Source organism: Helianthus annuus, chromosome 4, assembly GCF_002127325.2.
Source record: "Helianthus annuus cultivar XRQ/B chromosome 4, HanXRQr2.0-SUNRISE, whole genome shotgun sequence".
Taxonomy (NCBI): domain Eukaryota; kingdom Viridiplantae; phylum Streptophyta; class Magnoliopsida; order Asterales; family Asteraceae; genus Helianthus; species Helianthus annuus.
This window is the reverse complement of record NC_035436.2, coordinates 195,234,636-195,306,724: the sequence shown is the minus strand read 5'-3', so window position 1 is coordinate 195,306,724 and position 72,089 is coordinate 195,234,636. Positions and strand designations below refer to the sequence as shown.

The 72,089-nt window shown below is 36.9% G+C and overlaps 5 protein-coding genes and 2 long non-coding RNA genes across 8 annotated transcripts; 2 read left to right on the top strand and 5 right to left on the bottom strand.

Annotated features, from left to right (window-relative positions):
* Positions 1–26,408: 26,408 nt before the first annotated feature.
* Positions 26,409–28,316, bottom strand: LOC110937734 (pectinesterase 2). The gene is made up of 2 exons (XM_022180189.2): positions 27,403–28,316; positions 26,409–27,138 (listed from the first exon to the last, which is right to left on the bottom strand). The coding sequence occupies exons 1-2, from the start codon at positions 28,268–28,270 to the stop codon at positions 26,453–26,455; spliced, it is 1,554 nt and encodes a 517-aa protein (XP_022035881.1). The 5' UTR covers positions 28,271–28,316; the 3' UTR covers positions 26,409–26,452.
* A 2,895-nt stretch (positions 28,317–31,211) lies between these two features.
* Positions 31,212–42,720, bottom strand: LOC110937733 (tubulin-folding cofactor D). 2 transcript variants are annotated; one of them, XM_022180186.2, is made up of 20 exons: positions 41,066–42,720; positions 39,737–40,256; positions 38,842–38,909; positions 38,075–38,351; positions 37,420–37,967; positions 37,203–37,305; positions 36,937–37,113; positions 36,672–36,857; positions 36,460–36,576; positions 36,268–36,372; positions 35,767–35,937; positions 35,485–35,700; positions 35,200–35,398; positions 34,899–35,104; positions 34,586–34,810; positions 33,455–33,949; positions 32,492–32,761; positions 32,346–32,390; positions 31,698–31,883; positions 31,212–31,606 (listed from the first exon to the last, which is right to left on the bottom strand). In XM_022180186.2, exons 4-20 carry the CDS (start codon positions 38,276–38,278, stop codon positions 31,316–31,318), a joined length of 3,744 nt encoding a protein of 1,247 aa, XP_022035878.1. In that variant the 5' UTR covers positions 38,279–38,351; positions 38,842–38,909; positions 39,737–40,256; positions 41,066–42,720; the 3' UTR covers positions 31,212–31,315. The 2 variants fall into 2 exon arrangements, with proteins under 2 accessions (XP_022035878.1, XP_022035879.1); XM_022180187.2 differs by lacking the exon at positions 38,842–38,909 and having other exon boundaries at positions 41,066–41,200.
* On the bottom strand, positions 41,361–42,779 carry LOC118491192 (uncharacterized mitochondrial protein AtMg00810-like). The gene has a single exon (XM_035988740.1). It carries the CDS (start codon positions 42,559–42,561, stop codon positions 41,395–41,397), a length of 1,167 nt encoding a protein of 388 aa, XP_035844633.1. The 5' UTR covers positions 42,562–42,779; the 3' UTR covers positions 41,361–41,394.
* Positions 42,780–48,976: 6,197 nt separating this feature from the next.
* On the bottom strand, positions 48,977–49,579 carry LOC118491616 (pectinesterase inhibitor 9-like). The gene has a single exon (XM_035989517.1). The coding sequence runs from the start codon at positions 49,577–49,579 to the stop codon at positions 48,977–48,979; it is 603 nt and encodes a 200-aa protein (XP_035845410.1).
* A 2,240-nt stretch (positions 49,580–51,819) lies between these two features.
* On the bottom strand, positions 51,820–52,371 carry LOC110934107 (pectinesterase inhibitor 9). The gene has a single exon (XM_022177298.1). The coding sequence runs from the start codon at positions 52,369–52,371 to the stop codon at positions 51,820–51,822; it is 552 nt and encodes a 183-aa protein (XP_022032990.1).
* A 436-nt stretch (positions 52,372–52,807) lies between these two features.
* Positions 52,808–53,848, top strand: LOC110935211. Its single transcript, XR_002588955.2, has 3 exons — positions 52,808–53,028; positions 53,496–53,569; positions 53,738–53,848. It is a non-coding gene; the product is annotated as an uncharacterized LOC110935211 (long non-coding RNA).
* Positions 53,849–67,596: 13,748 nt separating this feature from the next.
* Positions 67,597–68,907, top strand: LOC110937732. The gene is made up of 2 exons (XR_002590988.2): positions 67,597–67,712; positions 68,378–68,907. It is a non-coding gene; the product is annotated as an uncharacterized LOC110937732 (long non-coding RNA).
* Positions 68,908–72,089: the final 3,182 nt, after the last annotated feature.

The following is a 72,089-nucleotide window of genomic DNA, read 5'->3' as shown; positions in this document are numbered from 1 at the left end:
CTTCTTGTCTTTGATGGTTGGTGAATTGTGATGGTCCCCCTGATTCAGTAACCGATTTAGGTTTCCATGTCTGTTTTGTTTTACCAGTGTCTTTCTTTAAAGCCTTAACTTCTTGATTGTTTGAAGTTGTAGAATTGTCTGGTTTTACAGCAACAGATTGTTTTTGAACCACATCGATTTTAATTGCTTTTTCAATCTTCTTGACCTGTTGCCTTTTCTGTTTCTTTTCCCTTTCTTTTACAAGTCGGGGATCTTGTTTTGTGGAAACAGATGGCTTGCGGTCAGTCTTTCCACGGGGATCATCAACCTTTTCTTTTTGCTTATGAAGATATGGACAATTACGAATAATATGTCCAATGGTTCCACACTCAAAACATGATCTTCGTTCTACAAACCCCGAAGTATCATGTGATCGCATAGCCGATGATGTTGAACTTTGTGAACCCGAGGTACTAGGCTTTGAACTGCTTGGTTCATTTCTTTTCTCGACAATAGTTTTCTTGACAAAATCTAAGTTAGATTGGTTTTCAAACTTTTCAATTTTGTCTGTTCCCGTCGATTTCACAAAGTTAACATTTTTCTTCTTCTTTTGGTTCGACTTCTTTTGGACTTGAGCCGGTGATTTTCCTTTGGTCTTGGTGTGATTTTGCTGTTTTGGCACTGTTGGCAATTTCTTGTTGCCAAATTGTTTTCGAATTTCAGCCTTTGGAATAGGAGGACACTGTGTAACTGTAACACGTGGTCCTGTCTTTCCCAAAAACTTACTTGTCGAATTTTCAAAGACTTTGCAGATTAATGATTGATTAACATTCTTAATGGGAAAATCTTTGTCTGAGTAAATTTTATCATCACCAACTAGAGTGTACAGCAAATTCACACTCTCCGGCTCTTCTGCAGTTGAGGACTCAGTTGCAACAGTCTTAGCGGGTTGTACAGGGGGATCACATAGAATGTGATTCTCAAGAGGTATGTCCTCATTTTTGACTACCGCATCAGACTTTGCTGGGACAGTATCATCAGATTCATCATCAGACGAATCAGCATCCTCAATCACAACTGGAGGATCTTGATTCTGTTCAGCACTCACAAATGTATCTGCTGACACATCTGAATCTGAGGATACTTCCTTTTGGTATCCGAGTCCTGCAGCAAACTCCTTAACATCTAGAGGCACAGAAGGTTCAAAGAATACCCTGTCCTCTTCATCAGGCATGGCATCATAATTATGTCTCACTGGTGGTGGACACTTCTTGTACCCTATGCATGTGACATCTCTCTTTTCCTTCTGAACATCAATGATGTGATCTAACACATAGCTAGAGCTCAAATAACTGTCTAGCTTGAGTTGGATCGCATCACTTTCGGTTTTCACACAAGCCATCTCTTTTTGCATAATCTCAAGGCGAGATATATACAAATTAATATCAGTTTGTTTTCTTGAAACCATTTTAGTCAGTTCAGTTTTATCTTTCTTTAATGTTTCAATTACTGACTTAAATTCCTTTTCATGGTTTTCATAAAACATGTTGGCTTTTGTGCATTTTGAGAGATCCACAGTCAACTTCTGATTGTGGATGAATGTCACATCATATTTCTCTTGCAACGCCTCATGCTTGCTTTGCAAGTCGCACCACTCAGCACTCAAGGAACTATGTTTGTCTTGCAAGTCAAACAAACTAGCTTGTAAAGCATCATGTTTGGCTTGCAACTCAGACAGGTTTCCTTCTAAGTCAGCACACCTAGCATGCAATCTATCACATTCATCACAGTTAATAGCAGTGGGTTCATCGACACATACCTGACTTGATGAACCGTCGACATTAGCCATAAAGGCTGAATGGAGAGAAGATGAAGTATAGGCAGCTTGATCCACCAGAATAGATCTTCTTTGAGTTTCTGCTGCAGCTTCCTCCAAAAGTTCATCAAAGTCAACATCATCCGAAACATTAGATGTCTCGCCCACATGATCATCACCAGAGTTGGATGATTCTTCATCAACACTTCTACTGTATCCAGAGGAGTCTTCATCTTCAGACGATTCACCACCACTGGCAGAAGATTCTCTACCACTGGTGTGAACTAACTTCTTCACAACCTGAGCAAAACATGCTGTTCCATCGGGAGCATCACCACCCAACTGGATTGACCAGTCACAACCTTCATCCACCTGAACCGCAAGTGCCCGGTTGGTTTGGTTGTTGACGGGTACCAATGTACGATCATTGTTTCTGTTCTGCTGGTTGCCTTGGTTTCTGAAGGGGTTTTGATTTCCGTGCTGAGCTGGCTTTGTGCATTCCCTCTTAAAGTGACCCCGTTCACCACAGTTGAAGCACTTAACAGCTTGTTTATCGAACCCATACTTGGTGTCTCGCTTACTTTCCAAGCTGGTTCTTCCAGTACTTTCCATCCAATCCTTTGCTCTTCTCACAGCACTCGCAAAGGCCCACTTGATGTCCATCAAGTCCATCTCCTCTTTATCAATCTGCCTGTAGTCTTCTTGTGTCAGATTAATGTTGCCAATCTGACCTTCTATTAACCCACAGTACGCGCTCACTACAGTGTTAAGCAGCTCCATGTGTTCCTTAGCTACTTCTACACTGATTTTAGAGAAGCTTGACGTGTCGAGCTGTACGGTACCTGACTTTGACTGTTGACCAGCAGATGATGTTCCTCCATAACATGCACGTTGTTGTTGAGCAGGAGGAGGAGGAGGAGGTGGTTCTATTGGATTTCCATACATGTCTGTGGTGGGAGGTGGCTTAACAAGAACTTGCACCGGATTGCCATACATATCAGTGGTTGTGACAAACGCCGTTTGCAAAGGAGCATGTGGACCTGTTCTTGCAGACGAAGTATTAGAAGTTCCACAATACATTTCAGGATTTTGTGGCAATGGAACTCTCTTCGCCTTTAAGGTTTCCTCCTGATCCTTGTTTTCCAGAAGCTGCACGAAGTCGTTGATATTTGTAGTTTTCAACACTCCGTTATACTTCAGGATTTCCAAGAAGCTACTCCATTGTGGAGGCAAAGCATCAGCAAACTTTTTCACCACTTCTGCTTGAGTTGTAGTAACACCAAAATTATTCAGCTCAGTAAGCAAATGATAGAACCGACTTGTCATGTCTCCCAAAGACTCCTTATCTAAGCATGTGAAACAGTCGAATTCTTTCTTGAGCAGATCATGACGCAATTGACGTGTTGCTTCATTTCCTACTCCCCTGGTTTTCAAACCGTCCCATAGCTTCTTTGTAGTCTTGAAGCTGACAAATTGATGATAAATGTCTTTGCTTAACGCCTGAGTGAGAATGGCGTAGGCTTTCTTCTCCAGATCATATATTTTCTTCTGATCCTCTGGAAGATCGGCAAAACTTGCAGTTGTTGAAGCAGCGACCTCGATAGCTTGATCAAAGTCTGTGGTGAAACGTATCCACAGCTCTGTATTTTGACCCAGAACATATGTACGGAATCTGTCAGCCCAACCCGGATACTCATTTAAATGCATCAGCTTCGGAGGTCGATTCAAACTTCCTGTTTCGCTTTCGCTCAGTAAGATACTTTGGATACTAGGAGTTTGATTCGAAACTAACGCCCACTGATTTCCCTGAGAAGATGTCGATACCGGAGACTCGGCCCATGAAGGCGATAGACTTGTAGACGTGTATTTTCCACTGTCTGGCGCCGGTGTACCCCACCATGAGGGAGTCACACCTGAACTTGTATATTTACCACTGTCGGGGGCCGGATTCCACCAATTCGGATTCATGATTGAAAAGCAAAATAAATGCTAAGTAAGAATTCCGAAAGATCACACAGTCGAAAGATCCTGGTCGAAAGATCTAAAATCACAGAAACTTGTTAGCAATAAACTGACCACAAACGAAAGATCAACTATTGTTCGAAGGATCAACAGTACTCGAAAGATTACTGTTGAATCTCGAACAATAATTTCGAAAGATTCAAGAACTCGAAGGATTCCCTTTTGAAAGATCCTTATCTTTCGAGTTAAATCCTTATCTTTCGGACACTGTCTTTCGAATAGATTCCTTGGTCGAAAGATATGTTTCGGACTTCGAAGGATGTGTCGAAAGATGATGATCTATCGAGCCTTCCTTGATCGAAAGATGATCTTTCGATGTCGAAGGATATCTTTCGAAGTCGAAGGATATCTTTCGAATGTGCACTGACACACTGACACAGATGTGACGGGTTGGTGAAAAGGTGATGGGTTGGTAAGTCAACTTTCGGCAAAAGGGTATGGCAGGCTGACAACTTTCCCACCAACTAAGATTTTGAAAGATAATTTACCCAAAAAGGAAAACCCTATCTGCAAACCAGTCACCGGAATATTTACCGGAGTATGGCCGGAAATTACCAACACACTCAAAAACAAGTTTTAAGTTACCCAACCCACTTATGAACACTCCCGGTAAGTTTAAAACACGTTTTTCAGTTTAAAAGTGTAGAAAAACCAACAAAAACGGGTGTTAAACCAAGTGTTCAAACACACACCAAGAACTTGAATAACCCGGTTTTAAACAAGGTAAAGAGCCAAGCTCTGATACCACTTGTAGGTCCCTTTTGTCGGATGACGAACCTCAAACCTTGTTATACTAACCCACTAGCGAGTGCGGAATCCAAGCTAGCGAGCAAACCGGGATTAAGCAAGTATAAACACAAACACACACGGGTTCACCGATTAACACAACTTGTATTAATGCAAATGAAGGTTTCGGTTACAAGCACAATGTTTACAAATCTAACATGTAAACTCTCAAAGTGTGTGAGTGAGTTCCGGACAGAATGCTCTCAGCCTATCTCTCGGATATCTCTCTGTTTGTGTGTCTATCTCTGTCTAGTGAACTCAACACAATGCATGGGTATATATACCCATACACAGCAGGTCATGTCCGAAGGATCCGATAGATGGTCCGAAGGATCATCTATCGATGACAAGATGTTCGAAAGATCAGCAATGACCTCGAAGGATGATCCTTCGAGGTCTAACAATCGAAGCATATCTTTCGAGTACCTCGAAGGATCAACAGTATCCTTCGAGGAGCTATCCTTCGAGACAGACAACTACTTTCTAACTGTTTGACCAAGTCAATTCGGAGGATGGTTGACTTGGTCAACTTACAGACTTAGAACATCGTTTATATACAGACCAAATACAGACAAAGTACAGACACAAGTGCACCAACAGTTAGTATGTTACTAAGGATATCAGCTGTCCATAGTATCAGCATTTCTTCAGATTATACCTTTATTCCATAACAACTTCGGCTACGATAATAACTTTATAGTTTTACTCACTAATATCATATCTAACAAAGACGAAAACTCGGGTTTATTATGTTTGCAAATGGAACCTTTCTTAACTGTTTCTACTTAAGAAGCAAGAATAAAAGGGTTTGCAAGAATAATGTTTGCATTCAGTTTTAAATAAATGGTAAGATCAGGAATAATCATCAATCATAGTATCCAGATGTAATTAGCTAGCAAATCAATTAGTATCCAAATTAAATAATGACAAACTAATTGATCAATAAATCTAGGGTTTTGAAGTTGACAATGTGATTAGTGACTGAGAATATGAAAGACCTCAATTAACAAGCGCATACAATCAAATTGAAATACAGAACGTATATTGTGGCTATCCTTACACAGAATCAGCTTCACTGATCATTAGTTTCATTAGTTCCAATAGGGATGAGCTCGGTGTTAACCGGTAACGGTATAGAAAATCCCACAAAACAGGTACCAGTACCGAAAATACTCGATACGGTACAGTTCGGTACCCGTACCGGTATGGACTGGTATTTGAAGGTAAAATTCGATAAATACCGGTACCGTACCAGACCGCACCGAACTGGTAACCAAATTCGCTAATTGCCAGTACCGAAAATCAACTCGATTCTGAAAATTGGTACGAGTTTCCAACCGGTACATGGTACTATTTGCTCATCCCTAAGTCCTCAAAATCTTTGTTGCTTGTGTAAAAACTCTTCCAATAGTTGGGTTTTTATTTTTTTTTATTTAAGTATCATTTAAGTCCCTCTTTTTTCTACTTTTACCATTCAGACCAACTTTCAAAATTGTACCATTTTTTTCTCGAATTTCACTCCAAAAAACAAACCCCAGTTAAATCCTACAGTTTAATGAACGGCAAATTTGTCACTTCACATTCTCTTTTAATTTAATTGATTTTTATTCTTTCTTAGATTTCTTTTTCTCTCTCTAAATTCCCATGTTAATATCTAGCCGGTGTGGTGTTGGGTGGTAACATGTAGAAAAAAAAGGGGTCGAGTTAGGGTTTGGTGTTGTGGTGGTTGGTAACGGTGGGGAAGGGTGGTTGTGGTGGTGAATGGTGGTTGATGAAGGGCAGAAATGGGTGGTTGTGGTGGTGAACAATGCTGGCAACGGTGTGGTGGTTGTGTTTCAGATAGGGGCAAAGATGGGTAGTGGTGTGGTGGATGTGTTTCATAGGTGTGGAGATGGGTGGTTGTTGTGGTAGATGTCTTTTAGAGGGGTGGAAATGGGTGGTTGTGATGGTTTATTAAGGGGAGGGGGTGGTTCACTAGTGATAGAATTTATCACTCACAAGCACCAACCAAGTTCCGCCATGTCATCGACCATTTTTCCATCACTCACAACCTTTTTTTAGTCGGGGTGGTCATCACTCATCACCACACCCAACAATTTCCCCCCAACCAACAATTCCACTCACAAAACCAAACCATCACGTGTGAAGAAAATAACGAAAATGGACTTCGTTGAAAATATAACGCGTTAATGTTTATACCGGCGGTGGCCCATCTCTCGTTATATATCATTCCATTATTATATAACGGAACCGCCCCGGCAGTCCTAAGGCTGGAGATGGGTGGTTATTATGGTGGTTGTGTTTAAGAGGGGAGGAGATGGGTGGTTGTGGTGGTTTATTAATATGTGTGTTTATTATACATATATAATATATATTAAAGTTAATTAACATTTACGTCCCTATTAGTTACTCGGATGGGTCAGGTAGTTAGTCAGCTTTAGTGGATGTTGGACGCGATTGCGGCACATTTGACTGTTGTCGGCGTGCCTGTCTCCGTACGACTAGGTGTTGCACATCGACACCACCACGTTCGTTGTTGCAGTAGTGGCAAGTATTGTATTTTCCTTATGTTGTATCTTTACATAAAACGTTTATCATATTTTGTTTTGATTATTACTCATATCTTGCTATATTAACATAGTGTTTATATTATTCATTTGGTTATTTAGTTGTATGTAACGTGGATCGTAATAAATTTGGCTTATTAAAAACTTGTATCTTAATAATTTTTCATTTAACTCAATTAACTCGGCTAAACTCGTTAATAAAGACTTGTTATACGTTTTTATTAAAGTAAATTTGTTAATAAACTCGTATCTTAATAAAAACTCTTTAATAAACTCGTATCTGAATAAAACCTCGTTATATGTTTTCGTTTAAAATTTATTAAAGTAATAAAAAACAATTATATAAATCTAAACGGGTTGTGTAGATATATACGGCTCGTATATTGGCTCAAAAACTCAATTTCTCATAAAAACTAAACTAAAAATATAATTTAGACATAAGATTATATTGGTCGTATAACACGTGACAAAATAAACATTTTTTTACTTTCTAGTTGTCTTTTATTCACGTACACGATCTGTATATGATTATATGGGCCATATAGATGTCAGAGTGTGTAAATAAAGATTTAAGGGTGTATGAATTGTTGATACATATTTGTGGACGCAACTCGGCTCAACGTGATTCGGATTAAGTCACAACATTCCTCCGTTGTGCACTAAAACAAATGTGGGCTGAAACACAACATTGGGCTGGACCATAGTCGACGAAACAGAAAGCTGGGCCTCAACTGTCTGGGCCAAAGCCCAAAGTCGACGAAACACATGGATGTCGACGAAACAGACATGTTTCGTCGACCTTGATTCCATTTCGTCGGCTGTCTTTCCATTTCGTCGAGTATTGATTGTGTTTCGCCGACCTATTCTTGCTTCGTCATAGCTGGGTCTATAAATAGACTGAAGACAGAACAGAAACACAAGATAGAGGACACAAGTGTGAGAGAACTAGAGAGAGTTTACAGAGAGTGTCATGACCCCCGACCCCATCTAGCCGGAATCGGTGTCGTGAGCAGTCCAGTGGTACCGGTGATTATTTTGAAAACATTGCAGCGGAATTTTCATCAGGACCGTGAGTTAGGAAAAATATCAGAGTTTAGGAACACCGGATTTTATTTAAATGGATGGACTAAATTCCAAGTTTTACAAAGGTAGCTTTTAATGAAAACAATATTTCTTAAGTTGATTTAATTAATAAAATAAGCCACTTCTTGAAGTCTTTTAGTGTCGGATCCAATCCTTACTCCAATCTATTGTAATTACCTGAAACGCGTTTTAAAAAGATTTTGTCAGCAGGGAAATTGATGTGCGTGTAGTGTAATATAATTTTGATATATATTTAAGCCCTTTTTACACTTTTAGCCAAGTTTTAAATTTATAAAACACGATATTTACTAACACTAAACACACATATGGGCAAGTGCACCATCGTGGACGTAGTATAGTGTTGGTAAGATACCGAGGTCGTCCAAGGACACAAGAGCTTTTAATACTGGTTTATCCTCAACGTCTAATCAAATCAAAAAGTTAGAAAAATGTTTTAAACTAAGAAAAATAAAAACTAACTAAATGCTGAAAAATAAAATAAAATAAAAACAGATAGACAAGATGAATCACTTGGATCCGACACGTGTATTAGTATAACCTTTGATTATTTTCGCACTTTTGCACTTGTTTAAGAGATTATCTTAGTTATTGTAGTAGGCCCCTTTTTCGGAGGTGACGTTACCCTCAACCCAGTAGTTTGAGTCAGCAAGGATACAATCCTAAAGGGTCGGATTATTGAAAGATAATGAATTAAGTTATTAATGCAAATTATGGTAGGCCCCGCTTTTGGCGGTGACGTTACCCTCGGCTAAGTAGTCTGAGTCAGCAGGGATACAGTCCTAAATAGCCGGGTTATAGTATTAATAGTAGTTAGCTTATGAGGGGGTCAAAGAGTTTGGATCCCCGCCATGCAATACCTATGGGCATTGAAGGAGATCCTACTAAATTTGACCCAGGTCCCAAGCAGGACCTCTAAACGCTGAACAAGGGCAAGACCTTTACCAAACCGTTCCCTTAACCCCCGACCAGGTAGCCAACATACCTCCATATAGACCGTGGAGATATGAATGGTGAAAATCTTTTATTTTATATAGACAGTAAAATAATGCCAAGACACCACGGACAAACGATAAGGAAAGATCACCTTCAACATAAGTAACTAGTTATTAAAGTCATTAATACAAAACCAAATAAAAAGTGCAAAAGATTAAAAATAAAAAGTATTATACTAAACACTTGTCTTCACCAAGTGATGTAAGAGACTTAGGCAAACATGGCCTTGATTGTCAAGAACTCTTACGATCAATCTTGGATCCCGAGACGACTCACACACTCTATGATGGACAATGGATGATGGTGGTGGATGATGGTGTTATGGTGGTGGTGGGTGGTGGATGAAGTGTGAGAGAGGTGGTGTGCCAAGGGATGAGAGAGAATGAAGCCAAGCTCCTCTATTTATAGGCTGAACAGAACGCTGGACACGGCCCCGTGTCCGCTGGACACGGCCCCGTGCCCGTCTGACATTCTCTCTCTTCATTAATTGTAATTGCGAATTACAATTAATGCGCCTGCTGTACTTTCAACACGCCCCCGTGTCCGCTGGGCACGGCCCCGTGGTGAGCAATGGAAGCTTCTACTGGTTTGTCTTTTCTGCTGCTTCCTGGGCACGCCCCCGTGTTCACTGGACACGGGGCGTGTTCAGGCTCTGTTTCTCTTCTCTTTGTCCTGGGAGGTGCCGTTGAGGGTCCGGGCAGTTCACTTTTGTTCCTTTTCTTGTATTTATGGTAGATTTAGTAGTCTTTTTGCTTCTTCTGTGATTTTGAGCTCATTTCATCCTGAAAATACAAAAGGAAGACAAAAACACTCTTTTTCCAACATTAGTACTTAAAAAGGGTTAGTTTTATGCCTTAATTGATGTGTTTTATATGTTGCATTTTACACACATCAAATACCCCCACACTTGAACTTTTGCTTGTCCTCAAGCAAAACTCTTTTAATGTGGCTTACACTCCCAAATGGAATAGGTAGAAGAGAAGTTTTTTCAACTTGTCCTAGAGTGTCGGGAATCCAAGGTTTAGATAGGTTCTATTTTTATTTTATTTACAATCTTATTCGTCATGGTTTATTTTGAACTTTTCATAAGATAAACTATTTAATTTGGCATAGCATGCCTTATTAAAATTCCATTTATATACAAGTTCACATACCTCACGGGAGATCACTCAATCACTCGGCCGAAGGTGTATATTTAAGTGAATCGCTCGAGAGCGGCACGGATTTACATTTTCCATATGCTTGCCAAGCGATCAATCCTCCTCCTTTTTAACTTTTACCTTTGTAAATATCAAGAGGTCTTTTGGGTGAAGGCTTGGGTTTAAAGGTGGGTGGTTGGTTAGTGGTTAGTAAAAAGGGCGAAAATCGTAACAAGTGTCGGTTTTCGTAAAATACCTTATTTTTGGTGATAGTTATTTTTGAAGTATTTCTCCAAACAAGCTTTTTGTAGCTTATTTTTGTTTTTGACTTCATCATTTTTTTTTTTTTTTTTTTTTTTTTTTTGATCACGTAAAGGTATGTTTATGAAAAACCGAGTTTGTCACTAAAATAAAGGTGAAAAAATGAAAAAGGTTTTTGGTGGGTAGAAAATTGTTTTGGGGGTAATGAAATGAAAGGTTTAGGCTCAAAGGGGTTTTCTAGGGGGATTTTGGGTAGGTAAAAAAAAAATGAAAAATAATGGTTTTGGAAGAAAAATAGTTAGTCCTAATGCCTCCATCATTTACTTACTTGGGTTTAAGTTGGTAAGGACCGGGAATGTATCGTCGTGGCAAGTTCTAGATTTGTAAAGACCGAGCGGCTATTCACACAAGAAACGAAAAATGAGCATTTAATCTAAATATGTGTATTTTTATGCTCAATAAAGGCTCAAAACTCACTTTTTGTGGGAATGGGTTTTTAATGTGACCAAGCATATATAATCGAATTTTAGCTAGACTTGTTATACCGTTTCATAATTTTCTTATGTTAGTTCTTTTTATCACGACGCTATCGGTTGTAAGTTTGTAAAAATATAACCCTTTTATAACTTGTTATTCCCAACTTAAACTAAGACAAGTAAATAAATAAAAAAAATGAAAAAGTTTTTTGAAAAAAATTTGGGGTGTTTAGCGGTTCCAATAGAGTTTTGTGTAAGGCTTGTTTTAGGATTTTGCAAAATTCCAAGGTTTTAGCATCCCCCCCACACTTAAATTACACATTGTCCTCAATGTGTCCAAAAATAGAGTTTTTGGTTGATTAGAATATGTAAAAGTGTGTTTAAAAACAAAGATTTGTGTTACTGGCACTCTGGACACGGCCCCGTGTTGACCGGGCACGGCCCCGTGGTCAAGTGCCAGTAACAAAAATTATAGAATTGAAACAGAAGCCTGGACACGGGGGCGTGTTCGCTGAACACGGCCCGTGTCCAGTTACCTGAACTGGGTGATTTCCTGCAGGGGGCTCAGCACGGGGCCGTGTTGGTTGGGCACGGCCCGTGTGGAGCCTTCTGTTATGGAGATTTTTGTCGGTTTGTTCTGTTCTTCTGCATGGTTCCATTTTTTCTCGTTCCCTTTTTCATCCATTACCACCATGAGTGTGTTTTATTCTGCAAAAACTAAAAGATTAAATTTAAACTAAGGATAGGTCCGCGGAATGCCTCCGTGGTGCGCCACGTTTATAAGGGTCCTTGGCTAGACCCAATTCCCGGTCACACGTCATTTGATTGGGGTGCCTTGCCTCCCAAGTTACACCGTCGGAGAGCGGCATCCAAGCTTGAGTCGATAACCTTCATGTAGTGGACCGGGTCGTCATCCTCTATTCTTTTCCCAACTCCGAACTTTACCTCATCGTCCCCATACCTCAACGTTAGTGTCCCTTCATTCATATCCACTACTGCTTGTGCGGTGGCAAGGAAAGGCCTCCCTAGAATAAGGGGGACCTCGTTGTCTTCCTCCATGTCGAGTATGACAAAGTCAACAGGATAAACAAACCTGCTTACCCTTACCAAGACATTCTCGATGACACCTTGCGGGAACTTGACAGATCGATCCGCGAGTTGTATGCTTATTTTTGTGGGGCTTGTGGTTCCCAAGCCAAGCCTTTTAAACATTGAAGAGGGCATGAGGTTAATGCTTGCCCCTAAGTCGGCCAAGGCATTGCGAACGGGAGATTCCCCTATTGAGCACGGAATCGTGAAGCTTCCGGGATCGATCTTCTTTTGGGGTAGTTTATTGAGTACGAGGGCAGAGCATTCTTCGCCTAAATTAACTAATTGCAAATTCTCAATTTTCTTTTTATGTGTAAGGAAGTCCCTCATAAATTTAGAGTATTTGGGCATTTGGGTTAGGACTTCGATAAAAGGAATATTGACATGCAATTGTTTTAGCAAACTTTCGAACTTTGCGAATTGCTCGTTGGTTTTTTGACGAATTAACCTACCGGGGTACGGAACTCGAGGAGCCTTGGTAGGCTCTGTTGATGGGGGAGGGTCCTTCTCCTGCAGATGTGTTGGCGTTGATTCTTCCGCGGTTGGAGGTACTTCTGCAGGCCCTACGGTTCGGTTTCGTAGCGTGATGAGGTGAACTTGTGCCTTCGGGTTGGTTTCGGTATTGCTAGGTAACGCGCCTTGTGGTCTTTCGGAAAAATTTTGAGCTAGTTGATTTATTTGTTTTTCTATATTTTGAATGCTAGCTTGTTGATTCCTAAAGTTTGATTCTAATTGTAGGAATCTTTCCGAATTTTTCTTGTCAGTGTCAGAGACGAGGCGAGATATAGTATCTTCGAGCCTTTCTCTCCCACTTTGTTGTTGAGTGAAATTTTGTGACTCATTTCTTGATTGCTGAAAGTTTGTTCGTTGTAGTTGTTGGTTACTACTATTGCCGGGCTCCCTCCAACCAAGGTTTGGGTGGTTTCGCCATCCTTGGTTGTAGGTCCCCGTTGGAGGACCCGACGGCCTAGGTCTATTATCAATGTAGTTTACCATTTCTTGTTGATCGTCCGTTTCTTTCATGCAACTCCAATTTTCATGTGACCCACCACACCCCTCACAAGCCATGACCGAGACTGTTTTTGTCATTTCTAATTTTTTTATTTTTGAAGAAAGGGCCTCGATTTGGGCTTGTAAAGAGGTGTTTTCGTCTACCTTATGGGCGCCCGGGGCAATAGTTTTATTTCCCCGGGGGGTGTGCCACTGAAAATTGGTTTGAGCAATTTCCTCAATCTGATTATATATTTCGTGTGGGCGTCGATTACCTAAAAGTCCCCCGGAGCTAGAATCAAGTGTCTGTCTAGTATGTGGCAACAATCCATTGTAGAAAGTGGATACTTGTTGCCATATCGCGAGGCCGTGATGGGGACACTTGCGTAGTAGCTCCTTGAACCTTTCCCAAGTTTCATATAAGGATTCCCCGTCCTCTTGTGAGTATGTGTTAATTTCAGCCATTAATTTAGCAGTTTTAGAAGGAGGGAAATACTTATATAGAAATTTTTGGGCTAGTTCATCCCAGGTGTTTACCGATCCAGCTGGGAGGGTGTTGAGCCAAGCTTTCGCTCGGTCTTTTAGTGAGAATGGAAACATACGAAGGCGGATGGCGTCGTTTGATGCTCCATTGATCCGAAATGTATCACATATTTCTAAGAAATTAGTTATATGTAGATGGGGATCCTCGTCCGCGAGCCCGTGAAAGGTTGCGGAGTTTTGGAGCATTTGTATCAAGTGCGGTCGAAGTTCGAAGTTATTAGCTTCGACATTCGGGGCATTGATAGCGGCGCCGAGATTACCTACGGTGGGCCGTAAGTAATCCATGAGGGTACGTTGGTCCGCCATTGGGGGTGGGTCACCCGAAACTTTCTCTTGGTTTTTGGCTTTTAACCTTTTTCTGAGAAAGCGTTCGGGTTCTTCTAATGGTTCCTTTATGTCTTTATTGGAACTGGAGCTCATACACTACGCGAGGTTGGCGTCGGGTTCCAAGTCCTGCAATAAAAACAGAAAAGAATGTTGGTCAGAAGGTTCACCACGGCCCCGTGTCGAGCGAACACGGCCCCGTGGTCGGAGATACAGTGGTTGTTTTTCAGATCCCAGTTACTGGAAGTTGGACACGACCCCGTGTTGCACCGACACGGCCCCGTGGTCAGCCTCCTGTTAACTTGAAAAACAAAAACTGCCAGTGATGTTGCTGAGCACGGCCCGTGTCCGACCAGGCACGGCCCCGTGCTGAGCTCTGCAGAAGCTGAAAAATCTAAAAAAAAATCCTAAAAATTAAAGAGAAATAAAAAGATGATTAGGCCGTTGATTCCTAACTTTCTTAAAATCCTTGTGTTCCCCGGCAACGGCGCCAAAAACTTGATGTGCGTGTAGTGTAATATAATTTTGATATATATTTAAGCCCTTTTTACACTTTTAGCCAAGTTTTAAATTTATAAAACACGATATTTACTAACACTAAACACACATATGGGCAAGTGCACCCATCGTGGACGTAGTATAGTGTTGGTAAGATACCGAGGTCGTCCAAGGACACAAGAGCTTTTAATACCGGTTTATCCTCAACGTCTAATCAAATCAAAAAGTTAGAAAAATGTTTTAAACTAAGAAAAATAAAAACTAACTAAATGCTGAAAAATAAAATAAAATAAAAACAGATAGACAAGATGAATCACTTGGATCCGACACGTGTATTAGTATAACCTTTGATTATTTTCGCACTTTTGCACTTGTTTAAGAGATTATCTTAGTTATTGTAGTAGGCCCCTTTTTCGGAGGTGACGTTACCCTCAACCCAGTAGTTTGAGTCAGCAAGGATACAATCCTAAAGGGTCAGATTATTGAAAGATAATGAATTAAGTTATTAATGCAAATTATGGTAGGCCCCGCTTTTGGCGGTGACGTTACCCTCGGCTAAGTAGTCTGAGTCAGCAGGGATACAGTCCTAAATAGCCGGGTTATAGTATTAATAGTAGTTAGCTTATGAGGGGGTCAAAGAGTTTGGATCCCCGCCATCCAATACCTATGGGCATTGAAGGAGATCCTACTAAATTTGACCCAGGTCCCAAGCAGGACCTCTAAACGCTGAACAAGGGCAAGACCTTTACCAAATCGTTCCCTTAACCCCCGACCAGGTAGCCAACATACCTCCATATAGACCGTGGAGATATGAATGGTGAAAATCTTTTATTTTATATAGACAGTAAAATAATGCCAAGACACCACGGACAAACGATAAGGAAAGATCACCTTCAACATAAGTAACTAGTTATTAAAGTCATTAATACAAAACCAAATAAAAAGTGCAAAAGATTAAAAATAAAAAGTATTATACTAAACACTTGTCTTCACCAAGTGATGTAAGAGACTTAGGCAAACATGGCCTTGATTGTCAAGAACTCTTACGATCAATCTTGGATCCCGAGACGACTCACACACTCTATGATGGACAATGGATGATGGTGGTGGATGATGGTGTTATGGTGGTGGTGGGTGGTGGATGAAGTGTGAGAGAGGTGGTGTGCCAAGGGATGAGAGAGAATGAAGCCAAGCTCCTCTATTTATAGGCTGAACAGAACGCTGGACACGGCCCCGTGTCCGCTGGACACGGCCCCGTGCCCGTCTGACATTCTCTCTCTTCATTAATTGTAATTGCGAATTACAATTAATGCGCCTGCTGTACTTTCAACACGCCCCCGTGTCCGCTGGGCACGGCCCCGTGGTGAGCAATGGAAGCTTCTACTGGTTTGTCTTTTCTGCTGCTTCCTGGGCACGCCCCCGTGTTCACTGGACACGGGGCGTGTTCAGGCTCTGTTTCTCTTCTCTTTGTCCTGGGAGGTGCCGTTGAGGGTCCGGGCAGTTCACTTTTGTTCCTTTTCTTGTATTTATGGTAGATTTAGTAGTCTTTTTGCTTCTTCTGTGATTTTGAGCTCATTTCATCCTGAAAATACAAAAGGAAGACAAAAACACTCTTTTTCCAACATTAGTACTTAAAAAGGGTTAGTTTTATGCCTTAATTGATGTGTTTTATATGTTGCATTTTACACACATCAGAAATACTGAGTGAATTATTCATTTTACTGAAAATGACACGTTTTATGATTATTCACAGTGTTAAGATCTTTTACGCATGTTTCTGATATCAACCAACTACCCACAGTATTTATCACTCGACCGAATCTGTGACAGTGGTCATATCACCATTGGCTGCCCCAATGAATGACGTAAATCAATTAAATTAGGTTCGCCCACCTAAAATGATTTAAACTGTAATATTGTGCACAATACCCCACATACTGGCTGTAATTTGGTGATTACATCAACTTAATCACTGGTATTATAATCTCGGAAAATGAATTTGGAGTATTGTAAAATAGTCACAAACTGTGATAAAAGAATTTATAAAAAGAGAATAACTCACAAATCATCATGCAGGATTGAGTTAACAAACTTCTTGATTCTACTTTTCCCGATAATTAAGCTTGTACTTTATTATTCTGGATCTTCTGATGATTTAATAGTTTGTTTGATTGTAAGGGTGTAGTTGGGAGTGTTTTTGGTGGTTTAACAGAATAGAATACGTATTGGTGTAAAACCCAAATCAAACCTTAACGGTAGTCATGAGATTCGAACCTTAACGAATTTCACAAAAAACCGGGTTAATGATCAATACAGCAGTTACGATAATTTCCCGAGATCAAATTCTCACAATGAATGACCAAGTGCAATACTTCAACTCATTTATCAAAATGACAAACGACAAAGTATAGTACTTCAACTCGTGTATCGAATTATCGACAACGACAAAGTACAATGCTTCGGCTCATTTATCGGATTACCGACAAACGATAAAGCATAGCCCAATGTGGGCGGCACTTAGGCATTCTTTGGATATATTGATCACTCGAAAAATGAATCGTAATAGCGATTGAGTGATTATTGGTTAGAACACCAACGTATAGAGAGAAGAAGAAGAGAAATGAGCAAAGAAAAATGAATCCTAAGCTTCTTATTTATAGCAAGCAGGCAGGCAGCTCAATTTCATATTCTGGTCGATGTGGGATTCAAGTGACGTGCTTGCTAGCTAGCTTGACGTGCTAGCTAGCTAGCTTAGTTATTTTATTTCAGCTGCTTAACTCGTTTTTCTTGTATAACTTTTAAAATATAACGTTTTATAAAACGACGAATATGTCTTTAGAACGAGCATATTTTTATCTACGTTTTAACCTAAGTTTCATTAAAAACGGAGTAAGGAAAAAAAATAATATATTTTATTATTTAATATTAAACGTTCTTATACGACCTCATATATATCTATTTTTAATAGACCTTACTTAGCTTAGTTAATCTTGTTAGCTTAATTAATATTGATTAACTGATTAATTAATCATACTAAACTTAATTAGGGTCTCCTTATTGCATAATTATCATACTAAATATAAATTTTAGTGAGGGTTGTTACATTCTCCCCACCTTAATAAAAATCTCGTCCTCGAGATTTGAACTATGATATTTTCTTGGGGTTATGTTTCTTCTTTTAATTAAGAGGAATAATGTAGCGTGGAATGGAATCAAAAGATATTTTGAGGGGTATGAGTTTTGAAAAAAAAAATGATTTATAGAAACAATTGGATTGAATATTCGAAATGAACTTACTTTGATTAATTGAGGGAGATTCTGAATTGATAAATATTTATTTGTAAATGGAAGTGTGGAAAATGATTTGTTAATGATTATCCGAAAATCAATATCGTTTACTTAAATGGTACTGGACAACATGATTCAGTGTATCGTAATCTGAGTACATAATTGTACCAGGAATATAATAAATTAAACGAATGGCGTATGAATAGGGTTTAGCACAGGCTACAAATCTATTCGGATGCTACAAAGTGTTTGTAATGATTGAAAGAATTTAATGATGATCGAACAAATTCACTGTTTTTCGAAATTGAGAGTTTCAAGGAAGCGAATTTGGATATTTCAAAAGACGAGACATTCCGATGAAATGATATAGTTTCCAAGTTGATTATGTTTAAGTCAAAAGATATATGCTCTATAGATTTTAGAATGAATGTGAAGAACTTTTTGGAATTAGTAAAATTCTTTGTCAGAAGGAAACTTACCTTGATTGGTACCTAAGGAAGACTTAAGATTGACTGGGTCAAAATGAAATGAAAATATGAAAATGATTCGTTAAATATTGAATTATGATACGAGAAAATCAATGTGCTGAGATGGGTGATTTGTAAGAATACATGAAAAGACAATAAAGTTAGTATATTTTTGTCTTAATACATAATTATATTCAGATGATTTTAATCAAAATGTTTGATTAAAGATAGGGGATATTTTGATTTACTAAATACCTTTTCCTTTTTATGTTATCATAAAGTAGAATAATAAAATATAGATAGGTTTAAAATATCAAAACCTGTAATAATAATAATATATGTTTTATAAATAGGTTTACCCAATATCGTAGAACTCATGATTATTATTTTTAAAATCAAGTATGTTTACTATAAGATTAGGGTATCATGAAAGTAGAATAATAAATGTTTATTTTAATATCGAGCATACTTAAGTATTGGCTTGCGTAAATGACAGTTGATATTTTAATATGTACATATTATAAAGGAATATTTCTATAAGTATTTAATAGTTGTGAAATATTAACCAAAAGTTTATTTATAACATGTCTTGCTTATGAATATTTAGGCGATTATTTAGATAATTTTATTCGTCTCTTTATTTGTTTTATGAAAATATGTTTTCTATTCACAGTACGAAGTATATATATATATATTTCTATAAAAATATTTGTATATATAATTGAAATTTACTAAATAAGTATGATGACTTAATTTATATTAAATAGTTATTATCATTGTTGTATATTGGTTAGTACTGCCTTGTTTAAGCATAGGTGATCAGTCCATGCCTAACTAAGGCTGCGCTATCCAATATCTGTCTTGATAATACCCTTAAAATAATGTTAATACCTACTGTTATTAATATTTAAATATTTACTAAAAATAAATAATTTAAACGAGATCAGCGAAATTTTCAAATGTTGTGAAAAATGTCACCACAAGGTGATTGTAATCAAATAAATGTTTTGATGAATTCGAAGACTAAACAAGCATGCTATGGTTCAAGAGAATTGAAGTGCTTGTCGGGACTATTTTGAATATGATGGCTTCAATCCATCATATGGGATTTTGAATTGAATACATGATGCGAGCAAGTTCACACAATTGAACTTGGTGTAAACAAAACGAGTTCATGTATTAATAAGAAATTTTGGGATATGTTTACAACAAAAACCATGTATGCTAAAGGAAATTGAGTTTTTTAAGAAACTTATTGACTCAATATCAAAGAGTCAACGTTTTGCAATAAACGTGGTTTATAAATGCAAAGATTAAGTATAGTGATATGATATTTGAACTTTTGATAAAATAATAAATTGGAATGAAGCCCTCCAGGGGTCTTTATAAATCAAACGAACGACATGCGCACAAACAGTGCATGTGTAAAGTGTGGATTTACCAAGAAATGAAATAGATCAATATTTGCTACTATGAAAGAAATCCTCATGGTACGATGACTATTAGAGGAAGTAAAAACACGAAAGTCAATTCTTTATAGGCAGAAGTCAGAATTGTAACGAAAGAAATATAAGAGCTTTATCTGGAATTTCGTGTGATAACTTATTTGTTTAATGACATTATCAGAGAATGTCGAATGAAGTGAAATGGAATAGGGAATGTGCAAACTATATGACTTCTTTTGTAGTATTAATAATTATGACTCAGGTTAAACTATGTACCGATGTTTGTGAAATGTTGTTCCAACGTACCTCAGCGAGATTTTGATTGTTTTGTAAGATCATGTGGCAAAATGCCGTTTTTTGATGAGTAGTACTTTTACCGATGGAATTAATATTGGTGTTATCGTGCCTAATTTATATTTTTTTCAAAGGTCTTGCCTTGGAAGTTGTGTGTATGATAAACTTTGACGTCTGTGGACGTATAATTTAAGTTTTATGTGTTTTCTTGTGCATTAGCACAACTTGACATGCTTCTTACTTGCGTTCATAATTTATGGCGTTAATAATTTATGGTAACGTATTGGTAATTCTTATATTTTTGATGGTGTCCCAACTTAAAGGGGTTTTCATTTATTATTGTTGCTCGAGTTACGAGGTAGATGATCAAACGAAAGAATGTTTGACATCAAAATTAAAGATATATGCGAAAGATTTCTGATAAAGAAATCTATATACATATGCTTGTGCTTTATTCTTAATTGACTTTTGGAATTCCTTATAGATATACATATCTATATTATATATTTCACATGTTGTAATATACATACCTTTCATAGGGTTAAATGTATATAATAGATTCATACTTCCAAAAACCAGTCAGATATTTGGTCATGATACTATTTAGGGAAATCTTGTTACTGGTTTGACATACCATTTATCCCGTCTTATCCGGTTCATGCCGGAGCGGTAATTTCAGTATATCCGGACAAGCTGGAGAGTCTGCTACTCTATACCCAGTTTTGCCGGAGAAAATTTTCTATTTCCCATAAATAGTATCTTTTCAAGATTTTAAAAGTGTCTCTTTTATTAGGACTTTTATCCAGAATCAAGGAAATTTGTATTTCCATAATATATGTTTATTCTAGACCAAATAATATCAATAAGCAAGAATAAATAGCAATTAAGTGCTATTGCCTGCTAACCGTCATTCTTATGACATACCAGTATTCATTACATCATACTTATATAAGTAATTTACCTTAAAGTTTATTTTAAGGAAAAATTCTTAAGTTCAAGTCTAAATATCATTCAGAATGTTATCAGATAATTTTTAATTTTCTAACTTTCCGTTTAAGCTTAGATATTATTATAACACCTATTTGCGTAAACAAGTGGCTTAGCTTATACTAAGGCATCTTTTCTTATGTTCAAGTCTAAATACTATCAGATGTGCTACCAGTTAAGTTAATAGTAATCTCCTAACTCTTTTATTTAAGCTTAAGTATTGTTATCACAACACTTATAGGCTTAAAGTAGTGGCTTAGCTCTGATACCACCTTCTGTCACGACCCCCGACCCCATCTAGCCGGAATCGGTGTCGTGAGCAGTCCAGTGGTACCGGTGATTATTTTGAAAACATTGCAGCGGAATTTTCATCAGGACCGTGAGTTAGGAAAAATATCAGAGTTTAGGAACACCGGATTTTATTTAAATGGATGGACTAAATTCCAAGTTTTACAAAGGTAGCTTTTAATGAAAACAATATTTCTTAAGTTGATTTAATTAATAAAATAAGCCACTTCTTGAAGTCTTTTAGTGTCGGATCCAATCCTTACTCCAATCTATTGTAATTACCTGAAACGCGTTTTAAAAAGATTTTGTCAGCAGGGAAATACTGAGTGAATTATTCATTTTACTGAAAATGACACGTTTTATGATTATTCACAGTGTTAAGATCTTTTACGCATGTTTCTGATATCAACCAACTACCCACAGTATTTATCACTCGACCGAATCTGTGACAGTGGTCATATCACCATTGGCTGCCCCAATGAATGACGTAAATCAATTAAATTAGGTTCGCCCACCTAAAATGATTTAAACTGTAATATTGTGCACAATACCCCACATACTGGCTGTAATTTGGTGATTACATCAACTTAATCACTGGTATTATAATCTCGGAAAATGAATTTGGAGTATTGTAAAATAGTCACAAACTGTGATAAAAGAATTTATAAAAAGAGAATAACTCACAAATCATCATGCAGGATTGAGTTAACAAACTTCTTGATTCTACTTTTCCCGATAATTAAGCTTGTACTTTATTATTCTGGATCTTCTGATGATTTAATAGTTTGTTTGATTGTAAGGGTGTAGTTGGGAGTGTTTTTGGTGGTTTAACAGAATAGAATACGTATTGGTGTAAAACCCAAATCAAACCTTAACGGTAGTCATGAGATTCGAACCTTAACGAATTTCACAAAAAACCGGGTTAATGATCAATACAGCAGTTACGATAATTTCCCGAGATCAAATTCTCACAATGAATGACCAAGTGCAATACTTCAACTCATTTATCAAAATGACAAACGACAAAGTATAGTACTTCAACTCGTGTATCGAATTATCGACAACGACAAAGTACAATGCTTCGGCTCATTTATCGGATTACCGACAAACGATAAAGCATAGCCCAATGTGGGCGGCACTTAGGCATTCTTTGGATATATTGATCACTCGAAAAATGAATCGTAATAGCGATTGAGTGATTATTGGTTAGAACACCAACGTATAGAGAGAAGAAGAAGAGAAATGAGCAAAGAAAAATGAATCCTAAGCTTCTTATTTATAGCAAGCAGGCAGGCAGCTCAATTTCATATTCTGGTCGATGTGGATTCAAGTGACGTGCTTGCTAGCTAGCTTGACGTGCTAGCTAGCTAGCTTAGTTATTTTATTTCAGCTGCTTAACTCGTTTTTCTTGTATAACTTTTAAAATATAACGTTTTATAAAACGACGAATATGTCTTTAGAACGAGCATATTTTTATCTACGTTTTAACCTAAGTTTCATTAAAAACGGAGTAAGGAAAAAAATAATATATTTTATTATTTAATATTAAACGTTCTTATACGACCTCATATATATCTATTTTTAATAGACCTTACTTAGCTTAGTTAATCTTGTTAGCTTAATTAATATTGATTAACTGATTAATTAATCATACTAAACTTAATTAGGGTCTCCTTATTGCATAATTATCATACTAAATATAAATTTTAGTGAGGGTTGTTACAGAGAGCATTTGTAAACATTGTGCTGTAACTGTTTTTCAAGTATTAATACAAGGGTGTTAATCGTTGAATCTTCGTGTCTAGTATCTTGTGTTTCCTTATCTCTATCTCGGTTTGCATCTCCGGTTGGATTCCGCACAACCGGGTGTGTTTGACAACAAGGATTAGGCGACTAGATCCTCCCCTAGCCGGACCTACATGAACAGTAAAGGCCAGTATGAATATTAAGGGGTTGTTTGTTTACCTCTTAATGAGGCTCTTAATGGTTCAGACCTCTTACTGGTTCAGCACTTAATGGTTCAGACTGTTTGTTTCACAAGCAGATGTCTAAGTGGTTCAGACATTTGCCTCTGAATGGTTAAGATTTATACAGAGTCTGAATGGTTAAGACCTCTAATCTGAACTGGTCAGACATTTGCACTCTGAACGGTTAAGCATTATAAAAGCTCTTAATGGTTCAGACCTCTTACTGGTTCAGGCTCTTACTGGTTCAGCACAACCATTCATACTGGTTCAGCACAACCATTCAGATGTTGCCAAACAGCTCCTAAAATTATTATGGATATAACCTAAAACCAAAGATTTATTTATAAGTAAATATTTAACTATTATTTAGGAAATACTTCACCCATTAGTTTTTTTTAATGATTAAACTTGCACGCTATACTATAAGGATTGAACTTATGACATCTAATACTCAAAGTTCCATCCAACTCACAAACATAACTGGGCTTTTCAAATGTTTTAGTATAGCCATTTTATAACTGTTTAATTTTAGTCAAATAGAAAAAATAATAATCATTAGAAGACAATATATATTTCATTTACATTACTTAATTAGTTTAAAAAAATAGCATACATAAAGAAATTTAACAAATACATAATGAAGTTAAGTAACTTTAGAGAAAGAAAAAACTTCGATTATTTTAACATGAAACAATTGAAAAATCTTGGTTACTATTGTATATATTTATGATATTTATTTGAGTTAATTGCTCGGATGGTCCCTATGGTTTCACGTTTAGTCCCTAAATTTTGAAAATAGCATGTATGCTCTCTATGCTTTGTTATTTTGTTACTCGGATAGTCCCCCAACATTTACTCTGGGGACTATCCGAGTAACAAAATGACAAACCATAGGGAGCATACCTGCTATTTCCAAAGGTGGGGACTAAACGTGAAAAAAGTTGAAACCACAGGGACCATCCGAGCAATTAACTCTATTTATTTATTATAATCATATTTAATGTATTAATCATTTATATCTTAATCATGTTAATCCAACCATTCCATATTAATCTTGACCGCCTTTAACATGTTACCTAGCATATGTCCGTTTTACCGTGTGTAGTTCAGTTCTTGAGGTGGGATTATTCATTCTACTTTGAGTTAATTACTGTTTTCGTTCCTGAGGTTTGTCAAAAATAACGGTTTCAGTCTATTAGTTTAAAATTTGCGATTTCAGTCCATTAGTTTCATTTTCGTAACCATTTCAGTCCACTAACTTAACTCCATCCATTTATTTTGTTAACTTTGAGTTAACTAACTAATTCAGGGACGGTTTGCGTCAGTTTTAGAAACACAGGGACTTAAGTGTAAACTCTAAAACATTAAAACAAAAAAAATAGTAAATTCCAAAAAATCAAACAAATTCCAAAAAATTCTAAAAAATAATAAAAATTCTAAAAAATCATAAAAATTCTAAAATATCCAAAAAATCCGTTTCGGCGCGAACTGTTTCGACCCGAACCGTTTCGAGCTGAACCGTCCGTACCGTTTCGACCCGAACCGTTTCGAGCTGAACCGTTTCGACGCGAACCGTTTCGACCAGTACCGTTTCGAGCCGAACCGTTTCGACCCGTACCGTTTCGAAGCCGAACCGTTTCGAGCTGAACCGTCCGTACCGTTTCGACCCGAACCGTTTCGAGCTAAACCGTTTCGACGCGAACCATTTCGACCAGTACCGTTTCGAGCCGAACCGTTTCGACCCGTACCGTTTCGAAGCCGAACTGTTTCGAGCTGAACCGTTTCGAACCGAACCGTTTCGACCCGTCCTGTTTCGAAGCCGTACCGTTTCAAGCCGTACCGTTTCGAACCGAACCGTGCCGTTTCGAACCGAACCCTTTCGAGCTGAACTGTTTCGAACCGTGCCGTATCGAACCGAACCGTTTCGAGCTGAACCGTTTCGAACCGAACCGTTTCGAGCTGTACCGTGCCGTATCGAACCGTGCCGTATCGAACCGTGCCGTATCGAACCGTGCCTTATCGAACCGTACCGGTTCAGCTTCGAAACAGTTCGCGTCGAAATGGTTCGCGTCGAAACGGTTCGCGTCCAAAGGGTTCGGTTCGAAACGGTTCGCATCGAAACGGTACGGTTCGAAACGGTATAGCTCGAAACAGTTCAGTTCGAAACGGTTCAGCTCGAAACGGTTCGGTTCGATACGGCACGGTTGGGTTGAAACGGTTCAGCTCGAAAGGGTTCGGTTCGAAACGGTACGGCTTGAAACGGTTCGGCTTTGAAACGGTACGGGTCGAAACAGTTCGGTTCGAAACGGTTCAGCTCGAAACGGTTCGGCTTCGAAACGGTACGGGTCGAAACGGTTCGGCTCGAAACGGTACGGGTCGAAATGGTTCGCGTCGAAACGGTTCGGACGGTTCAGCTCGAAACGGTTCAGCTCGAAACGGTTCGGGTCGAAATGGTACGGGTCGAAACGGTTCGCGTCGAAACGGTTCAGCTCGAAACGGTTCGGGTTCGAAACAGTTCGCGCCGAAACGGATTTTTTGGATTTTTTTGAAGTTTTTAGAATTTTTATTATTTTTTAGAATTTTTTGGAATTTGTTTGGTTTTTTGGAATTTTTTTGATTTTTTGGAATTTACTATTTTTTTTGTTTTAATGTTTTAGAGTTTACACTTAAGTCCCTGTGTTTCTAAAACTGACGCAAACCGTCCCTGAATTAGTTAGTTAACTCAAAGTTAACAAAATAAATGGATGGAGTTAAGTTAGTGGACTGAAATGGTTACGAAAATGAAACTAATGGACTGAAATCACAATTTTTAAATTAATGGACTGAAACCGTTATTTTTAACAAACCTCAGGGACGAAAACAGTAATTAACTCTTCTACTTTTTATTTTATCATTGTAACATGTTCACATTTTTTTCTCTCTGGCTAGCTATAAATGAAACTATTATTTGATAAAAATTAAAAAAAGTTAAAAAATTGTTTTCAACGATTCATTTGTAGAATTGTGTAACTAGTAATCACTCTCTTGGCTTAATGAAAAAAAATATCAAATTAATCCAAGAACTTTGATCGCCAAAAAAAAAAAAAAGAAAAGAAAAAACAAGTATACCATATAAACAGTTGAACTCAATCAAAGACCGGAAGTAAATGGCACGTTGGTTACCGGCAACCAATAACCTCCAACAATAAACTTCCCAACGGTAAACTTTGTCGCCTCGGTGCTGCTTGTGATCACATGATAACCTTTCCAGTCAACCCGTTTCGATGTTGAGGAACCAGGCCCAGTGTTCTTATACTCGCCATAATACAATGTCTTAAGCGCGTTATCATCGCCCCATGACATCCACCCCGCGGGGTCTATTAAGTTATCTAGGTTCGATTTCATAACAACCGTCCTCGAGTATTGCCTCCAAGGTCGCCCGAGGTATGTTCTAACTGCCGGTACACTGTTTGGGTCGTTAGGGGCCGCGGTGATACGACAGTTGTGGATTGAAATTCCCGTGTTTTGGTTTTTATCTGATCGTCCTTGTGCGGTCAACGTGTTGGTCTTGGTAGGTCCTTTTCGAGAGTAAATGTTGCAATTTTGTAAAACGCTTGCCGCGTTACCAAAAATGAAATCAATGGTGCCATAGATGTCGCATTGGCGATAAAACTGTCGGTTTGAGTGGACGTATAATGTGTCTTGGTACCCCTCGAAGCTACATTGGTAGAAAACCGAAAGGTCAGAATTGTTGCGGACTGCCACCGCCTGGCTTTTTGGGCCCGCGGTGTTTTTGATGGTGATTCCGCGGCAAATGAATCCGTCTCCCAACACAGCTGAAATCCATTAGAAAAAGACAATAACATTTTAAGTTTTTTTCTTTGGAATTCAGTAGTGGCAGAGCTACAACTTTTTAGTCAGGGTCATCATAAGATTAATATTTCTATCCGTTACGATCAAAGAGTTCAACTTACATTTTTCTTTAATAAAACCTTATATTTTTCATGAGCATAGTCAACGGGCCCTCTTGACCCTGATTCCCTGATTCCGCTCGTAGAATTCTTACACTGAAAATAAAATTGAATTTATGTTTGGCTTACCAAGAGTGGCTGATTTATAGGTGGTGCTGCCTCCTCTAACACTTCTACTACCGGTTATTATAGTTTTCCCAATACCATCTCCTACAAGCATTATATTCTTTACTTTTGAACCAATATCAACATATTCCTTATAAACACCAGCCTTCACATGAATAACATATCTCTTGCTCCCGGACCGCTTACCAGCAGCCGCTATAGCGGCCCCAATCGTCTTATAGTCACCAGAACCGCCTTTATCCACCACAACATCCGCCTTAGGAGTTTTAGATTGCAACAACTTCCTATCACCCGGCTTCACCCAAGACGGAAACCCTAAAATTTGAGGACTCGGTGCACCATTGTTAAACGACTCGCCACCTTCGTTCATTGCTAACGTATTACTAATCATAGACGACACATTGTTGCCCATCAACGACCACACGTTGTTGTTGACACCAAGCTCTTCAAACCCAGCCTTGCATGTGTCCATGTTTGTGAGCGCGGTGCTGAGCCACGTCTGCGTGTCAACCTGGCTACACTTATGGTTAGGATCAACAGTCTTGTTTATGTTCATGATGGTGTCTTCATAAAGCTCTAAGCAGTCGGCCAATGCGGCTTTTTCATAATCGTTGCGGCATTTTGAGCCGAGCGTTTGAGTGTGTGACATTGCATGTTGTGCATGATCTAATGTGACCCTTAATAAGGCTTTTACAAAGTCTAGCTTTTGGTTAATGGGACCATGGTTCGAGTTAGTGGTCAAGAAGTGTTGGCATGGTTGTGGGTGAGGTGTTTGGTTACACCATGATGTGATTTCGGACTTTGTGTCACCATACACACATGAATGATAAAGGCCCACAAGAAATGTTGCTAAAAATAATAATGTTTTCATTGTAGAAGGTGAAGAAAGAAGAGAGGGTGAGGTTATTGTGGCAAGTAATTAGGTTGTGTGGATTTGTGGTATTCCTTGGGTTGCCTTTAATTTATAGGAAGTAAAGGGAAGCACCAACACATCACTTTCTATTTTTAAACAAAGTTGTGTATTTATATTTAGTTTCTCCAGCCATTATTCTTTTTCTAAATTTAAATAATAACTTGTGATTGTAAATTGAACATTGTGCTTACTTTTAACTTACATTTGTTTGTATAACTAGACCAGTTATTAATATCAACTAATTTTTCATGAATGAATAATAATATTAATATAAGATGAAGCCTTAACTAAATAAATATTATGGCAAATGAGAAATATTAAGAAGGTACAAAACAAAAATTTAAAATTCGGTACTCTAATGTGAACTATCAATGAAATTGATGTTGTGGCTCATGATCAAGTCAAGCAACCATTGATGCTAGTAAGTTGAGTTTTCCTCCTACTCTATCCACTAAAGTTAAAGAAAATTAAATCAAATATCATTAAAAGCATTAAAAGAGAACTTTGAAAAACTTTTTGGTTGATAAGAGATACAGTAGATTTTGTTTCTCTTTGTTTCTCACGCATCCAATCTCTTCTCTCTCACACTAAACGTTATCAGATGTTTGTTTACACGAACAGTCTGCCCTCTCCGTGTCTTCAAAGTAGTAGATCCTAGCCAGTTGCCACGACGGTCATGGGCAGCTCGCGGATCTCCCGTTTACGTATGGTCTAATTTAGTTTTGACTTAAATTGTTTAGGATAATTTGAATTTTAAGGTGACTTGAATGATTGAAAAATCACCAATGTAGCCTTATTAGACCAACAATTATACAATATGATCATTGGATTTTAAATATTTGGTTGATTTTCTCAAAGAAATTTTAAATTAAATATCACTAACCACGCTCACAAATCCCCAAGGGACATAGTATGGTAGTAGCGTAGTAAGGTGTATCCCCTCTATCCTGCAAGGTGCAGGCACATAGGTATTTAGAAACAGCTTAAATTGGTATTAAAGATAAAACGACCACAACTTGGACTCTCTGCTCCACGGGGACACATGCGTTTGACTTACCTGCACTGAAGTACCGAATCATAGAGATTTTCACTCTTAACACTCTTCTTCGTTTTCAAATTTAAAATCCTATTATATACCATTTATTTCCGTTTAATAACTAGAGTAGTATTGTTATTCAAAAGCATAATTAAAAATTTAATGTAAATCCACACAAAATCCTCTGAATATAATCAAGTAAAATGCAATTGCATAAGACAAAAATACAACTAAATTGGATGAGTTTAGGTTGATTTGTAAGATAAGCGCATAAGGGGAGGGGGGTGGTTACTAGTGATAGAATTCTGTCACTCTCACTATCAAATCAAATCATGTCATGTCATCACCCAATATTCAATCACTAGTGATAGAATTGTAGTGGGGGTGGTATCACTAGTGATGGGATTCCAATGTACAAGTATTAATACACAATGTACAATCATACACATACCTTCCTCAATATTCAACGTGTTATATATATAACGAGTTATTTCTATCACTCGTTATATACATGGAGGCGGCGGTGTTCGTGGTCCTATAACTCGTGATGGGGTGGCCATAACGGACCACCCCGCCTGCTCTAATATAGTAAAAAATATACCTTTTTGAAACAAGATTTTAAAAATCGTACCCTCTTCTTAATGGATTGTTTTTCTTATTGGCGGGTGGAAAAATGGTTGCATAGACGTATACTTATACCCAGCAAAACAGGCAGGCAAGGCGAAGGAGACGCAAGTCGTTTTAGAAAATGGTTATTCTGGTTCAGGCCAAAATGCGTCTTGCCAAAATGGCATACAAAAATTGCACCATACAGTCTTTAGATCAAAGTAATTTAGTTCATCAGCTATAACCAACCCACCAACAACTCATGTATCAAACAAACCTCACTATTATTGTTAATAAACACAAGACATTATCAATACTAGTCTCAATGCACCAATCGTAAAAGACTGAAATGAGAACAGCAAGATATTCGATTAATCTTTGATCATATACGGAAGTTATTCACGCTTGTGTACGTGTTATGAAATCAGCAGGCGGCTCTAATAACTTGTCATGGTAGCCATAGTACAACACAAAGTCATAGCAGCAATGACGTGTAAGAAAGCCACACTATTCGAAACCCGACAAGTTTCAACTGCCTAAGCACAAAACATGCAGATCATGGCAGTGCAGTAATTTGCAGCAACTTAATTCAGTTGTAACCCACTAAAATATTCAGTTCTATATTGTTCAGCGGCCCATAAACACCCACTAAATATTTACTCAGGGCCCAAAATATCCCAACATATCATTATAAACACCCATTATGACCCAAAATTTGATATTTGGTCTGTTTTGACAGGTCTTGGCATAATAGGTTAAAAACGGGTAATTTTAGGGGTGTAAACAGGCCGGGCCAAGCCCGAGCTCGACCAAACTCGAGCTCGGCTCGTTAGGTTTATATGGAAGCTCGAGCTCGGCTCGGTTCGAGCCTACTTTTTTGAGCTCAAGCTTGGCTCGCGAATAAAACCCAAAGCTCGAGCTCGGCTCGACTCAGCTCGAACTATTTTGAGAACAACCTTAAATGAGCTAAAAGCTCGGCTCGAGCTCACTTCAACGTCACTTAAACGAGCCAAAACTCGGCTCTAGCTCGGCTCATCAATGTTATCATCATTATTAATATACTATATATAAAAAAAATCAAAAATTTTGTATGGGCTCGTTTAGGCTCGCGAGCCTAAACAAGCTTTGTATTTCAGGCTCGGGCTCGTTAAGGCTCGGCTTGTTCGAGCTATTAACCGAGCCGATCACGAGTAGCTCTCAAGCCTCTGGGCTTATTTACACCCCTAGGTAATTTAGGCATACCACTGAATCAGTCCACAACTCAAAATCAACATGATCTAACAAGAGCCTTGCTAAACTCAAACCCATGAATTTAACGTGCATAAACAAGATACATATAATGATGAAAAACCAAAATCAAATCAAAATCCAGCAGATCCTACCAAGGATGAGTAGGATGCATTTTCATCATCAGGTTTAGCTTTATGTTGCGGTGCTTTTGAAGATGTCCGTGAGCTATGCGTAACAAATTGCCCCGCCTCTAAATTGGCTAAACCACACAGCTTAAGCTTTTGGCGTTTTGCTTCCTCCACGTCCCCTTCCCAACAACATTCAGACACTATTTCAATTGCAGTTTCTAAATTCTCCTCCGCCACAAGATCCCCATTTTGGATAAGAACCAGATAAACTTGTTCAGCACAAGCCTTCCGTATCTGTTAAACAAAATGGCCCATAAAGTTCATGAAAACTGTTTTACGGTTTAACCTTGGGACACCATAAAGAAACGGTTATATCACCACATACCTTGGGATATCGATGGGTAAGGAAAGACACAAGATAAGAGAAAGCTTGGATATTAACTGGTTCAGAAATCGATGCAATGTATCCAAGTATTGCGATTCCAGCATATAACTTGGCAAAGTCCTTCGTTCCTTTCAGCTCAGTGGTCAAACACTCCACAACACCCCCACAAAATATTTTAGTCTGAGCCTGAAAATTGTTATAAAAATTAGGGTGAGGTTAGGCTACAAAGTGTGTTTTTCCTAAAAAGTGTAAGAATTGATCATAGCCATTCGATCAGGATAATTAACGGAAGAGATTAAAGGAGTGCAAAAATTGTAATATGTGTTTTAATTAAATTAATTGATTTCCTTGAATAAGGGTATAAAAGTAAATTTAGCATGACTTATATTCAGGAACCCAAATGCAAGTTCCCCCGTCTTTTTTAAACGTAAATAACTTCTTTATACGTAATTAAAAAAATTACACCATAATAATGAGCTTTTTTACATTTGATATGAATACCATATTAAAAAAAATTATTAAAAATGGTCACATGTCACACTCCTATGGCTTCTCACACTTTTTAGAAATTTCAGACATATGTTTTATTAAAATAAAATGATTTAGTAGCATTTATACACTAAATGCCAAGTGAACTAAGTAACTAACCTCCATGTGTAATAAGATGCCTTTGCTGAAGAGAATATCTATAGTCTGAAAAACACGTCATGATTAGTTGATTACAAAGTTAAAATTACTATTGAGTGTTAAATAATTACATCATAAAAGTGAAAAAGTTTTTGAAAAAATCATACCTTCAAGGTTGGAATTATAACTCGGTCACGTCTTTTATACTTCTGAAGAACCCAAAGTATGTCATCAGATATACTCAACTCTCTGGAGTTCGTTTCGCTCTCATCGTTAACTTTAATAGCTTGAACGTAATCTAACAAAGCACCAAGTGCAGCCTTTTTTAAAGAATCTTCTAATCCACCGATCGAAATTACTAAACCAGACATAATATATTTACTGTAACAACCAAACTGAAGTAGCCGAATGAACCGAGGGAAAGAACAACTGGGTACCTACAGGGAAGTACATAACAATGAGCGGGTCATGTGGGTTGGATAACGACTCAAACAGGTCCAAAAGTGACGGTTTGACACAGAACGCTTTTTGTCCAAAACTTGATATATATTTTCAAAAGAGTAAAATGCGATTTTTGTCCCTGAGGTTTGGTCAGCTTTGCGACTTTCGTCCAAAGGTTTGTTTTTCTGCATCTGGATCCAAAAGGTTTTAAATCTTGCCATTTTCATATGCCTCGTAAACACCATCCAATTTTCTCTGTTAAGTCAAGGGTGTTTCCGTCTTTTTTGTTAACTTAAAGGGCACTTCGGTCTTTTTCAGGGGCATTCGGTCTTTTTACATATAGTGAAAAAGACCGAACTGCCCTTTAAGTTAACAAAAATGATAGAAATACCCCTGACTTAACGAAGAAAAAAAATGGAGTTAACGAGCCGGAAAAATGGCAAGATTTCAAACCTATTGGATCTAGATGCAGAAAAACAAACCCTTAGACGAAAGTCGCAGAACTGACCAAACTTCATGGACAAAAAGGCATTTTACTCTTTTAAAAAACTTACTATTGGTCAAATATTTTCAACTTTTTTGCACTTTTAACTCTTTTGACCCGTTATAGATAAAGCATAACCTGAATCGACCCATTCATATAAGAAGTAACCACATCAATAAACCAGAAACAACGTACTAGAGCTTACCCCCCACTTCAATTCCTCTTCACTAGGAACAATTTTTTCTAGTGTTTCTCTGTAAGGTATTTGAGAAACAAAAACGACTTCACTGTATAAAATTCTTTGAAGAATTTTTGCCGCCACATCTCTTAATCTGTCCATCTTTTCAACCGCTTGTTTCACAAGGCCTCCAACTAAATTAGTTGCAATATTAGCATCAAAAAGCGATTCATTTCCATGTATTTTATCTCTCTTGGATAAAATGTATGTGCATTTCTCAAGCCCATTCATGGCAGCTGTACGAACCCATGAGCCCACATCACCTCTGTTATCAACAGAGTAATCTTCCAAAGCGTTGAACAAACTCTGCATTACTTCGGTTTTTATTGTGAGAAATAGAGATGTGTCATCATGTGGTTGTAAACCAGAATAATCTGTAGTTGAAGTTAGAGTTTCACACACTGATACAAGTCCTTTAACAGCGTTTACCCGTGCTTCAGCATCCCTATCTTCTGGGTTATCCTAGTAAAAACAAGCAATCCTGTCAATCTGTTATATGAGATGTTTTTTCATCTGCTAGTACAGGTGACAAACCTGGCAACACTTTCTTTTGACTAACTTGTTCAATTTTAATTAATAATTAGCGTCAAATATGAAGATAAACGTTATACTATCTCAGTAATAATATACACTTTGAATCATGGTTGTTAATGGCGAATAGCGACATAGCAATATATAGCGGGCACTATTTTATAAATAACAATACACTAGAAAAAATTTATATGTATATTACATCAAAATACCCTGGTATATACGCTATTTTACATGTATATTTAACAAAAACCTAAAATCCAGCTATTTTATAGCTTTTTTTAATCACTATTTATATTTAAAAAAATAACTGAAACCCCACTATTTATTGCTACATACCCTGTAGCAACCTTCGACCTATATGCTACACTATTCGCTATAGCGACCATATCGACCGCTTGAGGTTTTGCACATTAAAAATACATGGTGGGTGATTATAGGGTCAGTTTGACCCATTAAACTGATTTGATCAGTTTAACCTATTAAAGATAAATATATTAAAATTGCCACCTCTACCAGCAAGTTTTAATTAGCAAACAGTTTCATCAAAAAAAAAAAAAAAGTTACCTCGATCGCACAAGATTTGCATAGTTTTTGAAGCACTATTTTCCATCTTGAAGCAAGAAACTCAAAGGGCAAAACCCCTAATGCCAATGCAGATCCCCTTCTCACAGCTACATTCGCATCATTTAACTGATCTAGGTACTTAAGGGTAATATCAAAAGTTCCTTTATCATCCATTTTTGCAAAGTAAGTTGGAACAAAATGTTTGAAAGCTTCATTGGCAGCACTCTACATGTATTAGCGAAAACGGAGGGGAAATTAGGAGTTAAAGTTGTAAAACTTATTAATAAGGAAAAAAGCCGGTAGATAGAAGTACCTGTATTTGAGCGTTAGGATGCCTCAAATTCTCATTAATGGTTTCAAGCAGACTTCTTTTTGTTTTTTCTGTTAATGTTATGTTAACGATAGAAATACACTCAATGAACCGAGAAACTGCAGCACGCATTATCTCTCCACCTTTTCCACGGTATAATCGTGCTTTCTCAATAGCAGGTACCACACCAGCAACGCCTTTCTGCTTATCTGGAATCAGATTTAAACAGAAATGTAACTATTTACATGGAAAAACATTAAATAAAATTTCATTAGTTGAAGATTACAATCTACAGAGTACAGACCGTTTGGAAGAGTATAACCACAGTTATTTAGAGCTAACACAAGCTCACCAACTGCCAATGTTGCACCATGACGCATGCATAAATCAGTAGCAAGAGTGCATGGAATTAATTTCTCGAGCACAAAATTTGCGGAATATTCCGGATCATATTTCACAAGACTGGATAAAGCATTTGATGCAAGTTCTCTTAATCCTTTTTCCTGTAGTATCATCAGTTAATTATATGCCCAGAAATAACATATTTAGTTATTTACTTCCTGAAATATCATATTGCACAAGAACATACCCAGTGAGAAATCTTGTTGGATAAAAGTTCATCCATGAATGGATAAAGGTAACCATCATATTCGGCTATACTTACGGCAACATTAAGATAGGAATTTACTCGAGAAGAAAGTGCGAAATAATCAGCCGTATTCACGATGTCGATTCCATGAGGATAATTTCCTTGTCTACCAACATTTTCCTGAAAAGCAGCTGCAGCTGCTCTTCTACAATTAACCTGTGAATTTTGTCTCATGTGAGATTCAATATACAATTCAGGTAATAAATCATGCAAAAGCGTTACCTCACGGTCATAACATGCAATTATTAAAAGATGTGGTGCCAGCTCATCCAGTATTCCCTTCATGTCAGTGTGATTATATGCACGACCGAAAGCCCAACAAACATAAGCAGCTGCATCACGGACATGAGATCCAACGCTATGTGGGCCCCTTCTTACATCATAATGCAGTGCCTACATTAAGTATAAACATTAGTTTTTATAAATAAATAAAAAAAAAACTATACCTGGCCTTTTTGACCCAAACCTTAAAATTGGGTCGATTTGGACTTTTAATAAAAGGCAAAGGGTTGTCAATTTTTAAAACAGCCCGTTTTGACCCTAAATGATTTTTGTCAAAACCTATTCTTTCTAGCCCAAACCAAAATGACCATTTTTTTAAAAACGGGCTGTTCTGACCCAAACCCATTCTGACCCATTACCCGCCCAGCCCAACCTGCCCTGCCCGTTTTGCCAGGTATATATGAGATCATGTTTGTTTCAGATGTGCATGTCATGAAGAACCTTTATAACAACAGGTACAACTTTAGGTAGGCTAACAGGTAAGAGCAGTCCTCTACGAGCTAACTCAGCCAATGCCAGACATCCACCATGCCATGATCCGTCACCCTGCAGAGTACATAAAAAGTCAAAAGGTCAACAAATCAATCAGAAACCAACATACAAGAAACAAAAATCGGTGGATGTCAGCCATACCTCACCAGGTGAAAACAACTCCAATACAGACAAGAAGACTTCCTCTGCTAGAGTATATGTGAGACGAGAAGTTATACGACCAATACCTTTTGCAGCAGACCAACGAACAACAGTATCCTGAAAGTTGATGGTTAGAACTTAGAAGTGTAAATTATAAAAGGATTGGTTTTTAAAATACCAAAACAATGTATCACTATAAAGTATAAACATACTGTATCTTTTAAGCCAGACAATAGTAACTCGATGAACTCTTCAATAATATCAGGAACATCCATTTCTTCTTCTTGAAGAGAACAATCATGGCCTGTATTGGATGAGCCAGAATTTGGTACAAGACTATTTGGATCCGCTTGTGATGAATTTTGTGATATATTTTCTCCAAGTGTACTATGTTTACCCTATATTATAACAAAGGGCAAATATTAGAAAAGTATTATGATATAAAAATAAAAAATTGAAAACGATTTAGAATCTTACCACATAACGCCAAGTTGTTGGACGATGAGGCAGACAAGTGAGCCCCATTCGTTGTGCAAGTTTTATTAAATTTTTGCGAAGTAAAGGACTACGGGCTGCAGGGATTGACTTTATCAAGACTGATGTGTCATTCCATACAACAGGTACAATATCAAGTAATGCTTTCCGGCTTCCAGTCTAACATAAAGATCGTAAGGTAAGTTTAATAAAAAATGTTAATAATTACAATTGTTTATGGTAACATAATGAGAGATTTGATAGCAGACCTTAAAAATAGCAGCAAGAGTTTCTACAGCACCAAGTAATCGGAAATGATGTATTACATCTTCTGTGGCAGATGATAGAACTTCATGACTCCATTCAATAAAGCTGAAAAGAGACAGAATAGCATAAACACAAAGCAGAAATCTTTAACTGCATTAATATACACGCGAAAAAATAAAACATTTGGTATCTAGCAACCGAAAAAATCCTACAACTAACCTGGTGAAAGCAGGCGACATATCTGGACGCGTTAGAAGCTTAGAAAGAAGCAAGCCAGCTATCGTTTGCATGGGACCCGCGCTTGAAAGGTACTCTTTGGAGATCTTTAGTATCCTAGCCACTAACGGAGGTGGTTCATTTGCATCCACAGATTGATTATTTACAATACTTGTATCCACAGATGATATATCAAAAGGAACCAATACAAGTATAGATAGCCACAATAATATAACACATTTGGTCTCCATTTCTCCTGTACTTTCTTGCCTCAATGCTGTTCCTGTATTTGTGCCATGGCATTTCTCTAAAAGAGACACCGCTGGTTCTAAATCGGAAACTTGATGTGGAAAGAACCTGATTACGGCTTTGTAACCACAAACTGTGACCAAAGTATATATTATAATACATAAAGGCTTGATTATTTTAACAAGTTCTTTGGAATCCGCGCCTAGCTCGATTGTTTTCGTTCGAACAATAAACATCAAGGGAGAAACTATGCTCTCCAGGTATGGTTCCAACAGTTGTCCTTGTTCCTGATATTTATCCATCTGTAAAAAAGCAAAATCAGCTTACAATTCGAATCAAACAAGCTTCAATCGCAATTGTAAAACTAACTAACAGAAATCTGAAATGCGAGTGAGTAAATAAACCGTACAATTGATCGGATCTTGCGAACGGATGAGAGATCTACAACACGGCCGTTGGAAACGATGTTGTCGAGTATAGACTTGACGAGTTTCCATTCCTGTAGAAAGTATCTCTGAAGGACAACCTCTTTTGCATCGTGTTCGTCATCTTCTTCCATTTGTTCAACCGCTATCGAAGGTTTTGCTTTATCTTCTGCTCCTCTTGCCGCCATTAGAGAGAGTGAAGTGGAGATCTGCTTCCCGCGCTGCTATGCTTTGATTTGGTGGTTTTTGTGGTGAAGAAATCTGTGAAAAGAGTTGTGTTTTAGTTTTTGCAATTTTTGGGTCTTGGTTGTAATTTCTGAACCCAAAACCTTGGGGGTCTGATTGGAACTTAGTTCCAAATGGGTGTTGTGGAGAAAAATATTTATTTAGCCCTAATATTACGCTTACTGTTTCTAAACAAATTTTAGATTGGTTGATAAGTAATTATTTAGCCTAGACCTGGCAAACAGGTTGGGTCGGTCGTGTCATGGGTCAAAACGGGTTCGGGTCAAACGGGTCAATTATAAAAAATGTTGTTTCGGTTCGGGTCGGAACGGGTTCGGGTCAGAACGGGTCGGGTCAGTTTTTTTTTAAAACAGTACAACTTTGGTGATCATACTTGACATGTTAACTATTATTAAAAAAAAACTAAAACTTCTGAACAAAAAGTGAGTTGAGTCGACCCCATCTGTTGTAACTTGTACCAAAAAATTACTCCTTTTGACCCGTTACTCAATCCACTTAAACTTACAGTATCAAGACTGATTGCCAAATCTCGTCCTCGCCAGTGACAGCAAGAATATGAGCATTGTTACTTGTCTGCAAATTTTGTACAGCATTATAAATGAGGAAAAAACAATTGAGCTTTAAGCTCTGATACTGTGATTTTGAAAAACTAATCTACAAAGTGTGATATATGAAACTGTATTGTGTTCTCTTGATGACTGCTATACACTAATCACTTATTACGACTACTTGTTGGATCATAGAAAGGACAGTTTCGTCAACAACTACCTGCATCAAAACAACTAAATTTATTGAACAAATTATGAAAGTTGTAATTACTTCTCAAAACCCACATCAAACAGACAATTTTTTTATAGTCGCGCAATAGTTAAGACTTTAAATAGTCACAATAAAATTTCAAAATTTCAAAATTTGTATTCAATATAACAAATTCCGAAACACCCTTTTGCCATTAAGGGTTAAATGACCAAATGATAGTTTCATAACATTCGAAATTAGATCAAAGTGGAAATCGAAGCGAAATCAACATGATCGAAAATTCAACTTCAAAAGCAATCTTCCTAACTAAAGATTTAATATCCAAATGTAATCTTTATTGCACGAGAACCATCAAATTTTCTTTAAACAATGACCATATATCCAATCATTAAGTCACTATCATAAGAGAAAAAGAAATTACAGCTTCAACATCAAACTTATAAAACATCGATCACAGATTTACAAATTAAACACAGTATCTGAAACATTTACATCAAAAAAAGCTATTCATCTATCAAATTCCAAAACAACTCCACAAAATCAAACAAATTCACAACAAAATTTAAAACCCTAGCCTTACAAAACCATTGATGCATAAATCAACACACATTCAAAATGACGCTATGAAGTGATGATGATACCTTCACTGGAAAAGGATGATTAATCGAAGATGCCGTCGCTGGTGAAGTGATGATGTTCAGTCGTTCAGACGGCGGAGGGTAGGGGGTTTGTGGCGGAGGAGACTACAGAGACGACAGAGACGACGGAGACGGTGGGGGTTTGTGGCGGAGGAGACGGCGGAGAGGGTGGAGATTGGAGCGTCGCGGATGAATGATGATGTTCAGTGATTCAGTGTTCACTAACCCTTCGTTCGACCCTTTGTTTTTTTAAATAACCCAGTTCGACCCTTTGACTTAAATTAAGTTACCCAAACGGCCAAACCCACCCATACTATCTTATAAATAACCCATATCAAAAACTTTGGGTTAGAACCCATGGCTTTATAGCCTAGTGGTATCTTACGGGTGGGATAAGACTTTGGACTAATGAGTTTTGGGTTCGATTCCCACAAGGGGGTTTTCCCATATTTATTGGGTTTCCTCTTGAATTGGTGTATATGATCGGGTGGTTCCGCTGGTGGCACGATGATACTCCAGTGGTCTGTCAGTGATCCAAATTTGCCGTTCAAAAAACAAAAAAAAAACTTTGGGTTAGAACATTCAAATCCCCCCCCCCCTAATTTAGCCCTAACTCGTAAAGATTACCCGCGCTACGCTGCAGGGTTTCGGGTCGAGATTTTTTTTTGTTCAGCATAGCAACCGATAGAAATATGCTCAAAAAAGAATATTGAAACATGTTTTATATCGACCAAAAACCAAAGAAATTTAAATTGGACAGCGGGACGAACTGATTTCAAATGAATTGTAAATGGAAACGTAAATGCTATCTTAAATATAATTTTAATGAAAAAGAAACCTAAAACTATTTAAAGAAAACTAAATATATAAAATAATAAAGTCTAGAAAAAAAAACTTAAAGCAAAAAAGCGAATAGGATGAAAGCACTATTTACACAACTTGCTTGTGTAATTTACATCAAAAACGTAGACCAACTGAAATATACATTACTCAAATTTAGGAAAATTAGTGTTTTTAAGTTAAATAAATGGTGCAGCGCGTTGTGGCGGCATCGAAACGTAAAATGACTCGGATTTATATCGTCTAATGAAAACGTATTATATTTGACCCGACTCGTTTTTTTTTAAATTTATGCCAGAACGTAGACCAACTAAAAACATACACACAAATAATCACGAAAATGTATTATCTTTGACCCAACTCATTTTCGAGGAAAATTAAAATTTACGCCAAAACGTAGACCAATTTGAATTTATATTGGCACACACATAAAAACAAACACGTAAAACTCAATTACAAAGTCTTAAAAATGTTAAGGGATTGTAAGTGTACCCTTAACCCCCAAGAAGGCACTTTATATATCCACAAGCATCCAGACTAAAGGGGGAAACCATGAAATCAGGACTTGCTCAAAAGGAAGGATAGCAAGGAGATGAGGGGAAACCAGCGCCAACTCAGAAACAAGACAACGGCATGATTTTTGCCTTGACATAGAGGACATCCAGCAACCATAGAGGAAGCCCAAACCAGCAAGGCTAAGGCCCATCAGCAAGAAACTAACAAGACATAAAAAATAAGAAAGATTAGAAAGATATAAAACATAAATAAAAAGATGTTTGGTTATTAATAGATAATACTTTTAACACCCCCCCCCCCTCAATTCAATGACCAAACATATCATGCATCTTTAACAAACTACACATCATGTCATGTTGGTTTGCCAAGAGACCTTTAGTGAAGACATCTGCTAATTGTTTGTTAGATTCAGTAGCGACAGTTTTGATTATGCGAGCAGAAATCTTTTCACGAAGAAAAAATAAATCAATTTCAAAATGTTTAGTTCTATCATGAAACACAGGGTTAGCTGCTATAGAAATAGCAGCAGTATTGTCACAGAAAAGTTCTATGGGTAAGTTGATTGGGACTTTCAATTCTTTGAGGATGTTTAGCAACCACATGATCTCACAAGTAGTAGCACACATAGCCCTGTACTCGGCTTCTGCAGAGGATCTAGAAACAGTCCCATGTTTCTTGCTTTTCCAGGAGACTAAGGAATTACCCAAAAAGATACAGAATCCAGTAACTGACCTTCTAGAATCTAAACACTTACCCCAATCAGAGTCGGCAAAAGCAGTAAGATGGAAAGAAGTACCTTTGCTCAATAGAATGCCCTTACCTGGGGACCTTTTAAGATACCGAAGCACACGCAGAGCTAGTTGCATGTGGGAGTTAGTGGGTTTATGCATGAATTGACTTAAGAATTGCACAGAGTGTGATATATCAGGACGAGTGTGATACAAGTAAATAAGTTTACCAACCAATCTTTGATAGCCAGTTATATTTGTTAAGACACTTTCATCCTTTTTGCAAAAGTTCATAACCGCAAAATGTTGACCTATAGGTGTGTTAACGGGCTTGCAACCACTAAGACCAAACTCAGTCAATAATTCCATACAATACTTTCTTTGAGATAAACATATACCAAATTGTGATCTAATGACTTCAATGCCAATAAAGTATTTTAGCAACCCAAGATCCTTAATCATAAACTTCGATTTTAACAATTCTTTTACATTGTTAATCTCATTTGCATCATTACCTGTCACGATAATGTCATCGACATATACTAACAATATGATAAGAGCAGAGTTTATGGATTTAACAAACAAAGAATAGTCACTCTTGCTTTGATTGAAACCTAGCTCAAGCAACACACCTACTAGTTTTTCATTCCACATTCTAGGAGCTTGCTTCAATCCATACAAAGATTTAGTTAATTTACGCATTTTGGATTCATTTTGTGAAAAATACCCTTCTGGCAAACTCATATAGACCTCTTCATTCAAATCTCCATACAAAAAGGCATTATTAATGTCTAGTTGATATAAAGGCCAATCTTTTTCAACAACTAAGCTAACCACACACCGAATTAGGGCTGTAAACGAGCCAAGCCGAGCCGAGCTAGACCCAGCTCGAGCTCGGCTCGAACTCGATTCGAGCTGGCTCGGCTCGAGCTCGAATTTCAAATCGAGCTGAGATTTGAGGCTCGAACTCGACTCGATTAGAATTCGAGCTAGCTCGGCTCGGCTCGATCTAGCTCGAACTAACAAAGAATCGCAAAATTTACTACTTAAAAAGCTATTAAAAATAAATTTCTTCAAAGACTAAGGGCCATAATTGCCATTTAATTTAACTATATGGCTAAATATGCAAGTAAAAATAGTTAATTCACTTTGTACATTGTCTTTACCTTCTTTTATAGGGGTGATACTCCCTTAGTTTTTGTTTTCTAAGCGATGTGGGATAAAAAAAATGAAGGATGTAAACCTTATCGAGCCAGCTCACGAACTCACGAGCCGAGCCAGGCCAAGCACGAGCTCGGCTCGTTTACAAACCGAGCCGAGCCGAGCTGGCTCGTTTACAACCGAGCCAATTTCGAGCCGAGCTTTCTTCGAGCTTTTTTCGAGCGAGTTTCGAGCGAGCTGCGAGCCACGAGTTTTTTGAACACCCCTACACCGAATAGTAACCATTTTTACCACAGGGGAAAAGGTCTCATCAAAGTCCACTCCTTCCCTTTGATTATATCCTTTGGCAACAAGCCTAGCTTTATACCTTTCAGTTTCACCTGTAGACTTATATTTTATTTTATACACCCACTTACAACCTATAGGTTTTCTTCCTATAGGTAAATCAACTAATTCCCATGTATTATTTCTATTTAGAGCTTCCATTTCCTCATTCATAGCATTTACCCAATTAACATCAGACACAGCCTCTTTGAAACTTTGAGGTTCAACAGTTTTATTTAATATAGTGGCAAAACATTGGTTTTCGATAGACAAATTTGAATAGTTAACTACTTTTTCTAAACCATACCTGACTTTTCCTTCAATGACAAAGTCGTTCAACATTTTTGGTAAAGAAACATTTCTAGTTGATCTTCTAACAGGTGTTGTCGGATCATTATTTCCCTCAGGAGAGTTTGTATCTTCATTAGTTCTATTTCCCTCAGGAGAGTTCGTATCTTCATAAGTTCTATCAGTGTTATTTATGTCGCTAGGACCATCATCCGAGTTGGTTGGAAGATCACAACTGATAGAGTCATTTACAACCCTCTCCTCACTAGGACCTTCACCGAAGTTATTTTCACTTGAGACAAAGTGAGGTTCAAAAAGATCAAAAAAGTTCAAATTGTTAACAGAATTATCAATATTTGAATCAAACTGATTTAACAAGTTATTATTTTTTAATGGAAAAACATTTTCATAGAATTTAACATCTCTTGAAAAAATAACAAGTTTTTGATCCAAACTCCATAGTTTATATCCTTTTTTACTATTTGAATATCCAAGAAAAACACATTTTTCAGCACGATAGGCAAATTTATCAGGTTCGTTCAAAATAGCACTAAAGCATAAACACCTGAAATTTCTCAAGTGGTTAAGATACGGTTTAAAACCAAACATCAATTCATATGGAGACCTACCTTTTAAAATAGAAGAGGGTGTCCTATTAATAAGATATGTTGTCGTTAGAACACATTCAGACTAGAAACTAAGAGGCACCCCCCTTGAAAAAGTAAAGTCCTAGCTACATTAAGAAGATGCCTACGTTTCCTTTCAACTATACCATTTTGTTGAGAGTTGTATGAACATGAAGTTTGGTGAATTATTCCATTTGTTCTTATAAACTCACGCATTTGATTATTAACAAATTCGGTGCCATTACCACTTCACTTCTGAATGTTTTTATGCTCTTGTTAAATTGATTTTTAAGCAAGTTATAAAAACTTTCAATATTATAAAAAACTTCACTTTTAGACTTTAATAAATACACCCATACAGCCCTAGAATAGTCATCCACCATGGTCAAGAAATATTTAAAGCCTTCTTTGCTTTGAACTCTATATGGACCCCATACATCTAAGTGCACGAGCTCTCCTAGACAAGATGACTTATGATTACTTAAAGGGAAAGGCTCACGGTGCTGTTTCGCTCTATGGCAAATATCACATGGATGGGAATCATTCATAGGTTTAATCTTAAATCGTCTTTTAAAACATTTAGCACTTGATCTGATGGGTGTCCCAACCTAGAGTGCCACAAATTTAGTTGATCATAGCTATTAAAACACACCTTTACAGGTTTAGACGCATCACCACAAAAGTATAATCCATCAAATTGGTTACCAGTTAACAAAGTTTTCATTGTATGTGAATCCTGAAGATAACATTTATGCTCATCAAATGAAACTCTTAATTTGTTATCCCTAGTCAATTTGTAAACAGAAAGTAGGTTCACATAATATCCTGGCACAAAGAAAACATCTTTCAAAATAATGTCAGTGCTTAGCCTGAGTGAGCCAATTTTAGTAACTTTTGCACTGATGCCATTAGGATGGCCAACTTTTATATCAAACTCAGAGACATCAATAACACTAAACAAGTTACTATTAGACATAACCATATGTTGATTTGCACCAGAGTCAACTACCCAACCATTTTTGCTCAACAAATTTGATCCACTTGTAAAACTAAAGACTTTGTGTCTATAATCATTATAAACACATATAGAGTTATCTTCAATATTACAACCTTTTCTTTCATTTATTAGATTTAACAATTTAGAGATTTGTTTAGCATTGAATGGTAACCCGTGATTGGTAGCACATGTATTAGGTTGACATGGATTACTATTTTTTGTATTTTGTGACCAATGTTGTCTAGATGTGCTTTTAGGATCATGAGGAAACCCAACCACATCAAAACAACGTTCTATAGTATGTCCAAATCTGTTGTAATGAGTGCACTTTAGATTGGGGTTAGGATCCCTATTAAATCTTTTTTTATTTAGGGCAAATTGATTAGATTCAAACATAATGAAAATATAGGTATACCACTTAGATCACAAGAATAATGTTGCACACAAAATATTTAACAAGTCAACCAAAGGTATATCTCTCCTTAAATATAAAAAAATAGAGCTGGACTACAAATGGTGCATCGAAGCTGGGTGTTTCAGTAGCAATCCAACCAAAACAAAATTAATCGATCAATTCAAACCCGAATTATTTTTAATGGCAGCGAAGTATATTAAAATAAATTGGTCATTTGGAGTTCAAGAACAAGAATCAGACACAATCAATCAGCGGAAGCAAATACTAACCAAAGTTTAGCAAGATTCACACAAAACAAGTAACAACAGATAGTTAAAATTCTAGAAGAGGAAGAAGAGACACTTACAGACCGTAAGCATAAGAGACAAGAAGCTTACAAAGTCCCTTTTTATCCAAAATAAGGAGAATTTTTTGTCCAGGCCAATACCCCAAGTGAACTAATCTGCACAAACCAATCTTAAAGATAATGTCAGAATTGTGATTTTTACTAAACATAGTAAAAAATGATTTCAAGAACCAACAATTAAAAAATGATTTCAAGAACCTACAATTAAAAAATGATTTCAAGAACTAACTCAATTGGTCCATCGAACACCAACAATGGCAGAGTACAAAAAAAAAATATTTCTATATTATTACTCTGTATTAGTATTTCTATAAAACTTAATAATCACCAAGGAGAGGATGACTATTATAAAGATTGACAATTATTAAGAAGAATAGCCGCAGATTTCAAGTCTTGATATGTGCGAGATAATGGCCCTTACGACTTATACCAGCAACAATAACCAACAACCACTAAAACTGGGTGATTCAACTTAGGGTTTTTTTTTTTCATTTGAAAACAATTTAATCAGATGAATTGAGAGCCACGGGCTCTGATACCATGACAAAAATTGAGATGGTATTATTAAATTTTAGGAAACCAAAGTTTAAATACAAAGAAGAAGAAACAGAGTTGGATATTAATACGAAAAAAGAAACATTATTGCAAGACTAGATTGAAAAAAGAACCGATAGAACTTGATACAAAGACAGAAGAGAGATTGATATTCTTGTGCACCCTTAACACCCAAGAAGGCACTTTATATATCCACAAGCATCCAGACTAAAGGGGGAAACCATGAAATCAGGGCTTGCTCAAAAGGAAGGACAACAAGGAGCTGAGGGGAAACCAGCGCCAACTCAGAAACAAGACAACGGCATGATTTTTGCCTTGACATAGAGGACATCCAGCAACCATAGAGGAAGCCCAAACCAGCAAGGCTAAGGCCCATCAACAAGAAACTAACAAGACATAAAAAATAAGAAAGATTAGAAAGATATAAAACATAAATAAAAAGATGTTTGGTTATTAATTGATAATACTTTTAACACGTTCGGTTTCGGTTTTTTCAGTTTTATCACCGGTTTGGTTATTTCGGTTTTTAAAACAAAATTACGTAAAACAAAAGTATAATTTAAAATTTAAGAATCTTTCTTATATGTTTACATACATGTTATTATATTTACCTTTTTTAATTAATAACGTTGACATAAACCTAACCTTATAATCTATTTTTATGTTTCTCCAAAGTTCTCTTAAGAAAGTAACTTTCATAATACTTTGAAGATTATGGAATTTATATATTAAATTTTGTTATTTGTTGTAAGCAATAAATAAATCATCTCATTTATAAATAAACATGTTAATATTTTTTTAATAAATACTTAATATTCAATAATAATAAAGTTAATAATTTATAATAGTATGTGTTAAACACTTAGGGGCTGTTTGGTAGCCTCTTAATGACCATTCAGATGCTACCTCTTAATAGTTTAAAACCTCTGAATGAATAAGAGGCAACCTCAAGTCTGAATGGTTAAGAGGTAACCTCTGAATGGTAAATCATCACATGTCACATTCTTCTACCTTCTCATTGGTAAAATTCTTAATGGTTCCATTAAGAGGTAGCCTCTTAATGACCATTCAGAGGCTACCAAACAGACCTGAACATAAAATATATGTTTTTTCTCGTTTTGGTTCGGTTCGGTTTTTTTTTCGATCATTGAAACTAGTTATCCGAAAACCGAACCGAAATTTTCGGTTATTAAAAATCCGAAAACCGAACCGTCGGTTTTGTTTCGGTTCGGTTTTGTCGGTTATTTCGGTTATTTCGATTTTCTGTTCACTCCTAGTGACATGTAAAAGAAAAGCGGTTTGAGATTAGGAAACTGTTAGTGAAACCAATCCCAATTTGATCCTATTTGGTAAAATGGTTTTGAGAATATATCCTTTGAAACCGGTTAAAACCAAACCAAATTAATCGAAAACAAGTTTTAAACTGTAAGAGTTTATTTCTGCTAAAAACTGTTTCAAATCGGACCGGTTTAGGCCGATCTGGTTTAGGCTTCCTTTGACCAAATCCGAACCAGTTACTTATGTGCTTTTGTATGTAGTTTCCTCAACTCATTTTGGGTTTGAGATTGAAATAGTTAGGGGTTTCTGAACCAACCATTTAGAAATGGACACATTTGGGACAATAATCATGTTCAAATGAATGAAATCAGTTTGGAGTTTTTGGGCCAACTATTTAAATAATGGGTTATATATCGGAAAACCTTCATGTACTAATTATGGGCCTAATAGTGTTGGTCCTGAATAATTTTCTTATTGGGCTTCTGTCTCGAATTGCTGTCACGGTGATGAGAAATTGAGAATATAATTCTCACAAACTTCTCAATGGGGTTATATTGTATACTATGAAGTATGAAGCTAGAACTCTCTAAATCACTTAAAGAGGAAAACTTTAATAGACCTTCAAAACTATGATTGTTATGCAACGAAACACATTGAGATAACATTCATTTCATCCGAGATAGGTTGTCTCGCAGGGTCGCAACTTTGTAGGGGTCAGGGGGCGCTTGACCCCCGAACTTTTCGGTCAGTAGTGTCCGGTATGTAGTTTTCGTATAGAATTTTTTAGGTATATACGTTTTAGACCCCCGGTTTTAATTTTTTTTTGGTATATACGTTTTTGACCCCCCTGTCGAAAATCTCAAGCTTAGCCACTATTGTCTCGTGCGATTTAAACTTGTTATGTGCCAACTTCGACACTTTGTTTAGGATTGATGATGTTTTGACGAAGGGGCTTGATTGTGATTCGATTTTAAAGACTTTGATCAACACTCACAATGTTTTGCTTGTAAAGGGAAGTAAGAGTTATAGACTTATAGTCAGATTAACTTTGTATATATCTCATAACTTTATATTCATAGTTACCATACAATACATATAACACAATAATATGAACTATATCACATCATAAAACTAAATATATATCTCTATACGTGTATGTAAAATTAAGTTTATGGATTCTTGACGATATGAGAGGCACGATGTCTTGAAGCGAACCGATTAAACAACGAAAGCGAATTACTAGCGAGTTGCTTCACGTTCAACAACTTTGCTTTTATCATAGCCTTTTCCCTACCGCCAAACCCATCCCCTAATAACCCATCGATGCACATTTCAACATCGGTTAGACCCGCACTGACCCAACTTTGCACATTACCCTCGTGCAACACGAAGTTTTCCTCACCATCTTTTCCTATTTGTTGAAACTCCTTAACCGATAGCGTTATTTGATTCACCCCATTGTTAATTTGGTGCAAACACTCTTCAATGGCTTGGTCACTTTTATTGAAACGTTTCGCCACCATATCAACATACTCCTTTGTTTGCCTCGCTTTCGTTAGGCACACGGCTAGTGAAACTCGAGCTAATTGTTGTGGGCCGAGTACATTTTTTGTCACATAAGGCAAAAGAGTTTCGACGCATAGCTCACGATATATTGATGTTCGACATTGTGCCTCGAGATACATTCTTGCACCAGAACTAGACTCGACCGGGCCCGAAAACCCTAACATCATGAGTGAGATGAACAATAAAGAGAGAATAATTTGAGCCATTTTTGTGAAAGAGATATGTGAATTTTGTTGTGTTTTTGTGATATGGGAAATATGTAAAGAATGTGAAGGGTTAGTTATATATAAAGGAATGTCACATGCATTTGGATGAACATTCCGTTGAAAAATTCAATTCCTTTACGTACGTAAGAAAGTTTATTTCACGTTCCACATGCAACTTGCTTGTGAAAATAAGTGCATTAACCTTTTTTTTTGGTTTAAGATACTTTTATATCAAATTTAGCAAATCGAGAAAAAAAATAGATTAAGATCCTCTTATCGTTGAATATACTTTTATATCGCTTTTAAGTCTAAAACCATATAAGTATCATTATATGTGACAATTTTTTGGTTTGGGTTGACATTTTTTTGTTTGAGTTATACTTTAGTGTAATAATTTATAAAGATGAAGAATTTTATATTTGTAAAAAGGCTAACAACTTAGTTTATTATTGTCGATGATCATGACCTTCGTGGAAGTCATGGATTCGAGTCTCGCCCAAAATAAATTGTTCTGAGTTGAGTCAGAGATTTTACTACAGTGATTATTGGACTTTTATTGGTCGTTAAAAGAAATCTTAATTTATAATTCAAGTTAGGTTCTTTTGAACAGACATTCATGCAAATTGCATATGTTATATAAATATAATACATACACGTAGAGGTGTACAAAAAACCCGTATCAGGAACCGGACCCGATAAAAAAATCCGGAATTTGTTATTTTTCTACCCGGGTATTGTATACCCGTAACCGAACCCGACCCTACCCATAGGGTATCAATAGAGTCATTTTGAACTCAATACCCGTAACCGAAACCGTACCCGAATTATACTCGAAAATACCCGGAACCGGTCATACCTTATACCCGAACCCGGTTATACCATATACCCGATACCAGTTTTTTTAATACCCGAGAGATTACCCGAAATTTAAAGATATATTTTTATATTTACTTTGCAACTTTTATATTTAAGTGTTTTTAAAATGCATATTATAAAACAAATAATTTGTATTTGAGTAAATTTATGTTATTGTAATGTAATTTGTTTTAGTTACTTTTATAAACCAAATTTAATTTCTAAGCACATTTATTTTTATGTAAAACAAAAAAAAAAACATATTTTTTAAAATCGGGTATTAATACCCGAACCCATACCCGGTTCCAATACCTGGTTATACCCGAACCCGATTATACCCTACCTGGGTACATAGGGTAAGACTTTTCTTCTTAATACCTGTACCCGAACCCTACCTAGTTTCTCTTAATGCCTGATTTTCTAATACCCGATCATATCTGGAACCGGTTCCATATCCAGAACCGGGTATTAACAAAAACCCGATTTGTATACCTCTACGGCTCTACATACACGTGTAAATGTGGTATGTCTCAATGGATGAGAAATGACAATGTGACCAAGATATGTAAGCCCATTGAAGATGGCTTGGTGAAAAAAGATCTGTTCTGGGCCTTCTGGCTTAGTTCTAATTAAGAGCCCGGGCCCGGTCCTTCCATGTCTTTTGAATTACGAGTTAGAGCATCTATAATGGTTTCATCTGTCGGTGTATATGATTTATAATGGTTTCATCCGTAGGTGTATGTGATTGGTGTGCGGCCGATGTGGACGATAGATGGATCAAATAGAGAGGGAAAATCAATGGGATGAACAACCACACATGGAGATTGTAAGAGAAGGAGATCGAAGAGAAGGAGGGGCGCGTCTCTTTGGTCCGAACACACAACACTAAGACTATCTTCAATGCAAGATCAAAACTTTTACACAAAATTTTGCCACATCATCTCCCTATTCATCTCTTTTTTCATTTAAAACCTCACTACTCACAAAACTTCATTTTGTCTATACAAAATACAAATGCCTACGCTAGTCAAAAACATTTTTAAAATATCTTGAATTTGGGTTATTTTTTACTTAGCACCCTACGATATCTCGAATTTACAGTTTTATCTAATACTTCAGTTTGATTATTAAAACCCATGTTCGAGAACTTTTAGAAGAACAACAATATAATATCCTATATATTTTCGAAAGAATTGCAAACTTTCAAAACTATTAATATCATAAATTATCAAGTATTTACTACCATTTATCCAACAAGGACAACTCACACTCACACACACCCATGAACATGTTTCACATTATCCACCATGCCTAATTCATAATAAAAAGACTTAACATATATAACTACAAGATTTTTTGTCATTTCTATTGACAAGTAACACACATTATGACAAAATTTGGGGATTCTTAATGCCACGAGATGCACGATATCGCATAGTGAAACGGCTAAACATCGCAAGAGAATTGCTAGCCAGTTGCTTCACATTCAACAACCTTGCTTTGATCATAGCTTGTTCTCTCCTGCTACTGATCCCACCCATCAATATCCCATCAATGCACGTTGTTGCATCCGTCAACGCAGCACTGACCCAAGTTTGCACGTTGGTTTCATGCCACATAAAATTTTCGTCACCATCTTTTCCTATTTTTTGCAACTCCTTAAAAGATTGTGTAATCTGGTTCACTCCATCATTGATTTGTTGAATACATTCTTCGATCGCTTGATTGTTTCCTAAGTTAACCTCGGTTTCATTTAGTTTCTTCGCTACCATGTTCAAATAGGCTTTGGTAAACCGCGCTTTAGATAGACATGAAGCTAGTGAAATTTCAGCTAGTAGTTGAGAGCTTGGTAGTCCGGTTTTGGTTACATATGGCAAAAGGGTTTGAACACATAGATCAGGATATAACGCTGATCGACACTGTAGCTCAAGATACATTCTTGCACGAGAACGAGACTCAACGATCGTGGGAAATTCTAAGATTGTGAGAGAGATGATCAACAAAGAGAGAAGAATATTTTTTGTCATTTTTTTGTGATTTTTTGTTTGATTTGCTATATGAAAATGAGAAGAAAGGAGATGGTTATATAGAGGATCAGTTGTCACCTCTGCATTTTGAATAAATTGTAAACTTAATCCATCTAAATTCCTTTACGTAGAAAATCTGTTTCATATCACACATGCAACTTGCTTATAAAAATGGTTGCATTAATTTATTTCAAAACACTTTTTCAAATGTTAGGATTGATTAACCAGGTAACCTTATTTAGTTGATTCAAGCGAACAGTCACTTAGAAATAAAATCTATTATCTATATTAAAACAAAACACTTTGGTGCCACTTGGCATTATTTTAATCCTATTATTGCCACCTGTCAACTTAATATTCCTCACAATTCTTATTTGAGCGGCAATATACATCGATTGGAGAAGCTTCTCACATACGCTTCTTTTATAGTCTCTCTCTCTCATTCTCTCATACTGGGATTAGGGTTTTTTTGTTTCCATTGTTCCTCTTCATCACATAATCCCTCATTCGCATTCTGTTTGGAGAAAACCTAGCCGCAGACCATGGATTCTCATCTTCATCTTTAAGGTATTCGATTTAGGGTTCCGATTGGGATTATGACGGTGACTCGGTTTATACTTAATATTATGACGGTGATCTCTCGATCTAAATCGACTGATATGGTAAATCAAATTTGTTTTTTGTAGATTTATATCTTAAATTTGTTTTTTGTAGATGTTTTTTTCAACAACCATCAGGTTTGTGTTTTTGAATCTGAGTATCCATGAGTTTTGGAACAATAATTACGATTTTTGAGGTCTAGGGTTTCAATATCCATAAGTTTTGTTGAATGTAATTAAAATACTACAGAATTATCCATGAGTTATGGTTACTGATTTGTAATTTACTATTTTGTTCTTGATTTTTATCATCTGAATCTGATTTGTATTTGAATATCTTGCTGGAAAATTGATTATTTGCCGGATGAAATATTGAATCTGTATTCGTGATGTTTTTACTTTTGTATTCATGTTTAAGCTTTCATTTATGTGCAGTAAACTGAAAGAAAGGGGAACTCGCCAAATTTGAAGCCATCGACTGTGGAAAACCACTCGATGAAGCAACATAGGTAATGTTTTTACTTTTGTATTCATGTTTAAGCTTTCATTCAGTTTTTGCTTTTCAATTTGCTTTTAGATTTTTTTTATTTCAGGTAATTTTTATTTTGGTTTTTGCTTTCGATTTGTTTATTATTTTGCAATGTGTAGAGACTTATTTGTTACTGGAAAATGGGTAGTTTTGGAGCGTTTTGGGCTTTTGTCAAACGTGTCAAGGCCGGTTAAGCCAGTCAGCACGTTAATTGAGGAGTTGCTTGTGCTGAAAATATACAAAATGGAGATTGCTGAAGGTATAAAAGATAACCCGATATATTTAGTTATTTTTTTACCTTTATATTAATTTTATAGATAACGTGTGACACGGGTCGGATCAAGCGGGCCAAAACAAATCAACCCAAAGAATTTGGTATTCATGGAAAAGAGGTTTTCGTTATCACTAAAAATCAGTTATTTCGTTTTGAAACCACTACGGGTGCACTAAATTGTGAGTTTTTGGCTTAATAAACATTCTTTAGGTATTGTTTTGGGACATAATTGATAAAGTTTATCTAGGGGAACATATTAAAAGAGTAACACTTTGGTCTGCTTAACTTTTTGTTGGGTTTTGATGTAACAAGTGGATGCACATGAGTAAACCTATTATCATGTGCTGCTTATATTTATTTGATGCAAATCATATTCTTATGCAAAACACTCACTTTATGGAAATGAATTGGTAGTCTGGCGAGCATCTTTGACTTCAGTTTTTTATAAAAAGTAATCATTTGGAGTTTTTGGTAAAAGTTTTTTCTTTGCAAATGAATCCTTAGTTTTTTATCTTCTTTGATGCAAAAACTATGCTAGAAAGACTGAGCAACAGAAGATTAGCATTTGTTGGTGATTCAATTGGAAGAAACCAATGGGAATCCCTTTTGTGTTTGTTATCAACTGTTGTAACAAACAAATCTTCAATATATGAAGTTAACAGGAGACTAATAACTAAACCTACTGGTTTCTTGGTGTTTAAATTCGCTGAGTTTAATTGCACGATCGAGTATTACCGGGCCCCATACCTGGTCCTGCAGAGTCGACCGCCAGCTGGCTCACCAAAACAAGTGAGGACCACTTTGAAACTCGATAAAATGGATTGGGGCTCTGTGAAATGGAAAGGCGCGGATCTTATCGTGTTCAATAGCGGGCTTAGAAGTTATTTCACATGTGACTTTGCCCCATGCCAGTTCTTCTATAGGAACCGTAACATATGATCTTAGGAACTTAATTTGAATAATTTATGAAATTATTTCATTTAACGGAAATATATGGTTTGTTGTAGGGAAGATTTGAAATTATTTCGTTATCTGGATCTTTCACACCATGCTACAGAACGGACAATCGAAGGTAAGATATGTTTTAGCGGCAAAACGTTTTACAATCGTATTCTTCTCTTCTCAGTTTCTTACTCTTGTGACACCAAATCAAATCAATCTTTGATTTAGTTAGATAGTAAGTCAGTTCTAAATCGTACATTAAAATCACATAATGCTATTTTAGGGAAACCAAATTCAAGTACTACAGAATATGTCAATGGAGAAGCAATCAGTGAACCAACGGAAAACGTAATCCCTGAACAACAACGGTCGGCAAAGATTCGTGATTTTTGTTTCGGTCTTCCATATGGTAAGTTTCTCTTTCTGTTGGTTCATTTTATAATTTTATAATATCGCGTGATGCTGTAATCAATATGATTTTTGTTTCGGTCTTCCATATGGTAAGACTTGATGGTTCTTTTAAGATCAAGCCGCTACAATTGTTTCTTCAAAGATCCAGCCACTATAATCAATCTTGTATGTATTTTCCTTTTGTTGATTCATATTCTGATTGTTAATTTGATATATCTTAGATCGTTCTTTCCGATTTCAAACCACAAATCGCTTCTTCACCTCTATACTCGCCAGTGTTGATTCTTCGTTTTGGATTCTCATGTCGTCGGTTTGATATCAAATTACTGATCTTTTCTATCTTTTTAGGTATGATTTTCGTCAATTATGTTTAGGCAGTGTTGCCGACCTTGGGCTCAGGTTGCTTCGGTGGTGGGTTACAAAATTCATCCCGTTTTAGATATAAGAGATTAACGACATTGTGTAAGCAAGATATCTGAATCGTTAATATAATCAGGTGGACAATTCTCTTGATTTCCCTTTTAATACCGGATTATAACATCTTTTATTGTAGCTTTAAAGAAGTATATTTTGATGAATTAATCAAGATTACCAAGAGCATTTTGAATCTTTTCTGAGTTTGTATATCTGTGATTATATAAAGAATGTTTGGAGTCATTTGAATAATGCAAAATGATAAAAAAAAAACTAAATGTGGTGGTGTTCTACACTAAAATTAGTGGTGGGAATAAGCCTTGATAGTGATCTTATGGAATAGTAAGTTATCGGGTCACTTTTCGCTTTGAATTTAATGCTTTTTATTGTGATTATATACCATGGACTGGGTCGCACTATGGGGCTTCTTTCAAAATAATCATTGTTTATTTTATAACAAATTGCTTTGAAGGCAAACTAACCACAATGACTTCTTATGAAGGCGCTTCATATTTGGAGGTCTACACTCTACAACGAAGAATTTATTAAGTTTGATGTATCTTTGAAGCAAGGTGATTGTCTACACTCTACAACATTTATTAAGTAATAAGTTTCTATTTGTAAGAATTTTTATCGGCTTTTGGTAAAGTATAATATATATTTTTGTACAGCAAGCTTCCACTCTCTATCGTATTACTTGAGGATAGTGATGGGCCGTGGGACATAATGAAAGAATTTGACGATAATATCCCTGATCGCAACTGAGATATCGTAACTTCTAATGTTATTTTTTAGTATCTATAGTGTGCTACTAAGATATTGTAACTTCTGATGTTATTCTATTTGTTGTCTTAGTTTGTCAATTTCACAGAAATCATGTCAAATAATGTAGCTGCAATACTACGAAAAGAGACCAAATTTGCTCTTTTAGCATTTATGGAAATCCCTTCTAATATAAAGCAACAATTGACAACCAGGTACACATTTGACAGTCAGAATATTTACCGTTTTGGCTCAAGTCCATTCTGACCCGTTACTCATTGGCCCATTTTACTGCACGTAAAAAAAAATTCTAATTCATACAGTTCTTTCAAAGTACTTTGCATTAACACGGTTCTTGGTTAAATTCGAGGTGTGATGATTTTTTTTCTTTTTTTTTTTGGATCTTATTCAGCAATGCCCAATTTTGGTTACTAATATCAAAGACATGGCCTTTGGTTGTTGACATCAGGTACTGTTCTTTTGTCGTATTTTACTTCAAACAAACCTCAAATTTTGCCGCGTGTGGTAGTTAAGTTTGTTGGTTTTTTGGTATCTTGCAGACATGTTACGTGTGCGGAGAAACACTTAATCGGAGTTCAATCCAAACTATAATATAGCTTTACTAAGCATTGATTGGTTCTCTTTCAGTTAAACAAATTCATTTTTATTTGTGTTAATTCTTCTTATATAAACCTTGGTTGTGCAACTAATGCTTTAGGGGACCATTATGTGACAATAGAACAAACACCTGTTGTAGTTTCTTCTAAACCACTTTTCCCGCTTGATGTTTGTATATACCGTTTCCATTTCATGTCTTTTTTAGTAATTTTGTCCATATGTATTTTAGTAATTTTGTTTGTGAAACTTTTTTTTTCTTTTCTAATTTTCCCATTAAAGGAGTTGTAACCCACCATAAGCAAACAAAAACCAATATGTAAACGATACCAAACATGTAGAGTTCAATTATCTTCTTTCGACTACAGAAATATTCTTCTTTTGACTTTATAATAGATTCGATTAAAGCAAGTCATTTACATATAATATTAATGACCGTAAAAATAGTGTGTTTTATTTTACCTTTCAGATACGTTGGGACGTGTGTGTAAGAGCCGAACGGTATTTGTATTGTTTGTTTAATTAGATCGTAAAAATAGTGCGTTGGTTTTCTAACTTCGTTTGACATTACGTACCCGTTGGTAGAGGGGTGGATTTCGTTACTTGAACGTTTATTTCTTTCAAAGAATTATTTCAACAATTTTAAGTTATGTATTTGTGTGTTAGTCCACCCGCGAAATTCGCGGGATCTTAAACTAGTATACTATATAAAAAGGGAATATTATCAAATTTGACAAGCTGGCCGTCAAAGGTAACAAAATTGTCATTGACTTTCATCATGTGACAAAATAAACACGCAAAAAAGGGTCAGCTAGATAGAACATGACAAGTAGGATCCGGCCGGCGCCCACTAGACTGAGCTGGCACGGAAACTCATAGCCAGTGGCGGATCCAGGAGTTATTTGTTGGGGGATGCGGATGAGTGGTTCAAGCATATTTTCAGGGGATGCGGATGAGTGGTTCAAGCATATTTTCAGGGGATGCGGTCACGTTTTTTGCCTAAAAAATACACTAATTTTTTTTTTCAAGGGGTGCGTCCGGCCACCTAGGCTTCACCTAGGTCCGCCCCTGCTCATAGCCAAGTAAAATAGCATCCACATACAAGTCAAAGTTACCGTGCAGTTCTCAAGACTAGTTGTTTTCAACTTAAGCCGTTAGATTTGTGTCATGTTTGACCACTGGCTGAATACAAGCTAGCTGATGAAATAATGGTTAACCTGGCAGGATTAACTCACTGGTCTCGTCAAGAAGAGTTAATCCTTTCCTCTCAAGGATCGCTGGCTGGATCGTCCGCCGGTTGATCTCCTGCACAAGGAAACAAGCCGTGACTCGTAACAAGGAGGATGGGGTGGGGGTGCTCCTTGTTACCACTCTCCGGCGTGAGAATGAGTAATTTGCTTGGGAAGCAAAGTGTGATAGTAGTAGTAGTAGTGAGGGAGTTGTGAAGAGATACCTCAAACCTGGTTTGGGGTTGGTATTTATAGCCGAGGAGTGAAGGAGGAGTTGAAGGGACGGACTGACGACGTGCTGCCCTTATGCAGGTGTGTCAGGCTTGTTACAAGTGGAGGTGAAGCCACGTCCTACTGCAGTGTCAGTCCGTTGCTTACGTATGGCCTAACAGGCGACTGCCAGTGGTGCCACTTGCTCTGTGGTGTCAGCCCCAATTGCCTCGTGGGCAGGATGCGGTGCGGGCCGCATCGCTGCCTGCGGTAACCTTTGACGTTCCCGCGTCTCATGCTCGAAGACATATGCGGGATGCGGTGCCAAGCCGCATCACCGTCTGTGGTGACTGTTGCTGTTGCCCAGATCCCTTGTCGTGACGAAAATGTCCACATGATGCGGTGCCACCCGCATCGCTATGTACACTCGTTTTCATACACAAGGTATGGCTTCTTCTTATCCTCAGAACGATTGGATTCGAAGGGCTTTTGCTTTTCGTGAATCAAGCTGGAGATCTGGTAGAGTCATGTGACGTCTCTTCCGTACCGGTGAGCAAGTTTCGTCTGATGCGAAATTCTCAGCTGATTCGGTAGTGGTCTATCTTTCTCTGATGTCATCAGGCTGGTTGCCACCTGTTGGTGTGTCGAACCAACCTTTGAGTTCGTGACTTGATGAGGAAGTTGGTTTCGAATCAATCTTTGACTCTGACGGTAGAAGTCAGTTGGCTTCGAACCAACCTTTGAGAAGGTGACCGAAGATATCCATGTCTGCAACTTTAGTTGTTACCTCTGCGGTAGCTGATGCAATGCTGCGAATGCTTTGCTCAAGCTCTATGTTCAGCAATTGGACATGTAATGATGATCCCTACTTTGTGGGGTGTTCATGTTCTTCCTTTTAGCTCTCGAGTAACCGCACGTCCTTTGCGGTTACCTCGTTGCGTCATTGTTGGCCGTGTTTGGTCGAACAATTTAAATCTGTACTATGGGCCAATAAACATGTTCATAGGCAAAGTTGTGCCTACCATTGTTTATTCTATGTGGCTCATAGGTGGGCAAACAAAGTCATAAGCAGACTTGTTATCACTGTTCGGTCGCTTGTTGCTCAACGAGATCTCTTTAGATGATTGGGTATCTCGTCCGCATTTGTTCTGGAGCCACTTTCCTTCACGCTCCAATGGGAGATAGTTTTGCTTGAAGTAGCTTCGTTCATCTGTGTGATGACTTAGTTGTGGCTCTTCCGTAGCAACCTCTAGATGAAACAATGGTTAACCTGGCAGGGTTAACTCACTGGTCTCGTCAAGAAGGGTTAATCCCTCCCTCTCAAGGATCGCTGGCTGGATCGTCCGCCGGTTGATCTCCTGCACAAGGAAACAAGCCGTGACTCGTAACAAGGAGGATGGGGTGGGGGATGCTCCTTGTTACCACTCTCCGGCGTGAGAATCAGTAATTTGCTTGGGAAGCAAAGTGTGATAGTAGTAGTAGTAGTAGTGAGGGAGTTGTGAAGAGATACCTCAAACCTGGTTTGGGGTTGGTATTTATAGCCGAGGAGTGAAGGAGGAGTTGAAGGGATGGACTGACGACGTGCTGCCCTTATGCAGGTGTGTCAGGCTTGTTACAAGTGGAGGTGAAGCCACGTCCTACTGCAGTGTCAGTCCGTTGCATACGTATGGCCTGACAGGCGACTGCCAGTGGTGCCACTTGCTCTGTGGTGTCAGCCCCACTTGCCTCGTGGGCAGGATGCGGTGCGGGCCGCATCGCTGCCTGCGGTAACCTTTAACGTTCCCGCGTCTCATGCTCTAATGAAGACATATGCGGGATGCGGTGCCAAGCCGCATCGCCGTCTGTGGTGACTGTTGTTGTTGCCCGGATCCCTTGTCGTGACGAAAATGTCCACATGATGCGGTGCCAGCCGCAGCGCTATGTACACCCGTTTTTATACACAAGGTGAGCCTTCTTCTTATCCTCAGACCGATTGGATTCGAAGGGCGCATCCGTGTGCGTCCGTACGGACGCAGATAAGTTCTTTACTGGTGGGGTTTTTTGATAAGGGTAATGGTCACTCGCGGTCAGCGGGCGCGAGATTTAGGACCATACCCCTTCACTAGCCTAGCGTAGAATGGATGAGAGAATGGTTGGTTTGTATTCAGTAGGTAGTCACACACGGCACAAACATAACGACATAACTTGCAAAGGGCTAATCTTTGAAAGCTGTTGGCTTATATTGCGAAGTCGGTGGTACCACACGTTTGGTTTTTGGTCGCTCGTATGTGGATCCGATTGTACTTGGATATGAGTCATATGACTTTCCGCGCCGGCTGAAAGCTAGCCAATCTAGCTAGCAGGTCCTAATTGTCATGTTATGATTGGCCCTTTTTGTAAGTGTCTGTTTTGACATAAGCTGAAAGTCAACGAGTAGCTATTTTTTTTTAACTTTGACGGTCAACTTGTGTAGTTTGGTGATTTTTCCTATATATAAAAACACCATTTACTACATATACATTTACTAGATAAGGGAATAGTGTCAGGCAGCTTGCCTGTCACTACCTTATTGAACCAACTCATTTTTAATTTAATTTTATTTCCAGTTAAAAATTACGGTTTCGTCCTTCGTTTAAAATTACGTTTTTTCCTCCGGTTTAAAATAAAATTATAATTTTGCCCCTAGCTCAAAATTACGATTTTGCGCTCAGTTCAAAAACCCATTTTTTATTCCCAGTTTAAAATTACGGTTTCGCCCTCCATTTAAATTTACGTTTTTACCCCCAGTTTAAAATTAATTTATGTTTTTGCCCCTACCTAAAATTACAATTTTGCCCTCAGCTCAAAATTACGTTTTTGCCCACAGGTCAAAATAAAATCATGTTTTTCCCTTAGCTCAAAATTATGATTTCGCCCTCAGTTTAGAATTATGATTTCGCCCCCAATTCAAAATATAATTACTACTTTGTTCTCTGTTCAAAATTATGATTTTGTTCTCATTTCAAAAATTACGATTTCTCCCCAGTTAAAAATTGTGATCTTGCCATCATTTTACTTTTTTTTTTACAAAACTATAGTAGTGTTTTATTTTGCTTGGTTGACTCAATGTAACTTTTGTTATGTCAAGCAGTTGTCTAACACTCGTTTATTGGTCCTGACATATTAGTATTTTACCCCCAGCTCAAAATTACAGACCTGTCATCGTTTTATTTTTTTTAGCAAAACTATGGTAGTGTTTTGGTTTAATTGGTTGTCTCGATGTATTTTTTTAGATCGTGTTATAAGTAGTATGTACAAGTAACCTAAATACATGCATACATGCTATGAAACTAAGAAATATTCAATTTAACGCCCCGCAACGCGGGCGGGCATAAGTGTAATTTTTATTCGTCAATGCATGCCTGATACATGCTCATTTGTTCTTAAAAACTACAATTTTGCTCCCAGTTTAAAATTATAGTCTTTGCATCGTTTTTTTAGTAAAAGTATGGTAGTGTTTTTGTTTTAACTGGTTGACTCGATGTAATTTTTTTTAGATCGTGTTATGAGTAGTATGTACAAGTAACCAAAACACAGACATACATGTTATGCAAGAGAAATATTCGGCTTATTGCCCCGCAACGCGGACAGGGCAAAAACTAGTTGAGGTACATATCTATACTATATAATAAAAGAAACCACTTTCGAGACACATGTCGCTTTGTGAGGTGGTCTCAATTAAATTTTTAGAAGAGATTTGATGATAAAGATGAAGTTAAGTGATAACCATATATTAATTATTAAAATTAAAATTAAAAGATTTTGATGATAAAAATAAGGATAACTGATAATCATATATTAATTAATAAAATTAAGAACTATATATTAACGTTTTTATTATTTATAAAGATAAAGATTGTTTTAATTGTTTATATAAAAGTTTATAATCTTTATCTTTATTTACTATCTAATAACCGACGGGTAATGAAAATTAAAAAAATAACATTCTTTTTCTTGTAACGTTTTCTTTTACTTTTTTCGCTTATTAATAACTATTTAATTTAAAATTTCATCGATTTAACCATGCGTAATACTTAAGTTTCTAACCTATTAATAAATAAATAAATAAATAATAAAGTAAAATGTTAACTTGTGTAATACACAAGTTTCTAACCTAATAATAAATAAATAAAAAACAAAGTAAAATGTTATAATACATCAAACTTCCTTTTTTTTTCAAAAACATATATTAACGACCATATGTGTTAACCGATTATATTATATTTATTCAACACATGTAATACACGTGTTTATTCAACTCATGAAATACACGTTTTTAAATATGTAACTTTTTTATTATCTATAATAGGGAAAATGTCACGGAATAGTAACCAAGTTTTAAAAGTGTTCTAATTAGGTCCCAATTAGATAACTTAACATTCAAATTGAGCCATGTCCTTTTTTTCCATGTGTCAAGAAAAAAATAGAGCATAAGATGTTCGGCTCGGATTATTTTAATATATGAAATTATATTTATTAAAAATAAAAACACTTTAATTACACTAAAAATTAAAAAGCAAGTTACAATCCACGTCACTCGAGTTAGCATCAAATAAAAGGGAAAAAAAGAAATAAAAATCCACATCACCACGGTTACCTATGAAATAGACGAAAAAACCCTTAATTTTAATGAAAATGAATGTTGAGTGATCTATTTGGAACACTTTTGAAACTTGAGTTACCTAACTGGAACACTTTTAAAACTTGGTTACTATTTTACAAAGTTGCCGCATAATATATAAAATTATATTTATTCAACCCGTGTAATACACGGGGTTATAACCTAGTTAGAGATATTATAAACACCATTGAGGTACATAGAAATTTGATTTTCGTTCAATATGGTTTAACCGGCATAATTGGCCGGTTCATACCACTATTTAAAACATTGCTTTCAAGGCGTTTCAAGATTTGGTCACTCTTCAATTCTTCATCTTCATGATCTGTAAGTACTCTTGAACTTTTATTCAGCACTTTATAAATGCATCTGCTCGATCAAGCATGTTCATACAAAGTCTAGAGGGAGTGTATCTAAGAGATGCTTGCTTCAGGTATACACTACACTCTTTTGAAATTCAGATAAACCCTAAAGTTTTATAATATAAACTATTGAACTATCACCCAGAACTTGTATCCTCAGAAACAAATATTTTGAATTCGATGATCATAATCGCTTATATCATGATCCCTTTTTCGAGTTTTGAATGTGCAGAAGAAACTGGCAGTTAGCTTCTTGTGCAAATCAGATTCATTCAAAGATAAGTTACATATGATCATGAAATTGAGGGCGAACTTCATGGAAACTTGTCTTGAGGAAATGAGACATAAAAATTGCTTGACAAACTAATTTCCTTTACAAGACTTGATTTGTTACCATAGTTACGTACGTTAATGATCATATGAGCTGGACTGATCCTTGAAGATGAAAGTTAACTTAATTAAACATGTATTGTTTGCTAATCAATGTAATAACAAAAAGGAGGTACACGTGTTTAAATTTATTCATTATGTAAAATTTAGTCATTAAATAAAATGAAATTAATTAATAAACGTATTGTGTTAGTTTATATCATGATCTAGGGGTGTGCAAAAAACCGAATTAATCGAACCATAACCGAATTAACCGACAAAACCGAACCAAAAAAACCGAACGAAATAAAAAACCGATGGGTCGGTTAATGGTTTTTTTGAAAACCGAAAGTAGCGTGTCGGTTATGGTTATCATTTTTTCCATACCCACCATATATGGACCAAAGTGTAAATATTTCAAAAATCTGTCAAAAAGGGGGTTCTTCCTTAAAGGGGGTTCTTCCTTAAAGAACCGGCCCTTGGCAAGGATCGAACTCCTGACCTATCGTTTAGAACCGCAACGCCTTAACCAGATTATCCTCCTACTAGGAGCTGTTAGAATATGAAACTTAATTCCTTTGATATACTAACTAGAATATAACTTTTTGTCGGAAATGTGTCACAGGTTGTGACACAATTCTGACGGAACGATTAAATCAACTAAAAAATAAACTGTTTGTCGGAAATGTGTCACAAGTTGTGACACAATTCTGACGGAACGATTAAATCAGCTAAAAAATAAATATTTTGTCACAAATGTGTAGGAAATATAATAATTTTTAATTATTATACTAATTTTACTATTATATATAAATATAGAAGTGTATACCCTTGTATTTATTTTTAATAAAATTAAGTAATATGACTTAGTTCTCGGAAATGTGTCACAGGTTGTGACACAATTCTGACGAAACGATTAAATCAACTAAAAATAAACTGTTTGTCGGAAATGTGTCACAAGTTGTGACACAATTCTGACGGAACGATTAAATCAGCTAAAAAATAAATATTTTGTCACAAATGTGTAGAAAAAATAATAATTTTTAATTATTATACTAATTTTACAATTATATATAAATATAGAAGTGTATATCCTTGTATTTATTTTTAATAAAATTAAGTAATATGACTTAGTTGTCGGAAATGTGTCGCAACTTGTGACGCAGTTCCGACGGAATGTTTAATTAAACTAAAGAATAAATATTTTGTCACAAACTTGTAGGAAATGATTTAATAATCAACCTTTTGTAGATTATTTCTTACAGATCTGTGACGCAACTGTCAATTAATTAGGGTTTTTTTATTTTCTGTCATTGTTGCATCAAAAATTTGACATAGAATTTTGGAAAAAAAAATCGTAGGAAATTTGTCACAAATGTGTTTGAATCTGTGACAAAAATAATTGTGTAGGAAATTTCCGTAGGAAATTATGCACTTTTCTAGTAGTGATAACCGAACTGAACCGACATGTAATAAATCCTTGTAGGATTTAGGATTTTTCACCATATTTTTAATATTTGATGTTTTTTACTGAAGATTTTTAGTACTTATGGGTTTTTCATATTATTTTGTGGTTTTGATTGAATGTTTATTTGAATTTATGAAATGTATCATATTACTTTATTTGAATATTTGATAATAATTGGTAATAATGTTATAGATTATATGCACAAATATGCAATAACAATTTATTCCATATTAAAAAAAAATTAAGCTATTTTTAGCTAGGCTAAATACACGGTTAACCACTAATAACCGACACGCTATAACCATCAAAACTGAATAACCATAACCACCATAACCGATCGATTATGGTTATGGTTATCCAATAACCGACATCGCGGTTATGGTTATGGTTTTTGGTCAAAACCGATCCAAACCGACCCATGCACACCCATATCATGATCAAATATTACTAAATATCTTATCCCTTCACAATTATACTGTTTTTATAAGATTTGATGGTTTTACTTTGTTTTAATTAACTATTAACCAGTGGCGAAGCTTGAGATTTTCGACCGGAGGTCGAAAACGTACACACTAAAAAATTTCTATAAAACGGGGGGTCGAAAACGTATATACCAAAAAATTTCTATACGAAAACTACATACTCTACACTATTGAGCGAAATGTTCGGGGGTCGGCCGCCCCCTCCTGCCCCCACTATCCTACGCGGCAGTGGCGGATCTAGAAAATCCGCATAGGGGTAACGTTTCAAAAAATAAAGGTAACGGAATCAAAAAAACTTCAAAATTTTTCAAAATTTACACTACCGTCGGAGCATCACCTGAGCGTCAAGGGGCAACGGAGGTTACCCCTTGTAACACTATAGGTCCGACCCTACCTACACCCTTGCTATTAACCTGCTAACCCAGTTATACTTTCGAGGATTGCTAGTTGTTGGGCCAAAATCACAAGTCGTTATGTAAGTGGCCAAGTTGTTCGAGGCTTGTCCACGAGTCGGTGTGCAAGATACCAAGTCATATGCTGAGTTTTCAAGGCAACGTGGGTGGAAGGGTACTTGGTTCTCGGGAAGCCTTGATCTCTTGGGGTTGTTTTGATCGTGTACAAGGCTTGGGCACCCCTTGTTCTCGGTAACCTTAGCCAGCTTGATTGCTGGCTAGCCTTGCCCGGGCATGGGTTGCTCAACACCCACTCCTCGTTGATCGCTAAATGGGGATGGAGGTTTTTGTCGGATAAGAGTAGGCTTTGGACCAAAGTTATTGAAGCTATTCACACCACGAGAAATGGGTGGAGTTTATTCCGGCCAGGAAGACGGTGGGCGGTGTTTGGGGCAACATAGTACAGGTGTTATCTAAAACAACAATCGATGGGATCCGTTGGAGGAATTTTTTAAAGCTTCAGTTGGCAGCAGCGAGGATACGGCGTTTTGGCTGGATATGTGGATATGTAGTGTCCTGTTAAAAGATAGATTTTCCAATGGGGAGGATGATATAAAACACATATATACCCAAAAATTTCTATACGAAAACTACATATATAACACTACTGAGCGAAAAGTTCGGGGGGTCGGGCGCCCCCCCCCCCCCCCCTTCTCTATACTTCGCCCCTGGTCTCACTCTCATCCCTCCAAATCACTCTGCACAACAGTCTAAATTTCATTCTATGGCCCCAAATCGTGATTTCCGGTTGCCTCAAGATCTACGAGCAAGCACAATGATTGATACTTATAATTGAAGTGGGGTACGCTTTAAGTCCGGCTTAAATTCAAGATATTAACAAGTCGATTTCAAGTAGTTAACGAGTAGAGAGACTTATTTACAACCTAATTTATTTTATGTCAATGTTAGTTAAATTTTCCTTAAACCATGTTATCTAATGAGATACACAAGACATGATAATTATTTTATACAAAACTAAATAACAATATATATCTAATACAGCCGTACTCAGGGTTAGGGACAGAAAAGGGTTAAAAAGATGAAACGACTTGTCACAACCTAACAAAATTTTGGACTTGTTACTAAAGTAGTTAAAATGGTCGAACCTCGATTGATAACGATGAGGCGCATGATGATACTCGAATAACCAAGAAGCAATGAATGGGGTGCCTGATAGGAGACCAATATCACACGAGTTTTCTAGAAAAGATTAAACGCAAATGTAGTTTAGAAAGTAGTTTTCTTATTAGATAAAAAAATATATATAAAAGTAAAAGAAAAATCATGTCTCCTAGTGTGTTTTGTACGTGCGGCGTGCGGCTATTATGAAATATGGATAGATAGGGTGGGGGGAAATATCAATACTCAGTAATCATTTATTCATTTATATACAAAGTTGTCTCAATGTATGGGCTCTCAGTTTTTCAAACCCAGACCACAAATGAAGAACAAATCCCCAAAAGGATTCTCCTTGAATATTACCCTTACCACTGCCAGGTATTATTATATATAAATATCCATCAGTTTTGAAATTTTTGGTTACTTGAGTAATCTGTTAATTTATCTTATTCATTTTGGTTATGTTGAGAACACCTGTAGTAAGTGCGATTTAGTTAACACAAGTTGGACACTTAGTTGTAACCGGTAGTAAAGAGAACCTGACGATTCCACCACTGAAGGTTGTGTCGTTTATGGCTAATTAACTTAGATGGCGTCTCATATTAATGATTATATTAATTAGTTACCCTTTGAAGCCTAGTAAATCTGGTCCAGGTGATGGGATAATTACAACATATACACATGAGACTGGTACACACGTATATGGGATAAATATAAAAGTTACAAAATATTGACACTTGCAGTAATATACTAATATGTCGTATGTATGCCATGCAAATGGGATAAGTCTATCAACATGAATCTTACTTTTGATTTTGGTTTTTTAGCCCATTCAGTCCCTAGTATGCATTGCATGAACCAAAAGACTTGTAAAATAAAATAGGTTATTCCAAACCACTAGCCACTTCTAAAATGGTGCATTTGACCAGTATTGTATTCTAATTAAATATAATTCATATCTATGGTGAATTTACATGTTCTCGGACATATAAAAATAATAACAATCATATGCTAAATAACATTGTATGAATTTCTTGATTTAGACACCAACATTCATTGGCAACTGATGATCTTGGAAGAACATCCTCAATATGGAAATGTCGAAGTATAGATAAGGCCAAACGAATAGGGACTTCAGGATTTTGTGACCCTCTATGATGCTCACAATGATGCATATTATGACAAAAACATGCCAAGTGAAATAATCTGGTAAAAGCACATGGAATGCAAAATGTGGAGAAAGTATTCCTGTAAATATGAATACAGCTTTGAAGAAGATGAATTTCAGGATTTTACGACCTTCCAGGTGTCGTAAATCACTTGTTTGAGAAAACAACCATAGCGCTGCAACAAAATTTATTACCAATGTTGCTAAGCAAAGTCCCATGTGTGTCTTGTTTTGTTGAGTATGTTCGGTGGTCATCTGGACAACGGTTCCCACTAGCATCGCCTCAATCGCTATAAAAATAGCATACATTGCCATGTTGAATGACCTGGAACAACTATTCTAGTTAATTCATGACATACATATAGAAAAAAAAAACAGAAGATTCTATGAAAAGTAAAACAAAAGTTTTTTTTTTATATATTAAGGAATATATATTTAAGAGTTACTAAAGAGGGAGAATAGTCTCCTGAGTCCTGACTCCTCTACTTGATGTAAAATTATCTTGGTCAATCTTGATATCATGATTCATCAATAACAAAGTGAATTGAAGTTAAATGTGAAAATTTAGCTCAAACAGATTCCAGTCAGATGTCCCACGTAATATACATAAAACTTCTTACTTGTTTGAAAGCATGAGCCGCGACTGGAAGGTTGCTAAGTCGTTAGTAGAGGACCTAGCTTCAACCGAAGGAGATCACAAGTTGAAGACCAGCTAGAGGAATGCCAAGCCACAGTTGGAAAGAGGGGGCAAAAGGTCAGTCTCGGGCGGAGAAGAGTGAATCGTAGCTGGATGTCTTTGAGCTGCGACTGGAGTGGCGTGGTCAAGTTGTTGCGTCACAGCTTGTGGAAGCAGCTTGGGCCTCATTAAAGCTTGAGCTGAATCTATTGGATGCGCCCAGGGCCGAGTCAATGTTGGGATGTGAAATGCGACTGGAATTGAGTCAACGCTAGGATGCGGCTGGAAGTTTTTGACCCGAAGCTTGTGAGTCAAGTTTGTTTAATTGACTTAAGTATTCGAGTCGGAGTCCAAATCGCATAAAAATAGGATAGACTTAGTTTGTCTTTATAGTATCCGTATTCGAGTAGTTTGTCTTTATAGTCTCCGTATTTGTATAATGCGTTGCGGCCCTTTTGATTTGGTTTTTTATTGGGTTTAGAATTGTAATTTATGTTGGCTATTGGTAATTGGGTTTAGTTAAAAGAGTATTTAAATGTTTAGTGAATCTAAAATAAATCAGATGGTAACGAGAGAGTGGGCCTAAACTAAACAAAAAAAGATTTAAAAAATAGTTATTCTGCACGTTGCGACGGGGACATGGTGAGAACTCGGTTGGTTATAAGCTCGATTCGGTAAAGGACTGGTAAGGTGTTTGTACGGTACTACTGTCGAAGAGAAAATAGAGACATAATAAACGTCGTAATAGTTTCAAAAGGATATCAGCATGTGTTAGATTGTTAGAATTTTTATTATTAAACTAAAAACAGTCTATGCTTTTAGTATGTTAGATTTTGAACTCAAATAAACAAAACAAAATAATCACTCACAATAAGTTGATTATATAAGGAAAAAAGATTAACGAAAATAATCCCATTAAGGAAAAAAGATTAACGAAAATATTAGAGGAAACTCAGTTCGAGTCGCTGGAAGGTTTGGATGTTAGATTTTGGGGGTTGGGGGATTTTGAGTATGAGCATGTGGATGCGTCGGGACGATCTGGGGGTTTATTGTCGTTATGGAACCCGAAGATTTTTGTAAAAACTGCGGTTATTAAGAATAGAAATGTTCTTATAATTTCGGGTTACTTGAGAAACGATGGTCACATGATTAGTATGGTGAATGTTTATTGCCCTCAAAAGCTGCATGAGAAGTGTGTCGTTTGGGACTTTATGAAGACGAATTTTTCAGATGATGGTGGTTATTGGATAGTAGGTGGTGATTTCAATTGTGTTAGAGACCGTGGGGAGCGTCGAAACTCGAAGTTTAATATGGCGGCCTCGAATGAGTTTAATGATTTTTTTGGAGGAAACCGGGTTGTATGAATATGGGTTGAAAGGCCGTAAGTTTACTTCTATAGTTGGTGACAAGCTTAGCCGGATTGATCGTATTTTTGTGTGTTGGTCGTTTTTAATGAATGGCCTAACGCCGAGTATCGTGCTTTGGATCGGGATAGGTCGGATCATTGTCCGTTGCTGTTAAAAGTTGAGTCGCGTAACTTTGGACCGAAGCCTTTTAGATTTTTCAACTCCTGGTTACAAAGAGAAGTTTTTGATAAGCTGGTGGAGGATTCGGTATCGGCGTTTGATTATGTGGGATTTCCAGATGTATCGTTGCTAGAAAAACTCAAGATGCTTAGGTCAAAAATAAAGGTGTGGAAAAATGAGGTTAATAATGCCGAATGGGAGGAGGAACAGGGGCTGAAAAAAGAGGTGGTTGATTTGGAATTGGTTATCGAGAGACTAGGGATCTAACAGAAGAAGAGACTTGGGTTTTTGAGGAGGCAAGAAAAAGATTGAAGCAACTGGAATATTTCAGGCTTAAGGATCTTAAACAGAAATCTAGAGTGAGGTGGGCGAAAGAGGGTGATGAAAATTCTAGTTTCTTTCACGGCTCGATTAATAGTAGGAGGGTTTCTAATGCGATACCTGGTTTGTTTATTAATGAAGAGTGGGTCACAAAGCCGAAAGAAATTAAAAAAGAGGTGTTGGTTTTTTAAAAAAAATAAGTTTGTCGAAGATCTTAAGATTAGGCCGAATCTTCATTGTTATGGATTGAAGTCACTTGATTCAGAAGCTACAGATAGTCTTATTGGGCCATTTTTGGAGAAAGAAATAAAGGATGCGGTATTCGAATGTGGGAGTGACAAAGACCCTGGTCCAGATGGATCCAATTTTCGTTTTATTAAAAGGTTTTGGTCTTTGTTTTCTTGTGATTTTGTTGAGATTTTAAAGAGTTTTGCGGAGACAAGGAAGATAAGCCGAGGTGTTGGTTCATCCTTTATTTCATTGGTTCCTAAAGTGCATGACCCGGTGAATTTAGGTGAGTATCGTCCAATTAATTTGATAGGGGTGGTGAGCAAGGTGATTTCGAAAGTCTTGGCGAATAGGTTGAAGAAGGTTATGGATAGGATAATTAATGAGACGCAATCGGCATTCGTGGCGGGAAGATATATTTTGGACGGCCCGTTAGTCACTAGCGAGGTTCGGTCATGGGCGAAAAGGTATGGGAAAGAGTTATTTATGTTTAAGATCGATTTTGAAAAAGCCTACGACAATGTTAATTGGGCTTTTTTAATTTTGCTTATGCGTCAGATGAATTTTCCGAACATCTGGTGTAAGTGGATTGAAGGTATTCTGGCTTCTGCTAGGTCGTCTGTTTTAGTAAATGGCTCCCCGACGTTTGAGTTCAATTGTGAAAAGGGTATACGACAGGGTGATCCTATCTCGCCGTTTCTTTTTATCATTGTTATGGAGGCGTTCTCAGGGTTAATATCGAAGGCGTGTGACGTTGGAGCTTTTAATGGGGTGACGCTCCCGAATGGTGGTCCGGTTATTTCTCATTTATTATATGCGGATGATGCAATGGTAAT

Bases quoted from the DNA above. Each gene is read 5' to 3' on its own strand.
- LOC110937733 (XM_022180186.2), bottom strand. From the start codon at position 38,278: ATGGCGGCAAGAGGAGCAGAAGATAAAGCAAAACCTTCGATAGCGGTT. The intron at 37,968-38,074 runs GTACGGTTTATT...GCTTTTTTACAG, and splicing joins TTCGCAAGATCCGATCAATT to ATGGATAAATATCAGGAACA. The intron at 36,577-36,671 runs GTATGTTTATAC...ATCAACTTTCAG, and splicing joins TGTCTGGCTTAAAAGATACA to GATACTGTTGTTCGTTGGTC.
- LOC110937734 (XM_022180189.2), bottom strand. From the start codon at position 28,270: ATGAAAACATTATTATTTTTAGCAACATTTCTTGTGGGCCTTTATCAT. The intron at 27,139-27,402 runs GTAAGCCAAACA...AATGGATTTCAG, and splicing joins CTATAAATCAGCCACTCTTG to CTGTGTTGGGAGACGGATTC.
- LOC118491616 (XM_035989517.1), bottom strand. From the start codon at position 49,579: ATGGCTCAAATTATTCTCTCTTTATTGTTCATCTCACTCATGATGTTA.
- LOC118491192 (XM_035988740.1), bottom strand. From the start codon at position 42,561: ATGAGTTTGCCAGAAGGGTATTTTTCACAAAATGAATCCAAAATGCGT.
- LOC110934107 (XM_022177298.1), bottom strand. From the start codon at position 52,371: ATGTATCTTGAGCTACAGTGTCGATCAGCGTTATATCCTGATCTATGT.